Here is a 72,089-nt window from a genome sequence, read left to right as displayed (position 1 = left end):
TTGAACAGAGAATGGCCAAAATCTCCAAAACTGTTGGTCAAGATTATGATCAAATAACATCAACTCAGCAATAAAATCTGACATTATCATAAATTGCGCTACTTTTGCTCACATCACAAAAAAAAAATAATAATAATGAATGCCACTTATCTGGTCCAGCTTATGTGCATTAGCATTTGTTAGTAAATTATACTTCTCTATCAAAAGTAAATTAGTAAATTGATTTTCTCTATCAAAAGGTGATACGCTCTTAAGTTTTTAACTGTACGGTACAGCTGCATTTGTACAGCTGACATATTTAGAATGACGATTTCTTCTATTCATATGTATAGCAATGACCCCATATCAGCTCGCATTAAGGTGTGAATTTGCTTATGATATAATTGGATTACAGTTTTCCAATTATTTTCTACGTTTTAGCAAAGGTGTCATTAATGGGTAGGATGAAATAGCTTTCATCAGCTGTTTAATGCACAAGAAACATCACCAGTTCTTGAGCAGGAGTTTCCATTTCATTCTGTGTGTTTTGAAACATTGTGATGGAGTTTGTTATTTCCAATGTTAGGATAAGATCTCATTGTGAATGTTATCAGTGGTGTAGAATAACAGCGGGCAGCGAACTTCTCTCATGCATCCAGATGTGTGCTTTACTCTGGATGTACTTATACTGTATATAAAGTATATTAGGGTGAAATAAAACCTGGAACTCTTTAACCATAAAACTATTCAGTCATTCTAGCTAAAGATGATCCATATGTTTATCCATTAACTAATAAGATCCCAGCACTGGCAGTTTTAGATGTACAGATCATGGAACAATGACTGCATGGAATAATTATCAAATAATTCATGTAATTTATTATACATGTATTATATATGTCAAATATTTATTGGTGCGCTTGAATTGAGTCATCAAAAATGACTATCAAAAAAGTAAAAAATTATTTGACTTTATCTGCAAATAATTAATTAGCACTGCATGAAGTCACCCCCATAAAAAACTTAAAATAAATAAATAAACTGTCCCCACCACTTTTCAAAACAAAGTGACGCTCTTGTATTTAAATATTTGTACTGGCCTACATTATGCCTTTAACAGATTTGTCTAGTCACCTTTATTCTTGTGAAATAATGCTTTGGAATGCAGTAATAATTATTATTTATTAAAACATTTGTAGTTTCTGATTGTTTTGCTAGTTTATGTCAGAATGCTAAAACAATTAAACAAAAAAATAGCAAAGGATAATGCTCTTTTAAACAATTTAATTAGACTTAACATTAGTGTAATGACTTAACTCTAACTCTAGCTTAAATAATGTAAGTAAACACTTTAAAAGGTAGATATGTATAATAAAGAAACAGACAAATAATAAAAAATAAAAAGTATGGTTACTGCAATATTCTCTTTAGTGTTTGCATGGGTAGCATAAAGCTTGCCTATATCCACTCCACTGTCACACAATGCTGCTTTTAGGCACATTTAAGCAATATATGAATAATGTGAATGAATGTTTACTCACTAACAAATGTGAATCATATTTTTACTGAGTGAAAACCCAAGAAAACTTGATTTTATAAGGACTGCTCTCCAAATCAAAAATACAGCACAAACAGTGAGTGCACTATGCCAGAACAAAAACATTTAAAAATAACTGCATGAATGTTATTGACAAGGACATGCTTCTTATTGGACTATTCAATGTAATTCCTTAAATATTTATCATTTTATTGCGATTCATGTTTAGAGTGTGCATTGTCTATGAAGTGTTATTTGCCCTGTCTGTAGCTTAATTGTTGTCCCAGTAAAAGGACATTTTTTTCCAATGTATTCTTGCATATAAATGGGCAGATTGTTTATTAAAACGATAGCTGTGACTGACTGAACACCTCTTACCCATTGTAACATCACTGTAAGAACAGCCTCTTGTGGATTGCTTTATCACACACTTTATACACCATGTACAATACAAACTCTCATAAAGAAAATATGCATCCTTTCTTTTTTCTTGAAGATGCAACTGGTTAATGGGCTCGCTACCAACTTGGATAATAAAGTCATTTCAAATACATTGTTAATAATTAAAAGTTACAATTAAGAAAGGCTGTTATATTGGCAGTCAGTTGTAATTTGTGCACATAGTATGTCAATAATACCTCCTAAATAAAATTTAAATAAAAATTAAAAAACACACACACAATCCAACCAGCATTTAGCATATCAAGCTTCTTTAACAGTTTCTCATTGGCTCCATGAGTTGCATAATAGCAATTTTTTTATTTAGTATTTGTATGCGTTATTCATGCGCTCGATTGCGACCAGTGATGTCATCACGTTTTAATCCACATGCTGACACCTCCACAGAAGAAAACGTTCAGCCTCAGTGAACGATTAAAGAAAAGCAACTCTGGACCTTCCTGTCAGACTAGTTATAGAGATTCTAACCTTAAAATAATTTTCTTTAAAATTACAGACGATTGTAAGGTGTTGCGAAACACTTTTTCCGGAGTTAGAAACTGCAAACTGATCGACATGGTCAAATCTATCTTGCTTGCAATTCTTCTAGTTGCGCATGCATCCACTGTCGCCTTTAACAGTTAAGTATAAACATCGGTTATATAACATCAGTTTAATCATGCATGATGCTTATGCGTTTTAACTAATATGGGTGATAGAAAACTTTTATGAGTTGCTTTTATATTAGATCATTATAAATGTTTATATATAATATCACGAGACTTTGCCGCATAGTCTCGTGATATTATATATCGTTCAACAGATGTTGTACGAACTCTAAATAGATGCCACGTGGAGGCAACACAAAGAGGCTTAAATGCACTTTTCCGATCTTTCTTTTTCCTTGTTCGCCGATTTTCCTTCTAACACGAGCTCCACTCGAGCATCGGAATGATATGAATTAATTCAGGGAACTAACAATTAAAACGAATTCACAATAGTAGCAAGAACTATTAGGCTACAGCTTGCAATTCATTGTAGTGAAATTGCAAAAGGAAGCACCATGCCTGATTTCTTCACATCATGCATAAACAAAGTGCTTAACCGTGATGTGCAGCCAGATTAACAATTTCACAAGGCAAACCACATATGGTAGGCAGATGTGGTCCTGCGCTCTGATTGGCTGTAGAGCTCTGTGCAGTACATTTTTGCAATAGCTTTCAGTACAATATAATAAACAAACTTCAAGAAATTGGTTATACAGTAAATACTGCTATGTATGTGCATTTCCAAATTATACCTAAAATAAGTGCACTTTACTAGTAGGCTACATACCTGATACAAGTCAATGCATATTGTTCTAAAAAAGATAGAATGCATAAATTCTTAAGAGATTGCAGGCACATAAAGCATTGCTATAGTTTAACCCTTAAATACATGGGAATTTAACCAAAACACTCATATTTGGGTCTTTAGAGACCTGGTACATCTATCTATCTAAAATGGATCTACAAAATGCCAAGATAGCGTAACATTTAAAAAATATTTTCAAGACAATTAGAAAATAATTGGATAAAATTTAACAAATTTAGACTGGAACAAATTTAGAACAGAATTAATTACTTTCACACTGAAATTTCATGAGATGCAACTGTCAAACACATATTGAGCTACACAAGAAACACATAATCTACACATATGTATTTTCTCAGGTACTAAATAGATGAACAAAATAATTTCAATAGTACACCCAATTGACAATAGTCAAATCATCGTGTTCATGTGTTAAACTTGTTGTAGTTTACTTCAGTGTTGTTTCTTCATCAAATAGCAATGTCAAATGTAAATACAATCAATCACTGTAACATTAGTGCAACCTTGAGTTAGAAATAGCATATTATAATATATATGAAACAGGTATCCTGTTATAGTAATCTTATATAGATATGAAATAATCAGAATGCAGAAAGTTTTTGTGAGGGGTAGGTTTAGAGGATAGAATCTATAGTTCATACAGTATAAAAATCATTATGGAGAGTCTTCATAAGGATAGCCACGTGTGTGTGTGTGTGTGTGTGTGTGTGTGTGTGTGTGTGTGTGTGTGTGTGTGTGTGCAAGAGTGTCCAAATTGCCTATATTTATCTGATAGTGTTGTGTGTGAAGTTTCACTAATGTTTTTTAGTGTGTTTGGTTACAGAGAGCTCTGCAAGCAGTTTTGCACAGACTGAAGAAGAGCAAATAATACATGACAATTACTTGCTTCTGTCACACACAACAGCTTCCTATCATATTAACACAATTGACTGATCGGTTAGGTTTAAATAAGGGGTTTGTGTAAGGGCATAATATTAATAAGGATGTCCTTAACACCTCATAAGTGGCACTCGCGATTACTTCCGCATTAGACATTTGAGAATTTCCACGTGATGAATTCGTATGAGTTTATGCAAACAACATCAGTCCAGACATTTCAAAATAGCCAACTCATAAATTATGTGTGACTTTTCATGAGATCACGTTGGACGAGACCATTCATCAGTACTTCCTTGATATCATATCATTACTACTGTTCTTAAACAAAACAAAATATTTTAAGTAAAGCAGGACAAATAAATTGTTGAAATACGTCCCGACATTTAGAAATCAACCTGTTACTTAAAGGGATAGTTCAACTAAAAATTTAAATTCTCTCATCAGTTACTCACCCTCTTACCATCCCAGATATGTATGACTTTCTCTCTTCTGCAGAAGACAAATTAAGATTTTTAGAAGACTATCTAAGCTCTGTAGGTCCATACAATGCAACTGAATGGTGGCCAGAACTTTGAATCTTCAAAAATCACATAAAGGTAGAATAAAAGTAATCTATAAGATCCCACTGGTAAAATCCATATCTTCTGAAGCAATGTGATAAGTGTGGGTGAGAATCAGATCAATATTTAATTTATTTTTCCTTTAAATCTCCACCTTTGACCAGGCTCGACCAATAGGTAGCGATTTGCACGAAGAATAGATATCACTAAAACAAAAAATAAGAATGTGAGACTGAAAGTGGAGTTTTATGGTAAAAAAAAAAGGCCTTCAATATTGAAATTCCTTACCCACACCTATCATATTGTTTCTGAAGATATGGATTTAACCACTGGATACTTATGGATAACTTTTATGATAATTTATGTGATTCTTGGAGATTTAAAGTTCTGGCCACAATTCAGTTGCAGTGTATGGACCTACAGTGATGAGATATTCTTATAAAAAATCTGTTTGTGTTCTGCAGAAAGAAAGTTATACACATCTGGGATGGCATGAGGGTGAGTAAATGATGAGAGAATTTTAATTTATTTGGGTGAACTATTCCTTTTTGGTGCTTTTATGATTCTAGTATTATTCTTACTGTAAAAGGAAATATATACATGTGTGTTTTGGCTGGAATTATTTAGTTTTATCTTTATCAAGGCCTCAGATGTTTTCTGTTTGCCTTTATTTGTCTAGTAGTGTTATTCTTTTGTGATGTTGTTGTATGTTTGCTCAATCACAGATAGCTCTGGACAGATGTTAGATGATAAAACAGCAACTGAACCACCCCTGGACTTGCCCGCACTAGGTGCAGTATCCAAAACATAACTGTCTAATGCAACCAGACCTGTCTTTAATAAAACTTAAATGGCATTCAAACTTTGCATAAACAAACTATTATTCCAAATATGAGTGTTCTGTATTCCGAGCTTGTTTAATGTAGGCCTACATATATATCATTTCAGAACTGATTCTGGGGTAAAATGAACAAATTAACTCTTAAAAGACTTTTAGGCATATACACTCACCTAAAGGATTATTAGGAACACCTGTTCAATTTCTCATTAATGCAATTATCTAATCAACCAATCACATGGCAGTTGCTTCAATGCATTTAGGGGTGTGGTCCTGGTCAAGACAATCTCCTGAACTCCAAACTGAATATCAGAATGGGAAAGAAAGGTGATTTAAGCAATTTTGAGCGTGGCATGGTTGTTGGTGCCAGACGGGCCGGTCTGAGTATTTCACAATCTGCTCAGTTACTGGGATTTTCACGCACAACCATTTCTAGGGTTTACAAAGAATGATGTGAAAAGGGAAAAACATCCAGTATGCGGCAGTCCTGTGGGCGAAAATGCCTTGTTGATGCTAGAGGTCAGACGAGAATGGGCCGACTGATTCAAGGTGATAGAAGAGCAACTTTGCCTAAAATAACCACTCGTTACAACCGAGGTATGCAGCAAAGCATTTGTGAAGCCACAACACGCACAACCTTGAGGCGGATGGGCTACAACAGCAGAAGACCCCACCGGGTACCACTCATCTCCACTACAAATAGGAAAAAGAGGCTACAATTTGCAAGAGCTCACCAAAATTGGACAGTTGAAGACTGGAAAAATGTTGCCTGGTCTGACGAGTCTCGATTTCTGTTGAGACATTCAGATGGTAGAGTCAGAATTTGGCGTAAACAGAATGAGAACATGGATCCATCATGCCTTGTTACCACTGTGCAGGCTGGTGGTGGTGGTGTAATGGTGTGGGGGATGTTTTCTTGGCACACTTTAGGCCCCTTAGTGCCAATTGGCATCGTTTAAATGCCACGGCCTACCTGAGCATTGTTTCTGACCATGTCCATCCCTTTATGGCCACCATGTACCCATCCTCTGATGGCTACTTCCAGCAGGATAATGCACCATGTCACAAAGCTCGAATCATTTCAAATTGGTTTTCTTGAACATCACTGTACTAAAATGGCCCCCACAGTCACCAGATCTCAACCCAATAGAGCATCTTTGGGATGTGGTGGAACGGGAGCTTCGTGCCCTGGATGTGCATCCCACAAATCTCCATCAACTGCAAGATGCTATCCTATCAATATGGGCCAACGTTTCTAAAGAATGCTTTCAGCACCTTGTTGAATCAATGCCACGTAGAATTAAGGCAGTTCTGAAGGCGAAAGGGGGTCAAACACAGTATTAGTATGGTGTTCCTAATAATCCTTTAGGTGAGTGTACAGTAGAAAGCTATCTGTTGCTCAATGTCTCAATAGGTTACAAACAGTACTGTAAAGGAAATTTCCCTGTGTCTGTTTGGGCATAAATTATTTATATTAAAATCTTAATTTTAAGGCCTGTTATTGCAAAGGTGTCCTAATTGCCCTTATTTGTCTGGTAGAGGTATGTATGTGAACTTTAACTCATGGTGTGTTAACTTACAATTTTTTTGTAGGTGGTTTTCCTGCTTTTTTTTTTAAACAAGAGTCAACAGACTGTGAAGCAATATACAACCAGACTACAGAAGTCTCAGAGACATTTGTTATCTCGAATGAGGCTGTGCAGGTCCTTAAAGGTGTGCTGGTCACACGCATCATGCCCTCTTTCTACATCTTCCTCCTCCTCATTAGTATACCCCTAAACACATTGGCCTTGGTGACATTCACCTGTAGGATTCGAGCAAAGAAACCAGCTGTGATCTTCATGTCTCACCTGGCATGTGTTGACCTGCTCTTCACCCTGCTGCTGCCTCTGAAGATCCACTACCACCTGAATGGTTCAGATTGGGTGTTTGGTGAGGTGGCGTGTCGTGTACTCAGCGCTGCTTACTACTGCTACATGTACTGCTCTATACTGCTGATGATGTGCATGAGTGTGGACAGACTGGTGGCCGTGGTGTTTCCTGTCGCTTCTCTAACCTGGCGGAGCACCAGGCATGCCACATATGCATGTGTGCTGGTCTGGCTGCTGGCACTCGCTGGCACGGTGCCACTTCTCTCCATAAAGCAAACATTGAAGATTAATAATGTGGGCGTCACCTGCCACGATGCACTTCTCCATAACGACGATGGAGAGCAGCGGTACGTTTATCTGTTCTTCATACTTTCCTGCCTCTACTTCTTCTTGCCGCTGACTATCACCTTAGTAAGCTACTCAGTCATGATATATGTGCTCAGTGCCAAGTCTGGCCGCTTACCAACATCATCATCATCATCCGCAGACAATCGAAGGAGAGCTGTTATTATGACTATTGCTGTGCTGACAGAGTTTGTGGCATGCTTTGCACTGACCAATGGCATCCTGTTGTACCACTGTGTTTATCTGGCTAAGGGGAGCCACAGCGGGGAGGTGGTTTCATCATATGCAGCTTACATGTTGGCTGTGTGTGCCGGGAGCTCAAGTGTTTTTCTGGATCCTCTGCTGTACTACTATGGCTCGTCTCAGTGTAGACAGCAGATCCGCTCTGTGTTTTGGTGGAAAAAGACAAAAAGTTCAACAATGCAATTAGACACCAAGACAAAATCAGACAATGTGTGAATTGTTGATTACATTTTTGGTTTGCATTATCATATTTATATAAGGTTAACCACAGAACCTGTTGTTTTCAGAAACAAGTTAGTGATGTACTTTGTTGTGAGTAAAAAGACTTCTCAGTGCAAGACATGTATGACCCGTCAAGTCGTAATTATGACTGGGAAACTCTGAGATGGGAGTCCTAAACTTTCAACATGGTGTTGGAGAGTACAGTTTCTGTAGTGAATGACAGGTTTTGTTCATTTTTCTAAATACAGCTAATTGTTAGCGCTTGCAGTTTTGGTCATATTCATTTATCTATATCAGCAAACATTCTATGCATGTTGTACATTTTTATATAAAATATCTTGTATTTGACCAAAATTCCATTATCGTCAGAAAGCTAACTGAGTGATATGTATTATGGTGTCAAAATAAAAGTTCCTCAAGAAATATGTATGAATGAACCCGGTGTCGTCCATGTTTATTGACGTCGTCCATCGTGGCCTCCTCACTTGAAACGTCCTGGAGCCACGACTGCACACCTAAACCAACCAATTTTCTTTGTTTGAGTTGTGTCGTGTGTCGATAACAGCATCCTTCCCCTAACTGTCCATTCAATCAGTGGCTTTTACAATAGCAGCCATATGGACTCAATGGAGGTTCAAAGGTCAAGTGATGTCACCACATTGTAACTTACTAAGGGTTGGGAGGGTTATTCATTTTAATTTGTAACATATTCCTTTAGATTACTCAAGGTCAGTAATGCAAACAAAATACTTTAGATTACTACTTAAATGTATTTACTACCAGTACAGTAAGACATATGTTAAAGATACATCCTCTGAAAAAAAGCATAAATATCTATGCAGTGTTGCTTTTAAAACAAGATAAAGCAAATTGATCTGGTTTTTAAGGATTTTCAGATATTTTTTACATGAAAAAAATGCAAGAATCCTCATCAAGATTACGGTTTTTGCAAATACGTTATTGCCCTAATATTAAATGTCTTACTAGAGAAAAAGAATATTATGATCTAATATGGATTTTCTTGAAAGAAAAAATATAATTGTGCCTGGTAACAGGTGCCTGCAAAAGGGCTAGAAATATCCTTTTAGCTTAGCATAAAGCTACATTTTCATATGACAATTTACACAAGGCATACCATTTCTGCTGCTCCAAACTTTAAAAAAACAGTGTACACAAAGACATTTTTTTCATCATTCATCCATCATTATGGGGTTTCGCTCAGAATGCACAGGTTTTGCTATTTTATCTTATGTAATCCACACTGACTATATAAATAAGGGAATATACATATAGAATAACATTCTTTTGCCTTACTACTGCTACATGTACTGCTCTATACTGCTGATGATGTGCATGAGTGTGGACAGACTGGAGGCCGTGACATTACCTGTTGCTTCTCTATCCTGGCGGAGATCAAGGAAGGCCACTTGAATTTGTTTGCTAGTCTGGCCCCTTGGCATTTGCTGGCATGGTGCCATTTCTCTCCATAACACAAACATTCAAGGTCAAGAATGTGGGCATCACCTGCCGTGTGGGGAAATATGTACAGCAGTATGTGTACATATTCTCCATCCTCTCCTGCCTCTACGTCTTCTTGCCGCTGGTCATCACCTTGGCATGCTACTTTACCATCATATACATACTCCGTTCCAAGCCCGAACAATTTATAACATTATCATCACCATCCTCAGGCAACAAAAGGAGAGTTGTGATTATGGCTATTGCTATGCTGATTGTTTTTTTGTGTGTTTTGCACAGACCAATGGCATCCTGTTGTACCACTGTGTTCATCTGGCAATGGGAGGTCACATTGGGGAGAGCGATGTGGCTTATGCAGCTTACTAGGTGTCTCTGTGTTTGGGGAGCTCAAGTGTTTTTCTGAATCGTCTGCTGTACTACTACAGTTCCCCTCAGTGTAGACAGCAGATCAGCTCTGTGTTTTGGTGGAAAAAGGCAAAAAAAAACAACAACAAAAAAAAAACAGTAGGGAAGACCTGGGAAACTGTAATATGTTTTACTCGCGTTAAGTTTGTTTAGACATGGTTTTCTGTTTCTGTTATTAGATGTTATGAACTTGATGAATGCTCCACAGAATTTCAGTTACTCATTGCCAAACCCAGATGTTTAGCAAGGTTTGTTAATCTTGTTTACAGCATAGTCTGTCCATGAAAACATTCCATGGAAAGAGAGCAAACATTTATTTTCTTTGTAAACATAGCATATATAATATATAAAATGTGTGTCACCATATATCAAATGTCAACCTGCAGTTACCACTGATTAAATACTGGTAATATTATGAGAAGAAGCCTGTGATATAGTGATTTTATTAATTTCTTGCTCTTAACATGGTAAACATGGCAGTGGTCAGAACATTATGTAATGAAACCATGGTAGAGCTTTAGAAAACACACCAAAACCAACCAGCATCTATATACCTCTCATTCTCAGTAATGTGTGTAAATTCAATAAGCCTTTCTCATGGGTTCTGTGAGTTGTATAATGGCAGCCAAATGGGTTTGATGGAGTATGATGGGACCAATTGTGTCACCCCTTTGTAACACACATCCTGGCCTCTCCATATGGGAGATGCTGAGCACTCAGCCAATAAAGAGGCATTGTAAGTGTGTCTGTCTTTATCCTCCTGAGACCTGAGCGTCACTGCTTTGTGCTTTTTGCATTTCCCTTTTTGATTTTTAAGTGGTAGCGCCTAATATATGCAGCAACAACAAAAACAACAACAAAAATAATTCTAGAGCTATTAGTTATTAGTTAGCCATTTAAAATGGATGGCAACATATATGGAGAGTGGGACTAAGTTGTGAAATTTTATATAATACCAAGTGTGTCAGCGGGGGCGTGGTCAAGCGTCCATCCGGAGAGAGAGAAAGCGTTAAGGGTGCTTACACCTGAGCAAACTTATGTCTAACACCTGTCTCTAATTCCAGTGAGCATTGGGAGAGCAGCATATTAACGGCCATGTCACCAGCAGAGATAATCTGTCACAAACAAGCCTACAGTGCTCATGGAAGCTGAAGTGTTTATGTTCGTGAAGCTAATGAGTTTGAGTGTCTATATGCCTCTGAGACTGTTGAGTTTGTGAAGCTGTAAAGCATTGAAGTTGCCAATTAAAAGCCTTACCTTAGTCTGGAAAAACCAGCTTCCCTGTGTCCTCCTTCCCTTCTGTTTGTGGAGTCCCAATTTTATCAAATTGTTTATTATGTTTAAAGGAGTGTTGGTTATTCATATTTTGAGATGTTACAGACATTACATCAGAAAAGTACAACTAATTCTAATTTGAAGTAATGGCCAGCGTTTCCCAATCACTGCCAACCATGTTAAAATAAAATTATACATAATAAATTCTGAATCTATGTACTGATTACCATTGTCCAATGTCTGCCAAACATGTTAAGTGGTTCAAACATAATCAGCAGCCTGAAACTGAACTTTTGAGGCGGGTCATGATCTTGCATTTTGGTCTGGTTTTATTCGTTATGGGGCAGGATTGTGATTTCTTCCACCTTCTCTCAGGTCGTCCATGTGCTTTTGTTTTCCTCCTTACCTTGTGTTTGCCACAGGTGCTGCTCAGCAGTGCAATCAGTGTTGTCATGGCAGTGCTGATTATGTGCTGCTTGTGATTATTGGCAGCACTTGTGTTCAAGCTTTCCTTCCTCTATATATTCTCTCCTTTGTCTTGTCTTCCCCATTAGATCATTGCTTTGTTTTAGTTTCCAGTCTGGTCATGGTGTTCTTGCCCTGTCCAGTTCCATCTTAGTTCTTTTTGTCTTGTTCTGTTTAGTTCAGGTTCCTTAGTCAGCTTGTTTTCTGTTAAATTTTTTGTCTCGTGAGAGTTTTGTTTGTATTTTGTTGGTCTTGTTTCATTTCAATAAAACACCTTTCATTGCCATCCTGCAACTTGGGCTCTACCTATATATTGTGACAATCAGAAAGTGGGTTATTGCAAGAATGTGGTGTATTGCGAGAAGGTAGTGTACGCGACTTACACTTTACTCTCGTATACATGTGACGCAGTCAGTAAGCAGCTTTCACCACATCTATGTAATTTCCCCATGACGCTTGTATAAATAACAAACATGGTACCTGAAGAAGACCACTTTTATTCTCTGTTACTTTGCTTTATCAGATATTCCAGAGTTGTTGCTCTTTGTTTCCTAACCTGCAGCAGAATTGCACCTCAATAGAGGGGTTTCCCTTTAAGTAAAACGCCTGTATTCCCTCAATGTACCAGCGCATATAGGCGAAGGTGAGAGACTGTCGATATTTTACATTGGTATGTCTAAATGGGTATGGTTTATAGTGCATGTGCTTTTCCCACTGTCCTCCAAAAATGTTTGTTGGCGTGTTGTTGGGCTCCATCCTATGACATTAGTTATTCAGTCTGTTCCACACACATGCACACTCCTCAAACACACCGCTTATGTGTTTACATTGCCACATAAGCAACTTTCTCTGGGAGAAACATAGGTGTGTTAAACCACTTTCTCTTAATCCTTTAAATGGCGCAAGGAAATCGGCGTTACCATTTACAAGAAGCTTCAGAATGCCACTTTTTGCAAAAACCCTAGTATAAACCATTTTCTTAAGGGCATGTAAATGTTGTCATTGATTCTCGATGTGATAATACACAGTAAATATATGATTTCTAAGGGTAAAACAATTACCTAAAATACACGTTAATAGTAGCCATGTGCACTTAAGTCTCAAGTAAAGTCACCTCAATCCATTATATCATAATCATGCCATTGTCATGACTGCCATTACAGACACTGAGCACTCAGTAAGGAGCACAATAGAGACGTGTTTTGGTTTTCTGGAGTTAGAAACTTAGAGCTGATACTGATGGGGTCAAAGCCATCTTTCTTTTAATTGTATTTGTGCATACTTGCACTTGCACATTTAATGGTAAGTACATCAGTTCAACTATGAATGGACAAGTATGGCTTTTAACATTCATATTATTTTATGTCCTGCTTATATGGTTTAACTTATATAGATGGGTGATAAAAACATTGATTTTAGCATTAAACAAATACCTGTATGTAATTTACACTCTTAATGTAAATGAAGTTGTTTTATTACAGATGGCTGTTATGATGGAAACTGATGCAGCTGATACGATGGAAAGCGATGAGCAAATAGAAAACATTTCCTTTCTGGAAAATGTGGAGAATCTTCCTGAAACCCTTCGGTCTTCCTCCAGGTACAGTATCAAGGACTCCTCTAAAAGGCAAAATGAGAAGTAATCAGTATTATCTGGGCAGTCCTGGGCAACTTACCACCCACGGGCCGGATCCGGCCCTCCACATGGTTTAATGTGGCCCACGGCTCATTCATCCTAAAATATATATATTTATTTTTTTCATTGAATATTTCAGTTAACTTGCATTGGGACATAACATATAGTTGCCCATCACAAAAAAGCTCAAAATCTATTTCACAATAGTTCACTTTCTCTACTCTACTTGTTGAATTTAACTTCCAACCTCCACACAATCTACGGTTACCATCTCAACATTCAAGAACCAGCAGAAAACACATCTGTTCCATGAGCACTTAACCAAACCACACCTACTACTGCACTTCACATGAATTTAATATACCAACAAAAGAAATATATTAATTCCTTGTATGTCTTGTTCTTCTGTGCTAGCATACTACTCCAGCCACTGTGAGAACTTGGCAGTCATATACTGCAGATGTTCTTAAAATCTGTATGACAAATTGCTTGCTGTGTGTCTCGTTTGTAAGTCGCTCTGGATAAAAGCATCTGCTAAATGACTAAATGTAATGATATCAGTGGAGCTTAAAGGGTCAATTGATGTCACCACATTGTACACTGTAATCATGACTTTGTAATCCACACAGAAGAACCTGAGCTGTACAGTACAGGCGTGTCAGTCTGACTAGAGATTATTGTTTTATAAAATTCTGGAGTTAGAAACCGACAGCGGATCGATACCATGGCGGTCAAAGCTATCTTGCTTTTAATTATGGTTGTGCATACCTGCAGTGACGGCATTAATGGTAAGTACATCAGTTCAACTACTGTATGGATGAACAAGTATGAAACCTTGTTTTTATCATTCTAAAGTCATCTCATTTTGTAATTTATAAAATAGTTTAACGCTAATTTTGCAAATGCATTTAGGCTCTCAACTTAAATGAAGTTGCACTTCTGATGTAATTAGAATTGACAAAAGTTTCAGTCTGTATGGTAATGAAATTCTGGTGCCCATTGGTCTGGCATGGTTACCATAATCGTTTGATGATGCTAAAGATGTGAAAACCTGTATGGTTTGTGGTGACACATAGGTGCAGACATTTGTATAAATAATTAAGCCTTCTGGGTTGAGGTGGTTGCTCAAAAGAAATTTGGTTGAGTGGTATTCACGTCAAAGCAGACTCTTTGAAGGAATTATATTCCTTCAAAGCTGACATCTGCTCGGTGCTTTCAATTATAGTTGCACATGTCTGCACTGGAGTGAAAGGTAAGTGCATCTCATGATTATAGTGCTATGATTTTATGTCTTGTTGATGCACATTAACTTGAATTTAACATGAAACTTTCTGTTTTGTTTGTTTGGTTACAGACAGCTCTGAGCGCAGTTTAGCTGTTATGACAGAAACCGATTGGCAGATAGAAAACATTTCCTATCCGGACGAAGAGTTTTGGTATGGAAATTCTTCCCGAAGCTATTCCTTTGATCTTCCTTCAGGTACAGTATGTAGGGCTTTTCTATTAGGCTAAATGAGAAGCAATTAACATGTTTGATCTGGGTGAAAACCAACAGCAAATGCACCTCATTCAAAAATATTTGTCTGGTAGTGATATAAAAGCTTTCACTAATTGTTCTGTGTTTTTGCATGTTTGGTTATAGGACTAGATATTTCCAATGTTATTGGAATAGTCTCAGTATTAAATCCTGCTGTCTATCAAGAAGTGTATTTGTGTAACGTCACCGAGCTGGGTGCAGTGAAATGCAACCAGACCACAGTACACTTAGGGACATTCAACATCTCAGATGTGGATGTTCAATTCCTCAAAGGCCCGCTGGTTGCACGCATCATGCCCTCTTTCTACATCCTTGTCTTGCTCATTAGTATGCCCCTAAACACATTGGCCTTGGTGACATTTACCTGTAGGATTCGAGCAAAGAAACCAGCTGTGATCTTCATGTCTCACCTGGCGTGTGTTGACCTGCTCTTCACCCTGCTGCTGCCTCTGAAGATCCACTACCACCTGAATGGTTCAGATTGGGTGTTTGGTGAGGTGGCGTGTCGTGTTGTCAGCGCGGCTTACTACTGCTACATGTACTGCTCTATACTGCTGATGATGTGCATGAGTGTGGACAGACTGGTGGCCGTGGCGTTTCCTGTCCCTTCTCTATCCTGGCGGAGCACCAGGAATGCCACATGCATATGTACACTGGTCTGGCTGCTGGCATTTGTTGGCACAGTGCCACTTCTCTCTGTAAGGCAAACGTTCAATATCGAGAATGTGGGCATCACCTGCCATGACGTCCTGCAGCACACGCAGTTGTATGTGTATCAGTTCTCCATCCTCTCCTGCCTTTACTTCTTCTTGCCACTGGTCTTTACCTTGGTGAGCTACTCATCCATAATATATGTGCTCAATGCCAAGCCTGACCACTTAGCAACATCATCATCATCCTCAGGCAACCGAAGGAGAGCTGTGATTATGGCTATTGCTGTGCTGACAGAGTTTGTGGCGTGCTTTGCACCAACCAATGCCATCCTGTTGTACCACTGTGTTCGTTTAGCCACAGGAGGCCACAGTGAGGAGGGGAAATATTACATGTTGGCTGTATGTGCAGGAAGCTCAAGTGTTTTCTTGGACCCTCTGCTGTACTACTACGGCTCATCTCAGTGCAGACAGCAGATCAGCTCTTTATTTTGGTGGAGAAAGACAAAAAGTGCACCCACACCATCAAAAACACGCTCTCAGTCAAAATCATCTCACTTGAGCTGTGAGTACAGTCAGGCTCAGATGAAGGTGTGAAATGTAAAGTAAAACAGCTAATGAAATAATTAGTTTACATTTTTCCAGTGATTGTGTACACTTTAATATTTGTATTGTTGGTCATTGTGCCATTGACAGGAAACTGGACATTTTTATCTGGCCAGAAACTATCTGGCCTGATTCACATTAAAGCAAGCATTATAGCAGTCATAGCAGTATAGCAGTTATAAATATAACACACAGTCAAAAAGAAATTGTATGTGTGTGTGTTGGCCATGTTTTGCATTTTGGGGACCAATTGTTGAGTTTATTTCGAAATAACAGAGGTGTCATGTAAAGGATGACTAGTCACCGATTTCTGTTGCAATGTTTAGAAGTGTAACTTCCCCATTGCATGGAAATCTATTTGCAGATCTGAACATTTTTTTAAAGGGATAGTTCACCCAAAAATGAAAATTGTCTTTTCATTTATTTACCCTTATGCCATCCCAAATGTGTATGACTTTCTCTCTTCTGCAGAACACAAATTAAGATTTTATTCAAAAATTGCTCTGCTCTTTAGGTCCATCCTATGCAAATGAATGATGGCCAGAAATTTGAATATCCAAAATCCAAGTCATCATAAAAGTTATCCATTATACTTCAGTGGTTAAATCCATATCTTTAGAAGCAATGTGATAGGAGTGTGGGTGAGAAAAAGTCAATATTTAAATAATTTTTTATCATAAATCGGCACATTCACATTCTTGTTCTTTTGTTTTATGTTGATTTCCATTCTTCATGCATGTCTCCAACTACTGCTTGGGGCTTGTCAAAAGAGGAGATTTACAGAAAAAGAAAGGACTTAAATATTGATCTATTTCTCACCCGCACCTATCATATAGCTTTTATTCTGCACTGAAAATGTTTTTAGTGTGAGTTTACAGTACATTTCTGGCTACTAGTTGCGTGACTTTCACAGTATATTTTACAGTAGTATTATTACAATTAAAAAACTGTATACTGTGACATCACAATGAACAGAACCAAGAAATTACTGTAATGTAGCAGTGCTGTGTTGTAGAAAGTTTTTTTTTTTACAACAAATGTTGTAGCACATCAAAAAGTTTACCTATATAGCTGATGGAAACGCAAGTGTCGACATAATATTTTCCTGTTGAACTCTAGTGCATAAATTCTATGTCGATATTTTAAATGTTGCAAAAAACTGGTTTGGAAACACTTTTTGTCTAGAAAATTGCTATTAATGCAACAATATAGTGTCACGTGACAGAATTTACCCCAATCATTAGCCTGTATTAATCATGAGGATAAGGTATACATCCTTGAAAGCCAATTTATTGTACGTGAAGCATTACTCACACGGTTATGGATTGGTCTTAACGGCATATATGCACAGATCCGATACTGCAAACACATCTGCATCATGACACTTCCAGGAGTGCCAACACAAATATCTCGTATCATGCACTTGTCATCGACACAGAGAAAAAAAATGAATGGCCACTCTTTCTGATTAATTTAATTGAGGTAGCCATCTGTTTATTTATGAAAGTTGCTTTACCACACCATTCAAAATAATAGACGGCAGTATTAGCCCATAATACAAGAAGGATAACGCTTTAGATTACAGCCCGGAATTTGCAGTGCAAGTACACTGAATTTACAGCCTTATACTCTGCTAAACAACAATCTTACTTTAAGAGCAATTTAGCAAGAACATACACAGCATACCTTTTTGTAATAATAGTGTACCTACACATATAGGCTACTGTAGGTATTATAACCACGGGGTACATACTCTCATTACAGGATACATGAGGTTTTTTTATTTTTCTTCACTATTGCCATCTGATGGAGTTTTGGTTCCTTGCCATTGTCACCTTTAGCTTGCTCATTGGGGGCTTAAATGACTATTAATATTCAGAAAATATTATCAAACTATCTGTATTGACCCTATCGGATGAGAACACAAAACTTGAACTGAACTGAGCTGAATAATTACATTACAGTATTGAGCTGCTTTATAGATGAAATTGAAGTATTTTTCATAATTGATTAATTTTTAAACATTACTTTTATTTTTCTGTTTATTACTTTGAAGATGATTTGAAACAATCTGTAGCATATGGTAGGTTATATAGTGGGAAGGTACACAATTAACGCTATATGCTCATTTCTGTTTGAAAATGGCTTGAGGGCAGATTTATTTTGCGATATTATATTATATATTATACATATGGATTATAAGCAACATTTAATGGGATAGTTCACCAAAAAATTTTAACTCTCTCATTATTTACTTACCCACACGCATCCCAGATTTGTTCAACTTAGTTTATTCTGCTGAACACAAATTAAGATTTTTAGAAGAATATTTCAGCTCTGTAGGTCCATACAATGCAAGTGAATGTGACCAAAACTTTGAAGCTCCAAACAGCACATAAATGTAGCATAAAAGTAATCCATATGGTTCCAGGGGTTAAATGACTTTGAAAGTGAGAAACATCAATATTTAATTTGTATTTTTTTTTACTGTAAATGTTCACTTTTACATCTAAAAGTCACAGGGCACCTCTTTAGTTTTTCTTTTCTTTCAGATGTGAAAGTGGAGATTTAGAGTACAAAATGACTTAAATATTGATCTGTTTCTCACCCACATCTATCATATCACTTTTGAAGACATGGATTTAACCACTAGAGTCATGTGTATTAATTTCATGCTGCCCTTGAGTACTTTTTGGAGCTTTAAAGTTCTGGCCACCATTCACTTGCATAGTATGGACCCAACAGTGCTGAGATAGTCTGAACAAAAACAAATAATTTTAGAAGCAGAGTAAAGGCATACACATCCTGGATGAGGATGAGTAAATGAGAGATTTTTCATTTTGGTGTGAACCATCCTTTTAATATTAAAATTGGTGTTTAATAATTTTAATGCCCAGTGTATTTAACATTAATTATAAATGTTACTTTATTGTTCTACATGCATGCTGTTTATTAAACTTTAGAGTTTAAATGTTCTTATTGCATGCATTTATATTCATCCAAAAATAAAGGCCCTACCATGTTTATAAATTTGTTTATGGTGTGGTTTATTTTACAATATTGTTTTAAGGATGAAAACAATCAGAAAATATTAACCCACCTGAGATAAAATGAACCCAGCATTCCTGTAAAAATGAACCAGCATTTGGGTTGAATAAATAACCCATTTGCTCGGTTAAAATAATCAACCCAACATGCTGGGTTAGTTTAGCCCAATGTGTGTTTTCTAAGCATGACATCATCATGCACACCATTTTTATCAACAAAAGGCCATTTTATGTAAATGTTATTAAATGTCACCTCTAAGGGGCCATTTACACGACAATGTTTTCAACTGAAAACGGAAAACATTTTATGCGTTTTGGCTGATAAAATTCCACTTTAATGGAAACAGGCAAAATTAAAAAAACAATTTTTACGAATTTTCAATTTGTCGATAACAAAACAGTGCAAATAGTGGATGGAAACTAGATTAATGATCATATGTATTATTTTTATCTACAGTGTTTGTCAATTGTCACCATCATTGAGTTTTGTTCCCTAGTGAAAAAGTAGTATACTTAAATACACTTTATTGAGTATACTTAAATGTGTTGTTAATGCACTTTAAATTGGTATACTTCAATTTTGCTAAATTGGAAAAACTAATTTTGGACTTAATGCACTAGTTGACTGAAAGTAGTGCTAAGGTCAACTACAGTTGTATTAAGTATGCTTTGTTGTGCTAAAGTGGAACTATTCCACGTATACTTAGTGCATTTGAAAAATCTACCCCCATTTTGAACATACAATGTGTACTTCAAATGTATTTTGGTTACATTACTATTGCAACTCAATTACAGTACACTCTAAGTGTTTTGGACATACATTAATGTTATACTGAGAATAAACTGAGGTCATACTATTCTTTTACTAATAGTGACATTAAAACACATTTTAGCCTTAATACATTTTATTGAAATAACATTTTGAGTAGGTTAGTGCTGCACACACCATAGTATGCTGAAGACATACTCCAAATTACTGCCATAGGAAGTACCTTGAACTCATCTATTGTATTTTACCTTTTAAATAAATGTCTAGCACATTGCGCTTTATATTCCAGTTACACTTGAAATGTGCTAAATGCATCAATGTTGTGTGCTTACATTAACAATAAAATATACTTTATGAATATTTGCAGTGCTTTAGAAATGCATATTCATAGCATAAATAGCCACTAATGTTACAGTAATAATGTGCAGCGGGTGCATTTTCATTTAACATAAAGTGTTGTTAAAATTGACTTCATCCACTGTGATTTCTGTTTAATTGTACCTTGAGTGCATTGAAGATATACATTTTTATAATCCACATACAGTAGTCAAGATACCAGTATTTAACATCTGCTTTACACTGATATTAGATTGATAGAGATTCCCTAGTATACAAATGATTTCATAAACTTGTGGACATGGGATACACAACTAACATCTGGATTAGAACTCGGGTCTCTTTCGTATAGAGGTACTCTCTTTACCAACTGCGCCACAAGGAATTTATTTCGCTTATCTTTTAATTTCTTTCACCATTTTTAAATGACTATAGCTGTCCGCCATTGTAGTTTTGAATGTCTTGCGTGGATGCCTATAGACTTTGAAGTTAGTTCCAAAAATAGCAGCATTAAGCATGCTTCCTCACTGGGATTGATTTAAGATGACCTAAGCTGATCATAAATGTTATTTTACTGTAAGCATTTTAAAAAGTCTAGACAATCTGATCACATGATCTTACATATTGTATTCAAATGAAACATGGTCTTTGGTGTGAGCATCCTAGTCTGTGCATTGTCTGCACATACCCCTTTTAAACCTTTTTTGCTGTAAAACCACTTTCTTTCAGAGCCAAAAACAGGAACTATAGGTAAAACTAAGAACCCACAGAAGTAAATGACAAACTTGTGTTTTTCTCAAAAATGCTTTTCTTTTTATTCTTCAAATCAGCATTCGATCTTCACCACAATACCATTTCAATCTCACTGTCTGGCAATGATGAGGTTCCAGGGGTGGAAGACACTGATGTTCTTCTGTAAATTGGATGGTATTATTTCCTTATTATCAGAGACAATGAACTTTGATCTGAAAAAAGTTATTGGCACAATTTTTTGTATTTGTACTGTAAAGAGAAGATAACTTTTATGACTTGTTTGTCCTCTATCACAGATGTAATGATGATCTTATTTATCCTGGTGCTTCCCTCACAAAAGGACAGAGCCTGCTCTTGCACGTGTAATTTGTGCTTAGGTACAATCTGACTGGAGTAGCTCTTAACCATCTTCTTGACATTTTTAAGTCCCTTTTAAAGTCTTGAAGGGATCATTCAGATTATTTCAGCTCTGTATGTCCTCACAATACAAGTGAATGGTGGCGAGAATTCTGAAAGTCCAAAAATCACATAAAGCCAGCAAAAATGTAATCCATAAGACTCAAGTGGTAAAATCCTTCTGAACTTGAAGTGATATGATAGATATAATTTTTTTTACAATAAATATTCATCTTTGACCAGCCCCAACCACTAGGTAGTGATAAGCACAAAGAATGAGAAAAAACAAAAACAAAAGAAGAATAATTTGAAAGTGAAAGTGGAGATTGAAAGAAAAATGTCTACATATTCCTCTCGGTGATCACTTAGCAACATCATCATCAAACAAACGGCATATGTAACCAGAGTGATTAATAAAAGCTAATATGCTAAATAGTAATCTAAAAAGAATGGATAAAAGAAACTAAAATAAAATAATTAAATTCAAGGTTTAGGAGATTAAAATTTCTTGTGATGTTTAAAATTGTATATGTTCTCATGTTGCAGTATGAAACGAATGTATGTAGTTTTAGTGTATGTATCCCTTTAAGAAAAATGCGGGAAGAGTTTTACGGTTGACCAATGAGGAGTGATGAAGGAGCAGAGGAAGACGGGGGAGAAGAAGAGACAGGAGCATGGAAAGATTGGCGGAGAAAACAATGATTATAAAACAAGTGAAGTTGTGATCTAAACTAGGCAAAACATCTAGAAACAGAGTGATTACGTTTGTTTTGAGAGTTATTTATTGATACAGAAGTTTTGAGTTGTTTTTGTTGAGTTTTCTAACTGTGAAGACGGTGACGCAACGAACTGCATATCACTGCATGAAAACGACTCGGTTACTAACGTAACCTCGGTTCCCTGAGAGGAGGGAACGAGTATTGCGTAAGTAGCTTACGCTATGGGAAAACTCAGTTTCTCGAAAATATTGAAGTCTTTATGTATAACGCATTGCAGCTGCACAGCATACAGCAATGAGTGAGGCAGCTCGGTCATTGGCTGTGCTGCGGCAACTTGCTCGAACCAATGACGGGGCGACTCTGAACGCGCGACCAATGGGCACGCGTTCATAGCCCACCAAGATGGGCGTGGCTAGGGCTATATATTAGGTGCCCCGTCATGAGAGTTCTTTAGGTTCAATCGACTGAAGCGAACTGACCAAGCACAAGCACGGCAGCTTACGCAATACTCGTTCCCTCCTCTCAGGGAACCGAGGTTACGTTAGTAACCGAGTTGTTCCCTCTCGAGAGGTCTCTCCTATTGCGTAAGTAGCTTACGCTATGAGAACACCATGCAAAACGTTGTGCGTGCTGACTTCGCTCTATAAAGCCAGAGGCGGATGCCTGAGCCTTAAAGCAAAGTGATTATCCAACAAGCCGGCCAACGGCGAGCTATATAATGGGAAAATACAGAGCGCCTTTGCCCCAAGGAGGTCCATGGTGGGGCGCTCATTGTAAAAACACAAGCACATAACTTATGTACTGATTTTTCTATGTATTGATATGCATAAAAAATCCTCTAAGTCAGTCAGAGACGGACCTATAAGGGAGGAGATAATGCTCAGCATATAAATACTCCAGTCCATTCTACAGTCAGGCTGATAGAATGTTGGAATGCAATGAGGGGACCTGTAGGTTATAAAACCAGCCTGCCGCCGCACAAATATCTTCAATGGGTATCCCACTCGACCACGCCCACGAGGAGGCCATGCTCCTCGTAGAGTGAGCTCTGACGCCTAAGGGGCATTGAAGGCCCTTGGCTTCATAAGCCAGCTTATAGCATCCACTATCCAGCCGATATTCTTTGCTTTGAAACTGCGAGACCTTTAGTGCGGCCGCCAAAGCATACGAATAATTGTTCCGTCTGTCTGAACGGGGCAGAACGCTCCAAATATACTCTGAGCGCCCTGACCGGGCAGAGTAAATTAGCGTCGCTTTGCCTGCTGGGGATGATAGTGCTGCCAGAGATATCACCTGTACTCTGAAGGGTGTGGAGAGCACTTTAGGAATATACCCGTGCTTTGGCCTAAGGACAACTCTGCAGTCGTTAGGTCCAAATTCCAGGCAAGCAGCTTGATGACAGCGCTGCAGGTCGCCCACTCTCTTGACTGAGGCGACGCCAGCAAGAGCGCAGTTTTGAGCGAGAGCTGTTTAAGGTGCACGGTTCGGAGAGGTTCGAACGGGGCACTCTTGAGTGCGTCCAGGACCGTGGCCAGGTCCCAGATCGGCACCGAGGGGGGCGAGGGGTTCATCCTCCTAGCCTCTTAGGAAACGAATGATTAGGTCGTTTTCCCTAATGAACGTCCTTTATCATGATTGTGTGACGCGCTATGGCAGCCACATAGACTTTGAGCATGGAGGGTGTGCGGCCCGCCTCCAGCAGCTCTTGCAAAAGGCGAGTACACTTGGTATCTCGCGACGATTTGGGGTTCAAGCTCTTGGTATCACACCAGTCACTGAACACTTTCCACTTTTGGGCATATAAGCGTCTCGTAGAGGGCTCAGCGCCTCGTGATGGTTCTCAAAACTCCACTGGGGAGGTTCTCGGGAACCCGTTGAGGGGCCATGCATGGAGGGCCCACAGATCGGGCGGGATGAAGAATCATCCCGTTGGCCTGCCTGAGGAGGTCTAGCCTCAGCGGAATCGGCCATGGGGCAGATTGCATCATCTGCATCAGTTCTGGAAACCACGCCTGGTTTTTCCAGAGAGGGGCTACCAGGAGCACTGCACATTTCACTTCCCTGATCCGACTGATGACCTGAGGTAGCATCGCGATCGGGGAAAAGCATACAAGGGGCGGCTCGGCCAGACTTGGGCGAAGCGTCCGTGCTCTTTGAGAAGAAAAGGGGGCAGTGCGCATTTTCCCTGGAGGTGAAGAGGTCGACCTCCGCCTTGCCAAAGGTTTGCCATAACCACTGAACCGGCCAGGGGTGGAGAGACCATTCTCCTGGGAGAACCTTGTCTCTGGACAGCATGTCCGCTCCCTGGTTCAGGACGCCTGGCACATGCGCTGCTCTCAGCGAGCGCAAGTGGTGCTGTGACCATGAGATGAGCTCCCTGGCCATAGAGTGCAGGGAGCTCGACCTGAGTCCACCCTGGCGATTTATATACGATACTATCGTCATGTTGTCCGTTCGGACCAGGACGTGTTCGTTTTTCAGGTACGGAAGCAGGGCTCTGAGAGCCAAGGTGACCGCTTTCATTTCCAGACAGTTTATATGTAGGCGCTTTTCCGGGTTTGACCAAAAGCCGGAGACAGGCCTGCCCTCATAAAGGGCCCCCCATCCTATTTTGGAGGCATCTGTCGTGATCATTTTTCTCCGTGTGTTCACGCCCAGACTCACGCCGGTTCTATACCAGTCGACGGCTTTCCAGGGCGTCAGGGCTTTTATACAGCCGTGATTTGCTCTGATTAAAAAGTGGCCCGAGCGCCACGCGTGAGTGGGGACACGGCTCTTGAGCCAGCGTTGGTTGGAGAGGACGCATGTGCAACAATCCTAGCTGGAGTACAGCTGATGCCGAGGCCATGAGACCGAGCATCCTTTGAAATCGTTTGACGGGGGCTCTGATGAGAGGCGCACCGTCATCTGCACTGAGTCTAGCACTATTCCCAGAAAGGAGATATTCTGGCTGGGGGATAGCACGCTCTTTGCAAAATTGATTCTCAGACCCAGGCATTCTAGAAACTGATAATCCGAGATCTGTGCGTCGTTAACTGACTCTCTGATTGTGCTATGATTAGCCAATCGTCGAGGTAATTCAGTATTCGCACTCCCCACTGTCTCAGGTGGGAAAGTGCTGCGTCCATACATTTCGTGAATGTACGGGGGGCCAGTGATAGGCCGAATGGTAGTACTGTGTACTGGTATGACTGTCCCTCGAAAGCGAATCTCAGAAAAGGCCTGTGATGAGGCGCTATCGAATGTGAAAGTAAGCGTCTTTTAAATCCACTGATAGAAACCAATCCCGGGCTGAACTTGCGCGAGGATATGTTTGGTCGTTAACATTCTGAACGAGCGAATCATTAAAGCTTTGTTCAGATGTCTGAGATCTAGGATGGGGCGGAGGCCACCGTCCTTTTCGACGAGAAAATAGCGGCTGTAAAAACCTGCCTCAGCTCATAGAGGGAGGAACTGTTTCTATAGCGCCCTTCTCTATTAGTTTGAGCACCTCGGTGCGTAGAACATGTGACACATCTCTCCTCACTTTCGTCTCGACCACTGCTGAAAAGCGGGGTGGTCTGCGAGCGAATTGAAGCGAGTAACCGTGTTTTATTATGTTCAAAACCCATTTCGGCATGTCGGGGATTTTTTCCCAGGCTTTTGCTCGCACAGATATGGGCTGAATGCTGGCTGGGGGCGTGTCGCAGTGACGTATGGGCCCCACCGGCAAATTGCCTTGTGCTAACACTGAGCTTACAGCTGTCAGAGGCGCGGGTGCGCGCTGAGCAGCCTTGTTGAGTGCCGAGTGCAGGGGTGCGTGTGAGATTACAGGCACGCGCGCTATCTCCGAAATGCTCGCAGCATGAACTGGAGAAATGTTTGAAACTGTATGGACAGTGTTTTCGGGTGGGGGTGCATACATCGTAATAGGCACGCGCGCCACTGTCATAAAGCTTCCCGCTCTTAGCGGGAGTTTCTTAGCTCGCGCGTCGCATCCGTGATGCTTGCGGCATGAGACAGAGAAATGTTTGAAACTGTATCGACAGTGTTTACGGGTGGGGGTGCATACATTGTAATAGGCACGCGCGCCACTTTCATAAAGCTTCCCGCTCTTAGCGGGGAGTTTCTTGGCTCGCGCGTCGCATCTGTGATGCTTGCGGCATGAGACAGAGAACTGTTTGAAACTGTATGGGCAGTGCTTATGGGTGGGGGTGTATACCGTAGTAGGCACGCGCCACTTTCATAAAGCCTCCCGCTCCCGGCGGGGGGTTTTTGGCTATGCATACAGTGTTTGTGTGTAGGGGTGCATGCATGACAATAGGCACACGATCTACATATATGGTGCGTCCAGCTGGAGCAGGGGAAGTATTCGGCACTGTTTGGACAGTATTGATATGCACAAGTCATCATCAGAATGCATTGTCATGAGCTCAATGAAAAATACATCCAAGATGGCGAACAAAGTGAAACGTGTCGTTCCAAATAGAGCGTAACAGTCTGAAAGTAAAGGTACGTTAATTTTTCCAATAGAGGAACAGATGTATAACGATAACTAAAACAACTTTAAAATCTATTTAACCTTTAATGACAGACCTATCGTGACCTCTGAGGTTATTATTTACCTCTGGTGCAGTCATCAGTCCATGTTATTTCAGATTTCCTGGAGAAGAACAACCGTTTATAATTCTGAGGGGAACCATCCACCAATTAGAGATTTTCTGTCACAACGCAACAAATTATTGTGAGGAAGACTTTTGAAAATCACACTGAATTATGGGAAAATGGTGTTTAGTTTGGAGTCACCATTATGGTGTTTAGTGCTCCCTTTGGCTGGGACCTTATCTTATTTCTTTCAAATTAAAGCTGCACTATTTGTAATGATGAACAAATTGCCATTATTGATTGAGTACACCAACAATCAGTGATCAAAACAAAAACAATGCCCTTGCTTTACCCCTACTGCAAGGCTGTAAAAATGATTTGTATTTTTAGGTGTCAGGTTCGATTTGGCACAAAATTGATGACTTATGATGTTCATCCTTGCGCCATTACATCATGTCTGCATACACAGGAAAGGATTGCCGGTTATCATGTTCTGGCTGGAGAAACTAACTACGCAGTTCTGCTCAGTTCAATAACACTCACACAGTTCAGGACAGCATTGTTGCAGTCTAGATGGATGTTTATCTGTTATCTGTTTGGTGAAGTCATTTACCTGCTATAATGCTTGGCATGTGTTCTGGTAGTGTTGATGAAGATTATATTGCTTGTCATGCTTTTATGATTCGAACGTTACTCTTGTGTTAAACGATCGTGATGTATCCACATTGTCCGGTTAAGTTACAGTGACATGTTTAATATGTATGACTTCTGAAATTGACTTTTTGTAATTGTTATATTGCGTATTTAAGCATAATATTTTTACATTAATGTATATTTTATCCCCATCATTATTGAATCTCGTTTTATTTAGTTTATTGTGTGCATTGCATAGACATCTATTGTAGTAACTGAGGCTGGACAATATAGTATAAAAAATAGTCTTTAATAGTAATAAAAAGTCTTCTATTGAAATTGTATAAGCCATATCAAGAGTTTAACCTCTTAAATTGAAAATTGTATTACAATTCAAACATTAAAAGTGAATAAAACACTTGAATAATCATATTAAGATCTACTGGTGGTGGCTGAGGAGAGCCCCCTGTTCTCTATTTAAAAGCACTTTTTTGTGTAAAATTCATTCAAATATGTAAATAAGAGTTTTGTTTATCTTCATCAAAGCAAGTAATATTTCAGTTTAAAATGTTTAATCATAGAACATATTATCAACATGAAAATAGCACGTTAGTAAGGACTTTGGTGGTGGCGTAGTGGGCTAAATCACATAACTGGTAAACCGAAGGTCGCTGGTTCGATCCCATGGCCACCACCATTGTGTCATTGAGCAAGGCACTTAACTCCAGGTTTCTCTGGGGGTATTGTGCCTGTAATAAGTGCTTTGGATAAAAGCTTCTGCATAAATGTAAATGATGTGGGCTGTCTACACTATATGATGCATTTGAAAGAATAGGAATAGGATAATGTTAAATGAACAGTGAGGAAGGGATATGGTCTGTGGTCTGCACTTATATAGCGCCTTTTTAACCTTATCGGTGTTTAAAGCGCTTTACACGGTTGACTCATTCACCCATTCACACACACATTCATATACCAATGGTGACAGAGCTGCTATGTAAGGTGCTAGCCTGCCATTAGGAGCAACTTGGGGTTCAGTGTCTTGCCCAAGGACACTTCGGCATGTGGAGTCATGTGGGCCGGGATTCAGATATTTACAAAGCTAGGCTATAATATGGTTGGTTTTATCACTCATTAATTTTTTATTATAAACTGTCAATCAGGCATTGAAGACATCAACACTCAGCATACAAAACTCCACAATGGTGACAATATTAACAAACACTAGATAAAAAAAATACAGATGATCATTGTGATTCTAAAGCCCAGCCCTGCTACATTACAGTAATTTCTGGGTCCTTTTCACCCTGAACTCACAGTAAACAGTTGTCTTTTAATTGTAATAAATTGTAGAAATATTACTGTAGAATATACTGTGAAAGTCATGCAATTTGTAGCCAGGAATTTACTGTAAACTCACACTAAAAGTGTGACTTGTACTATACAACTTTTTGCCGAAAAAAAAAAAAGCTGTCATCAATTGAGGAAAAACTGTATTTTTCTGCCAAGTGCAGAGTATAAGCAAAAAGTACATTTTTCTCATTTATTCACACTCATGCCATCCCAGATGTGTATTGCTTTCTTTCTTCAGCAGAACACAAATTTTTTAGAAGAATATCTCAGCTCTTTTGGTCCATACCATGCAAATTAATGGGTTCCAAAATCCATGTAATTCATATAACTCCAGTGGTTAAATCAATGATTTCAGAGGTGATATGATAGGTGCAGGTTAGAAACGGATCAATATTTAAATCCATTTTTACAATACATTCCCTGCTCAGTCAATCTCCACTTTAACTTTCACATTCTTGTGATTTTGGTGATTCACATTCTTCACGCATACCTGCATATCCTGTGCAGAGATAAAAATTTCTAGCAAAAATCAACTTATTGATCTGTTTCTCAACCACACTCTGAATATTAGTTTTCTGCAGAAGAAAGTCAACTAATGTGTAAAAAATTTTATATATAATTTTTTTTTATAAAAATAAGTTCCATGGTCACTATCCTGTTTTAAGCAACCATGCATGGATTTTTATGGGAGAGAAAACAACATGAAAATAGTGTACATCTACTTGGATTACATTGTCATTGTTATGGCAGTAAAAACGTGTTTATCACAACTAAACCTGTTATAACAGCATAAGGATGGGCAAGGAGCAGAAGAGAACCGGCTGAACAGTCAACATAAAAGTTTAATGATATAAATAAACTTAAAACAACAGAATACATAAACTAAACTAACAGTGGGGCCCACCCCAATTTCTGGAGGGGAGATGCTGCCCTTCCAGCATTCTGTCAGCCGGTGGTCCAACCCACCCCCTCCTGCAAACCTGGGGGAGAGGGAAAGGGCAAGCAGAGACACACAGTTGTCCTACGAAAGCTGTCTCGTTTAAACAAGGCTTGTTAAAAGGAGGACACTCCATACTGCAGCCTTCAAAGGACACGTCCTACCCAGCATACAGTCTTCCAAAGCCACAGAGAAGGAGAGAGAGAGAGAAGAACTTGCTTGCCGGCTCCCAGATGCGCTGTCGCCCGGTCCTCAACTGCTCTTCCGCCCTCTGCCGGATGCCAGCTCGCTCCTCCCCCGGCAAACAGAACCACTCCTCCCCTTCTTGGCAGATGGCCAAGACTCTCCTCCGACTCTCGATGGCCGGCAGCAACCCCTCCGTCCCCAGGCAGATAGCCGCGGCTGCTCCCCTGGTGATTGACAGCCGCGACAGTGCATACTTTCTCCCTCCTGGGTTTCAGCACCACTGCAACAGCATAAGGATGGGCAAGGTGAAGGGAACCAGCTGAACACTCAACATAAAGGTTTAATGATGTAAATGATCTTAAAACAACATAAACGAACAGACACACATGCAACGCGGTCACTGATTGTTGATGTACTCAATCAATAATGTTGCCAATGTTACCACTTATCTGATTAAAAGTAATATAATTGTCTGAAGCCATATTGATTTAATTAATTTATTGGTCTTTACATGGCACACAGAGGCAGCGGAAATGCCTCAAAACCAACCTACCATCAATTGCTCTCTTATAATTACTAATGTGTTAATTGCAGCAGCCTTTCTCATGAGCTCTGAGAGTTGTATAATGGCAGCCAAATAGGTTTAACCCTTGTGCATCCTTGTGGACATTTTTGGCTTTTTCAGTTTTGTTTTTTTGATAACTTTGTCTGTGTTAATGCTAACTGCATAACATTTTCCACAGGTGTGAATTTTTATTGGCATTTTAATATTTCACCCTATTTTCTTTAAAAAAATATTTTTTGCACTAGTTACACAAAATACTCCCTCTTAGCGTCGTTTTGGACAAAAATGGCACATTGAAACCCATTAAAACTGCGATTTTTAATCCCAGTGCCATTTAACTATAAAATTATGCAATCTTGTTTAACATGCTTTCATTATGTTGGCAAGGCTTCAAAATGTACATTTTAAATATTTTTTACCAGATCGTGCCATTTTATCAGGTTTGGCATATCATCGCTTTTGTTGTTGTTTTCTGCTGTTTTTGGCTTATGCATATTATAGAGCCAATTAGATACATTATGAATATATAATTGTGTGAGTGTGTTGGTATGGATTTCAGAGTGTGGTTTGTATGTGTCTGAGGCTCTAATAATAAAAATAAAAAAAATTCTGTTTAGCATTTATTAAATTGAAAATAATTATAATTATTATATTTTTTATAAAAAACAACAGTGGCATTATGTAAACAAACCGGCGTTTAAAGTGTTAAAATTCTGAAAATAAATGAATGTTTGGTAATTATGATTAGAACAGATGCTGGTTAAAATATAAGTCAGTGAAAGTAGAAAAAAATATTACTCTATAATATTTTTATGACACTTTTTGACATGGCCATTTTTGTCCATTATGGACCTAAGTGGTAGCTTTTTTTAAATCTGATACTGCATAAAAAATATGAAAGCATCAAAATGAATGTTGTTGTTAATCATTGACATATCCGAGGCTCTAATAATCAAAGAAAAAAATTCTGCTTTGCATCTATTAAATTGAAAATAATTACTATTTTTCATTTTTTCCTAAAAAACAACAGTGGCATTATGTAAACAAACCAGTGTTTAAAGGGTTAAAATTCTAAAAATGAATGAATGTTTGGTCATTATGATTAGAGCTGATGCTGGTTAAAAAAATTATGTCAGTGAAAGTGGAAAAAAATATAAATCTATAATATTTTTATGACAGTTTTTGGACATGGACATTTTTGTCCATAATGAACCTATGTGTAACTTTTTTTAATTGATGCACAAGGGTTAATAAGTCCAGTGATGTCATTATATTGGTGTTTAAATTTAGGCATCTTCACACAAAAGAGACTGAGCAGTTCAGATTGCTTTTGTAAATGGCCAGATATCTGTGGGCTATAGGTCAGCATGCAGTTTTTCAAATGTTACTTTTTTTTTATCCAAACTGGGATGTTAACCCTTAAAAAAAAAAAACAAAAAAAACAGTAAATGTGGCAATACTGTGGATTGTAATATCATGGGTGTTTATTTGGTTGTAGTATTAAAGTCTTATTGGGCAGATATTGTAGGAGCCATATTATTGTTTAATTTAATTTAATAATCATTAATATTTATTATTGTGGGTTGTTAAGTATTGTTTTGTGTGTGTGAGTCCTCTATAGGAGGTTGGGACTTGGTGGAACCAGCCAGTACATAATGGCGTTTTGCAGGAGGGGGAAGTGGAAGTGCCGGCGAGCGGATATTGACCGCGCTCGTACAGTCACGGAAAAATGCAGTACATTTGAAATGAAAATAAAGAAAATGGAGTATTCGACAACCTCGAGGAATGTGTTTTGATGACAAGAAGCACGAGTCAAACACGGGTCACTGGTGTTTCCCATATAGTGGACTTATAGGCGTGTTTGCCAAAACAGATATTTAGACCCTTTATTACATTAAGACATTAGATTCCTTAATCAAAATATAGACTCAAAAGCTATTACATCTAGGCCCCTTAATTACATTTAGAACCATTTATTCCATTTTCACTCTCTAGAATGCTCACAATGCTCCCAGAAAATGGTCTTCTGCTTGTTTTGCTTTAATTACCTAATTGTCTGGTAGTGTTATATGTGAACTGATAGTATCTTGGTATCTTTGGTTACAGAGAGCTCTGTAATCCATTTTGCACTGTCTGCATAAGAGCAAATAGAAGGCATTTATCCTCCAAAGTGGTTCAAAATGAACTCTTTCTCTGATGAACCCAAACAAGAGCATCTGCCCAAAATTTCTCCAGGTGAGCTCTTCACATGTTAACAGCGCTGATCTGGGTGAAATATAACCAGACTAGACAATTCGTAACTAATACCTAATAACAGTTCAATGAACAACTCATGGAACAACTTTCTTACACGACGTATCAGAATCTGCCGTTGCTGGTTCAAACCAAATGATGCGTACAAGCCTCTAAAAAACAACTTCAGCACTACTAGTATCACAGCTTGGGCTGTTTCTAACGTGTTATTGGAGAAACAAGGGTGTGCTTGTGTGCGTGCGCCACTAATAGAAATATTAAGAATAGCTAAATGTTTTCACTTACTACAGCCCATTCTCCCCTGTCGATGATAGGGTCATGATTAGGGTTAGGCTTTATATTTGTCCATTATATTTCCCAAACTGTGTCATTAGCAATCTCTCATCCTCATGAGTATGAGAGCGTTAAGACACACATGTTTTATAGCATCCCTAATTTAACCGTATGTAGCAAAAATGATTTTCAGAATTGGTAAGTGGTGTCTTGTTCTGCATTTTGAACTAATCTAAGTAAATAAACTACGCCATGCACTGATTCATAAATATTCGGCAAATATTGCTGAAGTCTCAATTCATTTCTGTGAGGTTGATATCACGTTGTTTCAATTGCTTTGTCTCAATTAATTGATTCAAATGTCTGATTCAACGATTCATTTGCATCATGATCCAAAAAAAGTCCATAATGGCATTTTTTATGTGTTACTGTAAAATGTTTCTGAAAAATACAAAATGAAGAGAAATATTGGTGTTTATACCGGGTTCAATAAAAGTTGACTGCATTTGTATCATAATGTACCACAAAAAAAATTACATTTGACTCGTTCCTCCTTTAAAGAAAGCAAAAATTGAGGTAAAAATTGAAGTGAATAGGGCCAATTTATTTTTTATAATAATATACAATTATAATAATTTTATAAAAGTTCTTTAATTCTTCTGTTAAAACTCATATATTATTTGAGCTATTAAGTAAAATCGTAATTTTTATGGTTGGTTTAAGGTTTACCACATTACATCGTCATGGCAACAAAGTTGTATAATTGGTCACACAGTACACAGAATAGGGTAGTAAGCTAAAATTATGTTACACGCATATTGTTTATGCGAATGGAGAAACGTCTCGGGTTACATGTGTAACCCTTGTTCCCTGAAAAAGGCGGAACGAGATGTTGCGCTGCTAAGCGCTACGGGGAACAGCTTTCGCTGTGAGCCGAGCTGAAACAATGTGTGGAACACGTCAATGAACATTGACCGGAATTTATAGCCTTGGTTGATGTAATCATTAGATGCACCTGAGGCCAGGCTATAAATGGATACGTCACCAGGTGTCGTCAGATACTTCTTTTTGAAGAGCAGTCCTGGGACGTCCCAGTGCGGCAAAGCAGCGCAACATCTCGTTCCACCTTTTTCAGGGAACAAGGGTTACACATGTAACCCGAGACGTTCCCTTTACAAAAGGCTTCACTTTGATGTTGCGCTGCTAAGCGCTACGGGGAACGCAATACCCACGCCGCCGCACTTGGGGCTGTCCGGACCCCTATGGTTGTGCAGTGTACTCACAAAAACGCGAGAGGTCTCAGACATGAGCTTGAGATGTCGACTCAAGGGCATAAGAGCCCGGAGTAGCATAAACATCTAAACCATTCAATTTTGATGAATGTGTGTAGAGAGGACCAGCCTGCCGAACTTGTTCAGGCATGAGCTGAGATGTCGACTCAAGGGCATGAGAGCCCGGAGTGCAGAACATCCAAACTAAAAAAAGTCCAATGAATGTGTGCTGCGAGGACAACCTGCTGCATCACAAACTTGTTTAGGCATGGGCTGAGAAGTCGACTCAAGGATATAAGAGTCCGGAGTAGCAAAGCATCTAGCCCATAAAGTTCGATGAATGTGTGCGAAGAGAACCCTATCGCAACACAAACTTGCCATAAAACTGATGAATGTGAGCGGAGAGGACCAGCCTGCCGCATCACAAACTTGCTCAGGCATGAGCTGAGATGTCGACTCAAGGGCATAAGAGCCCGGAGTAGCAAAGCATCTAACCCATAAAGTTCGATGAATGTGTGCGAAGAGAACCCTATCGCAACACAAACTTGTCATGAAAACTGATGAATGTGAGCGGAGAGGATCAGCCTGCCGCATCACAATCTTGTTCAGGTATGAGCTGAGATGTCAACTCAAGGGCATAAGAGCCCGGAGTGGCAAAACATCCAAACTAAAAAAGTCCAACGAATGTGTGCGGAGGGACAACCTGCCGCATCACAATCTTGTTTAGGCATGGGCTGAGATGTCGACTCAAGGGCATAAGAGCCCGGAGTAGCAAAGCATCTAGCCCACAAAGTTCGATGAATGTGTGTGAAGAGAACCCTATCGCAACACAAACTTGTCATGAAGAACTGATGAATGTGAGCGGAGAGGATCAGCCTGCCGCATCACAATCTTGTTCAGACATGAGCTTGAGATGTCGACTCAAGGGCATAAGAGCCCGGAGTGGCAAAACATCCAAACTATAAAAATCTAATGAATGTGTGCGGAGAGGACAACCTGCCGCATCACAAACTTGCTGCAGAGGGAGACCTCTAGCCAAGGTTTTAGAGGAGGAGTGCCCTCTGGTAGAATGCACCCTGAAACCTACTGGCTGAAGCTTGACCGCGCACCTCGTAGGCCCGGGCAATAATGAGGATGCCTCTTTGAGGGCACCCCGCCCACCAAGCCGTGGCAAACCGCAGTGGCCAAATACAGCCTGGCAGTGGCGAGGCAAGTGCCCGCTGACAGTTCTTTCTACAGAAAATCCAGAACTGAAGCAAACTGGCAGTTAGCTGGTTCTGTAATAAGAACTTTAGCAGAAGGAAACGCATGCAGGCGCATTTGCGTTTCTACGTTCAGCCCCTCCCGAGGGGGACTGGGCGACTCGGGGAGAAGTAGAGGAGACATTGCGCTATCAACAGAGGCGAAGAGGTCCTCTTCTGCCCTGTAAAATCTACTCAGATCAGTTCCAAGTGGAGGGAGCCCTAGCACTTGAAATGCTCTCGATGACCTCAAGGATGAGAAGGTCCTCCCTGTTCGGAATTGCCCAAGGCAAGCCGTTGAGGAGAGGAATTAACTCCGAGAAACATATCCTGTTCGGCCAGCGCAGCGCCATTATTAGGAGGCAAGACCCTTGCTGGTGAACATTGCCAAGACTCCCGGGAGCAGAGAAACCGGGAGAGAAACACATACAGACGCATTCTGGGTCATGTATGTGTCTTAACGTCCAGACCCAAGGGGGCTGGGTGATTTCAGGGAGAAGTAGAGGAGACATTGCGCTATTCATAGAGGCGAAGAGGTCCTCTTCTGCCCTAAGATCTCACCCAAACTTGTTCCAAGTGGAAAAAGCCCGGCATTTAAAAAGGTCTCGATAACCTCAGGAGAGAGCCCTGTGTCCCTCAGTTGGTACCCTTAGGGGCCAAACATGAAAGATTCCACAATTTGGGGCAGGGATGAAATATTGCCCTGTGCCTGAGATAGAAGATCCTTCCTGTTCGGAATCGCCCAAGGCGAGCCGTCGAGGGAAGAGATTAGCTCCGAGAACCAAGCCCTGTTTGGCCAGCGGTGCTATCAGTAAGAGGCAAAAACCCTTGCTGGCTGAACTCTGGGCAACTACTACCTTAGGGTGGAGTTCTTAACTCCCCGTTGGTATTTCCTGTCTGGACCGTAAATCTGCTCCCATGATCACGGGCATCCAGGGATATAACTGACCTGAGTGACAGGAGCTTACCCTGGGCCCTAAGGAGAATCCGACGTGTCAGAAATACAGCTGACAAGAACGTGGGTCTCCTTGAAGATTTATGTAAGAGGCTACCGCTGTATTGTCCACCCGCACCAAGGCATGGCAGCCTCAGGAGGAGGTATTTCAGGGCCAGAAATACAGCCATCAACCCGAGACAGTGACTGTGACAACCGAGCTGATGACCCTCCTATCCCCTTAAGCTGGATGACCACTTAAGGCCGCTACCCCGCCCATCAGGGAGGCGTCTGTCGTTAGCAGTCTGCGACAACAAGATGCACCTAGAGAGGGACCCAAGGCAGAAAACCGGGGTCTGAACCACATAGGAAGGGAACGAAGCCTGAGGCGCGTAACCCTATTTAGCCCAGGGGTTTTGGCCCTTGGAAGAAATCCCTGGCTTTTGGCCACAACAAAAGCGGTCTCATGAGCAAAAGGTCCAGAGGGATCACCGTGGACGCGTTCAGCCCTGAGACCTGGAAATCGTTGGTACTGATAACAGTGCAACCTTGACCTAGCCTGACTTTGCTCAGGGTGATCTGAATGGACTCAATCCTAGCGGGAGACAGTTGTGCCCGCATTGAGATTGAACTCCATACGATGCCCCGATAGACAGTGTTCTGAGTGGGAGAGAGGACGCTTTTCTTGGCGTTGAGCCTCAACCCCAGAGAAACAGATGAGCTAAGACGATGTCCCTGTGCTGAACTGCCAGTTCCTGGAACTGCGCTAGGATCAGCCAGTCGTCTACGTAATTCAGAATGCAGATGCCCCGAGTCGCAAGGAGCCAGCGCTACATCATGCATTGTGAATGTGCTGGGTAAAAAGGGCTAGGCTGAGTGAAAGAACCTGACCCTGGAAGACTTCAGCCCCGAAGTGAACCTCAGGAACTTTCCATGTTGTGGCAGAACTTCTAAATGAAGTATAGAAGTGCGTCATAAGATCGATGGTGACCAGCCAAACGAGTTGTAGGGCTTGAGACACGACCGTCTTGACAGGCATCAATCTTGGACTTGAACACCCACGGGTAGTTCAAGCTTTAAGATCTAAGCCAGACGCCACCCCTCACCCTCCATGGGAAACGGGAAGTATTTAGTGTAATAACCTAACTCTCTCTCTGGAAGGGGAACACATACCATGGCCCCTTTAACCAGGAGATTGAGTTTGTTTGTTTTTTTTTACAAAAAAAGAAATCCAGTTTACGGTAGTGAGAACACGCCGTTGAAACACGGAAAAGCGGCGAGAGAATTAAATCCTGACGCCCTTATAAGACCCACAGAAAAGAATATATCCGGCAGAAGTTTCCACGCTGCCAGGATCTCTGAGATGGGTATTATATTTTAACACTTCCTGTTGAGGGGTTGTCGGGTGTTTCGCGTCCTGAATAAAATGCAGGAACAGCGAAAACACCCGATTTTGACGGAAGCCTCTGCAACCCGAAACACCAAGAGGTGGCAGGAATGGAGGGGCTTCGAGGGGGTACCGGGAGGGGTGAAGTGAAGCACGCGCCCCGTCCCGAGGGGAGCTACCCCCTAATCTAGGCGCAAGACCGTCAGGGTTTTCTCTTACTAGAATTTATAGTCCTGAGGTCTTGCTTCGGGGGCTGGCGAGGGCGGCGAGACCAATCCCTGGGAGGAGGAGCATGACTCGCCACGCTTTGCTTTTGAGCCTCCCTTCAGTCAGGACCGAGGTGGGTCTGAGGCTTGCTTGTCAAGCGCAGAACCCACACTCAGGTCGTCCAAGAGGTCAGCCTGGTACGCCTGAAAAACAGCATAGTGTGCAGAGCAGCACCAGCCTGACCTGCTGCTTGATAAGCCCTTCCCACTAAAGTGGAGGTTGTCCTACAAGGCTTTGAGGGAGAGAGGGCTTTAAGTGACGATGCCGAGCCCGGCGAGAGATAGCCCTCAAGCGTCTCTTCGACCGGGCGGCATCACTGAATACCCCGTGCCTCAGCACCCACGATAGTCGAATATAATGACGTCGAGGGTATGTGAACACGGGAAGAATATATATATATATATATATATATATATATATATATATATATATATATATTTATTTTTTTTTTTTTTTTAGGGGTTCTCCATGAGAGAAAAAGCTCTTCATGGAGGTTATCAAAGAAAGGGAAGGGACCCATGAGGCGTTCCCTTTCTTAGACTGGAAGATAAAATCTATCCCCTAATTTGGAGCGTTTGGGGGTCTCGTTTTCGCGTGGCCAGTCCAATCTGGCAACCGCACGAGTAACAACATCGAGCAATTCCTCCGTATATTTTTTTATCGCGGACGGAAAGCTCGGAGGCGGGAAGAGAATTGCGATCCACCTCATGATCCGAAGAAGCGTCGGAACGCGCCGAGATCATGTGAAGGACCAGCTGGGTTTGGGGAGAGAGTGAGAGAAAGGATCAACCCATCTCTTGCTCCTCAGCCAAATCCATGCACGAGCCCCACGAACGATCTTTTCGTGAGTGCTGACTCCGGAAGCAAGCGAGGCGAGCACGACGCACTCTGCCTGTTAAAGCAAATCGCAGTGCTCGCACCCGCCCTGCTGCAACGCGAGAGCAGCGTGCTCTTACCCCCAAACAAACAGCAAAAACTGATGTGTGCCGTCTTCAGCTATAGAGCGAGAAGAGAGGAACACGCACCGTTTGCTTTCAGTCATTCTCTCTTTTTTTTAAATATATATATATATTATTTTCTAAACAGAAGAGAAAAATAGAACAACATTCACTGCACACTGCCTAACTGATTCTATCTCCTAACAGAGGAAAGAAAGTTTTGACAGGGTGTGTGAAACACACAGAAACAGAATCGCTCTGAAAAAAAGAGTTTCTGACGACACCTGGTGACGTATCCATTTATAGCCTGGCCTCAGGTGCATCTAATGATTACATCAACCGAGGCTATAAATTCCGGTCAATGTTCATTGACGTGTTCCACACATTGTTTCAGCTCGGCTCACAGCGAAAGCTGTTCCCCGTAGCGCTTAGCAGCGCAACATCAAAGTGAAGCCTTTTGTAAAGGGAACAAGTGTGTGTGTGTGTGTGTGTGTGTGTGTGTGTGTGTGTGTGTGTGTGTGTGTGTGTGTGTGTGTGTGTGTGTGGCTAATTGTTTCCACTTAATAGACTGTAGTTCTTCCTAAGTAATTAAAAAACTGTAATGATATTTTCGGAAATCATCAGTGACAGAAATCTCTCCCCACCCATTCTCATCATGTTTTAACCATTAAAAGCATCCTAACCAAATGCATCACGTAGTTATGACTCTGGAGACTGAAATGTTTCAAGACTTTATGCATTGTGAGAAGAGTGGAAAGAATCCTTGAAATAATAACTGACAATACTACAAGAAGATGCCAATTTGCCTCATCGACAGTAATCTTTGCACCGCATTCTTGTCATTATTATCACAACTTTTACTATAAACATTCATATATGGATGCACTGAACAAATGCATTGATCACATCTCTTCAGATCAGTGGTTACTTTTGTATCTGCTACACATTTTATTATTAGTTACTGTATGTTTGCTGTGTGTTTATTTATTGTATGTTTTTTTTTTTTTTTTTTTTTTGTGGATTTACAGTGTGTATTGTCATCAGAAGTGCATAGTGTTTTTATGGTGTAGGCCATTGTTTACAAAGAGAATGTACTGTATGATGTTGTCATACAGTGTCTATGAAGAATTCCTTGTCCTGTCTGTAATTTGTTCTGCAGACCCGCTAAATTAATATTTGACAGTATTCATGTACTATATGACTAAAAATACTTAATCAAAGGTGCCATATGTAACAATTTTCTGTAATATTCACCCTTTTTTGCCAATGTGTGAACAGCTTGTAACACAACTTAAAAAAACTTCCTAGTTTGCCTATTAAAGCCTGTAGACTGATTTTCATGCGAGCGGGTGCGGGTCGCTTTTGCTGGGAAAATCCAAAAGATGTGACATTTATACGCGCTCCCAAGAGCCTCAGTGCTTCTGCTATTCAACAGTGACAACAAACTGCAACACTAGGTAACGTTATCTTAGAGATGGAATCCAGCAAACGTCGCACAAAACTGACTCCTACACACATGCAGAATAAGCCATAAAAAATATTTATATATATGTATAAATATATATATTTATCTACTGAATCCCAACTGGCTATGCGGGAACGTGGTCGTTGTCGAGCAAAAACTAGAGTGAACATCGGCAGGGCATTTGATTCCTGGAGGGACTTTCGTTCGGTTTTGGGGATCAAAACCGACACCCTGAATTGGCATTCTTCTTATTGGACAGGTAAGCTTACATAACTGCGAAATATAGTGCCATAATGATTGATATGTGTAATTTAACTAAATTGATCTTGCCTGCTAACGCTAACGAATTGCAAGCTTGCTTCATAATTTTCAAATAATTTCAACTATCTTCTCTTTATACTAAAAGTCAGGTATACAGGATAAATTTAAGCAAATACAACATATGAAATACAAAACATACAATAGTGCAACATAACTGCAGTGACGCAGTAAACTGTCTGGTTTAGTTCGGTAGTAGGACTATGTAGCTGTTTGTGTGTATCAGTATACTATGTTCGCTGATAAGTAGTTTAAAAGTAGACAAAGTTTGTAGTAAAACAATCATAGCTGTAATTTTAATTATGCCACCTCATCTGTCGGTGCCGGTGAATCACGTTCAGTCTCTTTGTACATTACGTCACTGTTTTGGCCGATGCTCGTCTTACAGTGTTAACGTGCCCACTTCCATATTTTATGTAGGTACTTATTATGCGCTTTAACTGCAAAACATATAGAAATTGACCAACAAAATTCTCCCTGGTTGATAGAGGTTTTTGTAACTGTTTTTTTTTTTTATTTAATTGATGTGTTGTTAGCAGTGGGATAGCTAATATGTTATCTAGGTTTGTGTGTCATTTGTAGTAAATTTTAAATTTTGACAGAATACAATATATTATGTTTTTGAATTAAATATTAGATATTTACGTGGGAAGTTTGAGGTTTGTACAAACTGGTGTGTAGTTTTAAAATTGGGTTCATAGTAAATAGAAAATTGTGAATTTGTTAGCAATTGAGAAAAACTGTACATATGCCAAAAAGAGATTCAAAACAAGATTTATTGGCAGACCCAATATTAAGGAATGGATTACAGATTAAGTGAACCAAAAGTGTAAAAATATAAAAGTAGCAGTAAATAATATCTGTCAAGCCATTTGGGAAAGAGAGACAAATACTTACAAATAAAATAAACCTTTAATGGTGAATTTTTTTAATTTTCTGTGATCATTTCAATGCATTACAAGCATATAGATGCATTATATATTGTCTATGCAGATGTGACATATTTCCTCTATTGCGTCACACGTTTTCTCTGAAGTATTACCCGTATTAACTGACAACTGATATTTTAATTTCTGTACAGACTATTTATATTGCATAACATCATTGAATGACTTATTGCTTGTATCCCATATAATAAATAGCTTGTAGCTATTGTTTTATTGCAACAGCTTAAACTGCCATTGTTGAGTCTTTTTAAAACATGGGTTTCATCTAAAGATAATCTGGAAGGTTCTTTCTTGGATAATATGACATAAATACAAGAGTAAAATATATGTGTGTTAAGTATTTTGATTGTAGCCCATATGTCAAAATAACGTGACACAAATATCACCCTGTATTTATAAATGTTAACCGATTGTAAAATAATAACATATAGAACTTTGAAAACTGTTATACTCTGTTTAATCAGGGAAGGTTAACAACAGTTATGAATGGTGTAAACAATTGCATATAATTTTTCTTATTATTCATTTAATCATTTAATTTATTTTATTTATTTTTATTCTTATTTCATGTTCTTAATTGTTTTTATGTATCTTGTATTTTCTTTAAAAATGTATATTTAAAGCACTTTGAATTGCCATTGGGTATGAAATGTGCTATATAATAAACTTGCCATGCCATATGATTTTGTATTTATAATTTCATGCTTTTACTGTAACATGGTACACAAAGGGCTGTGATAAACGAATCCTCCTCTAGGTGGCAATGTTTGCCCACTGTGTAGTTAAAGTCAATACAGCTGACAGTGTAAACTTTATTGTCAGACCCATGTGTTCTCACAGATGTGTGCAGTCTAGAATGATTATCGAACTGCTCCCCAAAAATTATTCAACTATCACAACAAAAAAAAAAGAAAGAAAAAAAAAAACACAATTAGCATTGATTAACTAAAAAAAAAAAGCAATATAATACAGTATATTACCTATAACGGAATGCTTTGCTTTTAGGCTATAACTTCCTTTAAAATAAAATTCCTTCGCGTTCGGGTGTCGCGTGCGCAGGTGTTCTGGAGGGCGTGTCCTAGGTAAGATCACATGACTCTTATGGACGGTGACCGCCTCACCTGACTTTATAAGACCTCTGTTTACACTCGTTAAGGAATCAGTGAAGGATCAGACAATACAGTCGATCAGGGAATTAACAATGCCGCACACACTAATTTGGATTTACACTGTGCTTCTATTAATCAACGCGAAACTGTCTAGTCAAAGTAAGTTGAAAGTTATATGAGTGTCATTGTTTCATAGAGCTGACAACGAGATGACTCGTAAATTCTTAAAATCTTCTGGGAACCATTTTTAAATGTTTGATACAATTTAGTGCTCAGTTCTGTTGAGATTTTACTTGGGTCTCATAGACCACAATAATTTTAATAAACGAGGTTTATAATTAATGTGTTTTGCAGCTGTGTCTAATCTATCTATCTATCTATCTATCTATCTAGTTTCTCTGACTGACAAAGGGTTTACTGGTGAGGAGAATGATGAGGGTGTGTCAGTGACATTCACCGCTGTTAGTGTGCTGGACAGTAAGCTCACCCAGATCTTCTTCCCAGTTGTATACATCATCATCTACAGTGTGGGCTTGCCAACCAATGCTATGGCCATCTGGGTCTTCCTTTTTAGAACAAAGAAGAAACACCCATCATCCATCTTCATGGCCAACCTTGCACTGGCGGACCTCCTATTTGTCATCTGGATTCCTCTAAAGATCGCATACCATTTCAATGGGAATAACTGGATCTACGGTGAAGCCCTGTGCAAAGTATTAGTTGGGTTTTTCTACGGGAACATGTACTGTTCTACTGCTTTTATCGCGTGCATCAGTGTTCAGAGGTATTGGGCCATAGTACATCCTCTTTCCCAGCAAAAATGTAATAACAAGTTGGCAGTGGGTGTGTCTGTGTGTGTGTGGTTGGTTGTGTGGCTTATTACCATTCCTCTATATCTTTACGACCAGACTGTGAAGGTCACCAACCTTGACATCCTCACCTGCCATGATGTCACTCGCCCCAGCCAATCACTCTACCCTTCTATCTATTTCCTGACCATGGGAGTTGTAGGATTTGTAGTTCCCTGTGTAGTGTGCATAGTGACTTATGTACAGATGCTGCGCACTCTCAAGAGCTCTATGACGGATGCCATCATTGTTCAGAAGCGGAGGAAGACTATTATCCTCATCGTCACGGTACTGGTAATGTTCCTGGTTTGTTTCACACCCAGTAACATCATGCTTATGGTGCATTACTCCCTGTTGTCTGCCGGTGTGAAGAACAATGGGTACGGCTTCTACATCACTACACTGTGCCTGGCCAGTCTCAACTGCTGTGTTGATCCGTTTGTGTACTATTTCATCTCGGATGAGTTCAGGGAGCATGTCAGAAACACGTTTCTATGCCGCAGCGAACGCACAGCGAAGAGGATTCGGGTGTCCTTCAGTGCACTCAAGTATTCTAAGAAAAGCAGTACCTACACATCAGACTCTGGAAATACACAGAGCAGCTCCTACTAGGAATGAATTTCAGAGACTACAAGCTGTTTTGAAATATGTGCAGGGACACCCAGATAATGACCTCTAGAAATCTATATGACCTCTCATTAATGGTATTATGAACTATGCGAACTTAAAATGCAAGGACAGATATCAGAAATGTGCACTGAATTGCGGGTTCAATACAAGTTAAGTGCGACGACAGCATTTGTGGCATAATATTGATTGCCACATAAAATATATATATATATATAATTTTTTACTTTTACAGTAAGGCACTTACAATGTAAAGTACATGGGGCCAGCAAATAAACATTAAAATATAAATTGTTTCAAAATTGCCACAAGATGTAAACATTATACGTGTTAACTTGATTTTGGAGTGACAAAATTGCTTAATACCCTTATCAGTGTGACGTTATATCAAATATTATACTTTGTTGCCATGATGAAGCAATACCGCTAAACACTAATAGCAATATTATTACACTAAAATGATGCAGAACAGAGATTTTATCACACTTAAATCATGTTAACACGCATAATGTTTACGTCTTGTGGCTATTTTTTTGAAACTGTGAGTATTTTATTGTTTATGGACTGGCCCCATTCACTTCCACTGGAAGTGCCTTATTGTAACTTTTTAGGCCACAAATGCTGTCACTTGAGCTTAATATATATTGAACCCAGAATACTTCTTTAAATGGAGTACTGCAGTAAATTTAGTCAACAAAAATCTCAATCAAACCATTTCATCAAACCATGAAATCTTGCCTTGAAAGTTATTTTTTTATTTGTTTGATTATTTCATTTTAATGTCCAGAATAGGTAAAGAATGGAATCCAGCCCATGTGTGAATGTCTGAAGGTCTTTTAAAAGAAATCCATAAAGGTTTTAAAACAGCACTTCTTGGAATCCCATATTAGCCTCTTGTTTGGCAACAGTCACCATGGTTTGAGTGTTGTCATTGTTTTATGTGGCATTACGTTACTAGTTACAGGTTGCCTTGAAGTTGGGAATGGAGACCTCTGTGGGTTTATTTTATATATATATATATATATCTCATCTGCATTGTTTTGTTTGCTCATGTTTCGTGTGATTTCTCAGAATCTTCTCTTTTATTGATCTTTAGTCTAGATCAAAAGGATGTACGGTAGAAGGTGACTGAATGACAGGAGTGTTCTTGCTTTGAGCACCTTTTAGGCCTTCCTGAAGCATTTTACATTCATGTTTACATATATGGGCGTTTCATGAATCTTATACAAAGCGCTAAATGAATGTGAGATGTTCTATGAATCATTCTATAAGTGATCAATTTTAGATGTGTGAATGTATGCATAACTTACTGTAACTGAGATTGGTACTAAAGCACTAAATGCCAAAGTGGTAGCACAATTGACTATGTCATTTTTTATGCATAATCTTATAAGAGAACATTTTTGTTTTCCTGTTTATTTACACCTTTCCCCCTCACCTGGTTTTCAAAACACAGTATATATGTTTTAATGTTATTGTATATGTGACTGCAATTTGTATCTGACATATTTTAAAAAAACTGCCAGAATATTTTATTTACAAATAAATATTTCCTTCTAAATCTGTGTGTGTACGTGCGTGTGTGTGCGCGCACGTGCTTTATTCAGTTTTCTTTTTTATTTCAGTTAATCTTAGTGGTTTAATCAATAGGGTGCAAAGAGGCTAAAAACACTTGATTTAATTTATTTTGAGGTAATTTTATCTAATTTTTCATATTTTTTTAAATGTTGCAAATCTATGCTGCTGTCAGACATATTTGGCATGGGCTACATACTTAGTGGGGCGAATAGATTTGTGGTGAACATTTTTCAAAGTAGGCTCACATTGACTGATCCAATTACTGTAGGGATTAATTCATACAATAATACTTGAGATGTTATGAAATGCCAAATGTAATTGAAATGAACAGAAAACGGTTACCTATTTTCTGAAGTGGTTATTTTTTAATATTTTGAATATTAATTTGTTACCCAAAAAAGCATCTTGCTGTCTCTGTGTTTGCATAAGGTGAAACTGTTTGCCCTGTAACTATTGTCCCTATATTTACACAATATCACTATAACCCCCCAAGTATGGGGCAAAAGGCTCCCTCGGCACCTTACATTTTTATTTTATTTTAAACAAAACAACCTTCCGTTATTATTTATTTTCACAAATGATGTTGCTCCATCAATATTGAATAAATAAAAAAAATCCATCTTGATACACTGTGACCAAAAAACACATTTTCCTTCAGGTGTGGCTTTAGCCCAGTTGTACGCTAATATTAGGATTACTGTTAATACTGTAATGAAATGTAGGCTACATTTAATACTGTATTATGCAAGGTTCCTACACCTTTGGAATTCCCATGACTTTTCCAGTCATTATGATTAATGGAAAATGACTTTCTAAATAATTGTATAATATTGCGCTCACAAAGATCGGTAAATAGCAGATTAAACATTTTGACGCTGGACAGATCTAACATTTTATAGTCACCAAATAATGTTCCATTGATTTTTCTATGGCTTTTTAAGATTTGTATTAATTTAAATGACTGTTCCATGCATCATTATTTTAAAATCCCCAGATATTTCCAGGATTTCCATAACTTTCGTGTTAAAAATCTCTCATCTCGTTCTCTCCCTCTCCTTCCACGCGCAGGGCACCTGGCTGCTTACGGTCACTTATCTCAAGCGCAACTGGATTTGTTTTTTTTTTTGTTTTGTTTTTTTTCAGGCGCAACTGGATCAGACTCGATTGCTAAGAGCAGTGACGAGTGTGACGTGACGTCATGCAGGTAAGGAAATCAGACGCGCTGTGAGCTTTCTGTTGTTTTAAGGTGTGCCCTTCGGCTGGAAACATTTAACGGGGTAAAAACGACAGGGCTTCAACAGTGTGTTGTGCTTCCAAACAACACTTCAGACGGACATTTTTTGAATTTAGAAAGTACCGAAAAGTTGATAAACTACAATCAGACGATGGCTGTCGCCGGAATTTTTCGGGTCATGTTTTTTTCTGCTGTTTTGATATTCGCGTCTGCACAGTCACGTGAGTTAATACTTTTTACAAGACCATCGTTCTTTTTACATGCCTTTAAAACTAATTTTCTTAACATTTACTGGTAATAAATGTACAGTAAAAATCTCAAGAAACTCCATGATCAATTAATTTTGTGTTTCATTTCAGGTGATGGCAAAACAAGAGGTTTCCTTGGCATTCTGAATGCTGATAATCGTGTGAAAGTTGACCAGAACACTATAGATACTCTAAAGAGCGGTCTCACAACCATTTTCCTGCCAGTTATTTACATAATTGTCTTTGCTGTTGGGTTGCCAAGCAACGCTATGGCCATATATGTTTTACTGTTCCGGTCAAAGAAAATTTACCCCTCTGCCATCTACATGGCAAACCTGGCACTGGCTGACCTAATGTTTGTTATCTGGACACCTCTTAAAATTGCTTACCACTTTAAAGGGAATAACTGGACATATGGGGAAGGGATGTGTAAAGTGATGGTGGGTTTCTTCTACGCCAACATGTACAGTTCCATCCTCTTCATTGCTTGTCTGAGTATACAGCGGTACTGGGTTTGCGCTCACCCCCTTACGCAGCAGAGGAAAAACAACAAATTTGCAATGATAGTTTCTGTTAGTATCTGGATCTTTATTTGGGTCAGCACAACTCCTTTGTACCTGTACCAGCAGACTGCTAAACTCTCAGACCCGAACATCACCACCTGCCATGACATCAACCTTATCAAGCAAGAGAATTTCGATTTGAACAATACGTTCCTGGACGTTCAGGAGCCCTACTATTATTTCATGGTGATGGCAGGTCTTGTGTTTTTCGTCCCAATGGTAGTCATCATCGTTGCCTATATCCTACTGCTCCGATCACTTGGGAACTCTGCAGTCGAGGGAAGCACTGGGAAAAACCGTCAAAAAGCTGTGGCCCTCATCATAACGGTGCTCATAACATTCCTAGTCTGCTTCATTCCTAGTAATGTGATGCTTGTGGTACACTACTCAATTCTGCGAATGGGTTGGTCCAACAACGGCTACGGCTTCTACATCACAATGCTATGCTTGTCTAGTCTAAACAGCTGTCTGGACCCTTTCGTCTATTATTATGTGTCTGATGATTTCAGGGAACATGTTAAGAACACGCTACTGTGCCACAGCAGTCGTACAGTGGAGAGGATGAGAGTGTCTTTCAGTTCAATGAAATACTCTAAAAAGACCAACACGTACACTTCCAGTACAACCCACACGGAGAGTAGCACCTGCTGAGAGCACACCTGAAGAGGTGGATATGGACTATAATGGACAAACCGTGACACAATGGTGGGAAGATTCTCCTTTGAATTATGTTGAAGCTGAGAGTGAATTTTGGCCTTGGACAGTCTGTGATATTTTGTTTTTCGTCTGTGAGACATAAGTAAACCAAAAGCTGATCAGATGATGGGGCCACAAAGACTTTTGAGTTTGAACAGAACAAAATGTTTAGACTCTCCTGCTGAAGCACACTGTCTTAACCTCAAAGGGTTGTAACTTTCATAAAACTTGAAGAGGAGCATTTCACCAGATTATTTTGATACATTTTTATAATGCTCAGATGGGCCTTGTTTAATGATATTTAATGTGAATTCATCTGCCCATGGTGGGTAAAATATTACAATGTTTTAAGCCTGTATTTTTTATATTTTTAATACTAGCTGTTTTTTCTATTGCACAATCTGATTAACAAAGTTTTTTGCCTCTTTGTCACGCTGTATTATAGCTTTAATTAGGTCAGCCACTTCTTATCACTGATGAAAGTTTGAGTGATATTTGAGAGATGATGATGATTCTTAAAGTGACACATATTTGACATTTCATACTGAAGCAACTGTAACTGTTAAAAAGAGCTTCATAATCTTAAACTTGCCTTTTGTCCATCATTTTACAGATCCCAGCTGGTTCAATGCACGTCTGTGATCATTTTCACTCTGTAAAACAAGTGGTTAATCATAATTTGTATCTCTCTTTAAACCACTAGGGCCTACATCTCTTTTTTTGTTGTTGTTTGTGTATCGCATGTCACTGTAACACTAACATTTTAAATACATTTTTGTTTTGTAATTCATTGGGACTCTTTTGTGAAGAATTGTTAGTTTCCTATAAATAGTTGAGTTTGTAATATTCTGTGATTTACCTGTTGAGTTACCATGTCTAGATGAGTCTTAGCTTGTGACACACTGTATCATCAAAACAAACTATAAATCTTACTAAATGTAGTGAGTCATGACATCAGACATTCTTTGTGATTGTATCGATTGAGCTTGGATAGTTTGAGAATCTGTTAAACACTTTTTATAACTTTTGCACAATGATCTTGTTCATGAAAGCATAACAAGTTATATATATATATATATATATATATATATATATATATATATATATATATATATAAAATGTTAATTTGGTTAAAGGGATAATTCACCCCTAAAGCCATCCTAGATGTATATGACTACTTTCTTCTGCAGAACACAAAGCAAGATTTTTAGAATAATTTTTCAGCTTTGTGGATCCATAGAATGCAAGTGAATGGTTACCAAAAATGTTAAGCTCCAAAAAGCACATTAAGGCAACATAAAGGCAATCGTTACGCCTCCAGTGGTTTAATCCATGTCTTCTGAAGTCATCCAATTGTTTTTTCCTTTTTCACAATATATCTTGACATGAGGTGTGTCCTTGGCGATCATGATTTAAGCTCATTGAACTGTTCCTTTAACCGCTTTTAATAATTTTTGTTGAGGCACAGTTGTTGCTCAACATACACGCAAAGTCGGCATGTTGTTTCCGAGCGTTCTGGTACACAAGGATTGGCCACACTATGCCGGCTCACCAACAAGCGGCGTCTCCTATCATACATTTTTGTATCGGCTCCAGCATGTTTACCTCCTCCTGCGGCATGACCAGAAGCATATTCCAGGAATTCATTGCATAATCAAGTGTCAAAAACAAAAACTCTGTTCACTCTCTCTGGCACCTCTCCATGGACAATACACCCAGAAAATGGAGCCCACATGTGCCCATATTCCCAACAATACTCACCGCTTTGGCCACTAGGGCAGTGTTTTTAATTTTGGTAAGCACAGACCAATTTTAAGGAAAAGTCAACATACGGTATTTGATTTCACTGTGAGATATGTATGGGATGGCATTCATGAAATATGGTTAGAATGGATATCTCTCAAAATAATTATTAAAATTATTCTTTGCCTATGAATATGCATGTAAGAATGCTTTTACAAAAGACATACAGACATTTTTTTCATCGTATTTCATGAATTAAGCCCAAAGCTTGTAGAATTCTCAACAGACCTATGAAGCTATAAAGTGCTGCTTGTTCAAGTATGAATGTGTTTCTTATCAGAAGATCTCTCTATGGTGGCCTTTTGCAATGTTCTGGCGAAACTTTGTATTTGTGAATTCCCACTGAGCTTCTTTGAGCAGTGATCATCCTGCATCGTCCACACCCATATTTAGCAAATATTTTACATACCACTCACATGTGTTTTGGCCAACATGTGGTAACACACCACTCATCTTTCTATCTATAGAAACTCTCTGCACGTGTTCAACTAGCTAAACTTAAAGCGTCTCTTCAGGTTAAAATTGGTGGGTGCCATTTTTTGTTTAACCTTTTTTGTTGTTTTCACCTGTTTGTAGTTCGAAAGGTAGACAGGGAAGTTTTCTGTTGTTGTTTGTATTTTCTTTTATAGGTAATTTACTTCCCCCTTTAGAGAGGATTATTTCTGTTTGTTATTTTGGCCTTGACCCCTCTTGAAGCCTTGGATACTTCCTATTTCTGTTTCTTTAAATAAGTTTATTTATTTAATTTTTTATTTTAAGTTGAGTGCTGGGATAGGAGAAGGGACCCAACCTTTTTGTTACCCCTCCCCAACCCTAGATTGGGGCAGTTTGTAACTTTCGGCAGGCAACGCAGCACGAACTACACAAAGCATTTAGTCAGTGTCAGGTGCACTCTAAGCTGCGCTTATGTAAACAAAGTATTCTCATGTGCCAGTTTCAAATGGGGGAAACTACGAATTAACAGTGATATTTCATGAATTAAATACAGTACTATCGAATGGCTTCAGAAGAATTGAAGAGTCAAGGGCGACTTGTGTGGTCCTTTTGGAACTTGGACAGCCTATCACCATCCACTCATCCTTCAGTGTTGTCACTGAAAAGTGGTACCTGTTACTTTTCTCAGCGCTGCAGGATGGGCCAATCACAGTCGATTATTTTTACTGGAGTTTAAAATCCTTTTTTTAGATACTGATGAGGCAGATTAACATTCACAGGTATGCATCCTTGCAATTAAGAGTTTTTATAATTTTTTACAAATAAAACAACCATCCACTGTAAAATGTCTCCATTGAGATAAAAAATACTCTTGATATTTAAATGCTGATGAATGGAGGATTTGGTTTGCAATGTGTTCATGACTGGGGGTTGCTCTTGCAGCAGTATCACTTTTTATTTATTTGTTTTTCCTTCTGTTTTTGTATGGTTTGAAAGTGTATAGGCATAATGTTTTATGTATTTATGTAATACAGACAATATACACAAATTAACAGAACAATGTTGGCATTGTGACGAATTCTTTTTCAGTGAATTGTAACTTTTATTTCAGTTTTCATAGTATTTTTGAATAAAATGTATGTGATATGTAAAAGAAAGTGTTGTACAGCTTGTACATTTTGATCACTTTTGATTAAGTTTTGGCCAAATAAATTTGCGAACCACTGAGTAACAGTATCAGGTATAATTATAAGACAAACTGCTGTTATTCTACAGAATTGTTTTTTTATGGTTTTTCCAAACCAAACATATTAAATGGAGCTCCTCCTACAGCTTTTAAGATACATATACTCAATTTGGCACAAACCTTTAGACTGTTCTGACAACTTTTACATTAAAGGGATAGTTCACCCAAAAATAAAAGTTCTCTCATCATTTACTAACCCTCATTCCATCCCAGATGTGTATGACTTTATTTCTTCTACAGAGTACAAATGAAGAGTTTTAGAAGAATGTTTCTGCTGTGTAGGTCCATAAAATGCAAGTGAATGGTGACCAGAACTTTCAAGCTCCAAAAATCACAAATAGGCAGCATGAAAGTAATCCATATTACTCCAGTGGTTAAATATGGCTTCAGAAGTAATATAATAGGTGTGGGTGAGAAACAGATTAATATTTAAGCCCTTTTTTTACTAAAAATCTTCACTTTCACTGTTGCATTCTGAAAGTGAAAGTGGAGATTTATAGTAAAAAATGGTTGAAATTTGTATCTGTTTCTCACCCAAAGTGATTTCATCGCATCAGAAGACATCACTGATCAGCCATAACATTAAAACCACTGACAGGTGAAGTGAAAACATTGTATATCTCATTACAATGGCACCTGTCATGGAGTGGAATATTTTAGGCAGCAAGTGAACAGTCAGTTTTTGAAATTCATGTGTTCCAAGCAGGAGAAATGGGTAAGCGTAAAGATCTGAGCAACTTCGACAAGGGCCAAATTAAGATGGCTAGACAACTGTGTCAGAGCATCTCCAAAACGGCAGGTCTTGTAGGGTGTTCCCAGTATGCAGTGGTTAGTACCTACCAAAAGTGGTCCAAGAAGGACAACCGGTGAACTGGTGACAGGATCATGGGTGCCCAAGGCTCACTTATGCGCTTGTGGAGCGAAGGCTAGCCGTGTGGTCTGATCCCACAGAAGAGCTACTGTAGCACAAATTGCTGAAAAACGTAATGCTGGCAATGATAGAAAGGTGTCAGAATACACATTGCATCACAGCTTGCGTAGAAACAGACCGGTCAGAGTGCCCATGCTGAAAACTGTCCACAGCAGAAAGTCCCTACAATGGGCGCATGAGTGTCAGAACTGGACCATGGAGCAATTGAAGAAGGTGGCCTGATCTGATGAATCATGTTTTATTTTAGATCACGTGTATGGCTGGGTGCATGTGCATTGTTTACCTGGGTAAGAGATGGCAACATGATGCACCATGGGAAGAAAGCTGGCCGGCGGAGGCAGTGTGTTGCTCTGGGCAATGTTCTGCTGGGAAACCTTGGGTCCTGGCATTCAGGTGAAAGTTACTTTGACACGTACCACCTACTTAAAGATTGTTGCAGACCACGTACACCCCTTCATGGAAACGGTATTCTCTGATGGCAGTAGCCTCTTTCAGCAGAATACTGCGCCCTGCTACTCTGCAAAATTCAGGAATGGTTTGAGCAACATGACAAAGAGTTCAAGGTGTTGAATTGGCCTCCAAATTCCCCAGATCTGAATCCGATGGAGCATCTATGGGATGTGCTTGACCAACTAGTCCAATCCATGGAAGCCCCACCACAAGGGGGAACTGCATGATATTAGGCAGGTGGTTTTAATGTTGTGGCTGATCCGTGTATATTAAACCACTAGAGTAATATGGATTACTTTTACTACAACTGTCTGATTACCATTCACTTGCATTGTATGGAGCTACAGAGATGAGATATTCTTCTAAAAATCTTAATCTCCAGAAGAAAAAAAGTCAGACACCACTGGGATGGCATGAAAGTCATCTTTTTACAAACCATTTAAAACACAAATTGTGTCATCCTTTGATGTCAAATCCTTTTGTAAGATTGAAAGTGTATTTCCTTTTATCCTAAGAATTAAAACAAAATGAAGTCATATTTATACCATAAAATGTATAACTAGGACTATAGCAGAATATTAAGATATATATATATATATATATATATATATATATATATAATTATTTTAATTGTGAAAAATTAAATGCATCAATGAGTAAAAGCCCATGAGTGGGCTTCAGTTAGCTCCTCAGATAACATCTGAAAGTGCCCATTTACCGGTCTCAGCTCTTCTGCATTATTTTAAATGTACCTCTGTCTCAGGTGATCAGGTGACCCTATTTTGTGGGGTTAGAAATGTGTAGCCTCCAGGGAGGGCCTTGCCCAACCACAGTCTTTAAAAAGATACTCACACAAACTCTCTCTCTCTCTCTCTCATTCTTTTTCTCACACTGTCTGTCTCTCTCTGATGATCCATTTTCACACAGATTCTTGGCATCACAGTTTCTTGACCATTTCAAAATGTGTTCTTCCTCTCTTTTAGAAGTTGCTATGGATACTGCACTGGTCTTGCTGATAGCATTTAGGTTGTAAATAGTTTCTCATCGGCTTCATTGGCATAATTATAAGATGTGTGTATGACGTTTGATCATAGATGTGTGATTGGAGGAAGCAGTATGAAAATCTCCTAGTGTTTTGCATATATTGCACATTTTAAGAGCCAGTCCCATTCACTGCTTCAGAAACATCTGGCAAGTGTGTTTTTTCCTAAATATTGTGTGGTGAAACATTAAAAGCTGAACTTGGTGACATGTACTTTCCTGCATTATGCAATTTCTCAGAATTTAACATTAGCCAGAGCAAAGAAAATATGAGTGGCCCATTGACAAGGACCAAGCAAAATGTGTCACAACAAGTTTTGGTGAGTGATTTCTCAGGTCTTGTTAGTGGTTGCATTGCTATGCATTTGCTAGGATTTCCAGGGTGGTTGCCAGGTAGTTAATTACTGACTCAAGTCAAAAGATCCAACCCCAAGTCTTTGTGATATTCTGTTGCTTATATATGGCCCATTTTATTGTCCACCAGGCAAACATTGTAAGTCCAATCACTTATAAAAGTAATAGCACACCTCTCCTCAACAAGCCGCATGATTTTATATGTTATTCAGGTCCGTGGAAACAAATGGTGTGGGATAATTCATGCACCATTCAATTCAATACTTTAAATTTTATTTTAAAAAATCCTAACCCTGAACAATAGTAACAGTGACACTTGCCTAAGCAAGCACAGCTAACGATTCTTTTGTGTCCTTTTAGGTTTTCCTATTGAACTGTGTTTGTTTCAAGGTAATAAACCGACAGCTAACCTTAAAAAAGACAAAGATTGTGGACTTGGACTTTGTTGTTTATGAGACACCAGCAGTATTTAAAGATAATGAATTTCCTGTTGCTTAACTCTGACAGCACAGAAGACATTACTTCTCGTTCTCTCTCCCTCCCCCCTTCTATCTTTCTTTGTCTCTGCAATCCGTCCTCCCCCTCTGTATGGCAACCTGTTGTTCAGCTTTACCTTTTCCAGTAATGAAGTGTTTGTGTGTGTGTTTGTGTTTGTGCGTGCGTGCGTGCGTGCGTGTTTGTGTGAGTGTGTGTGAGTGTGTGTGTGTGTGTGTGTGTGTGTGTGTGTCATGAAAATTCCTTCCATACTGTCATTTCCAGAACATCTCAAAATCTTTAAAAGAATTCTGTTATTTAAATTACATATTTAACTTATATATATATATATATATATATATATATATATATATATATATATATATATATATATATATATATATATATATATATAAAATGGCTCAGGCTAATTTCATAGTAAAATGTATGTATCTTAAATATACACAATTAAATAATATTTTCACACCTTTTGCATAATTTGGCAAAATTGCAGCTTGATTTGAAATTACACCCCTTAATATATTCTAATGATATTTACATTTAATTTTCTTTGTTTTCTGAAAATATCTCTTTTTCATCTCAAGCATGTGTATCGCTGACACTTTTGTTGAATTGATTAAAAAGTAGACTAACTTTTATTAAGGACAGAAATGTTTAGTGTGGTGGTAATGACACAACTGTGGGACAGGGGTCATTTTTAAAAACCAAATCATTTTCACACAGTAAATATTAAAAACGTTTGTTTATTTCACTCTTTGTTTACATGTAATAATGTGTGTTATTATGATGTATTTCATAGTTTGAAATAAGTCTCGGTCTGGAACATGGCTAAAATGTCAAATCTATACGTAAAAGGCATTTGAAATGTACCACAAAAAAAAAAGCATAAAGGCCTGGTAAAAAGTCCTTCATTGAACAAAAAGTAAAAAGTAAAAAAAACAAATCTACCTCTTGGACATGAAATTGTACAAAGAAAGATCCTAAAATGACATTGTTTAGGGCAGTACTAAATACAAAGTTTTTTAAACTTAATCCTTGTAGTATCTATCAAATCTTATGTAAACTTATTAGAAAAGGAGTATGTAAACTTTTGAGCACTGGATGTTGTTTTGGGGTCATGCATAAAAAATGTTTGATGGAAACAAAATATGCAGGGCCTCAAAGTCATTTGTTTTGTCTGCGAGCTCACTGGACTGTGTCACCACCTGCAGTTTAACATTCTGGATGTCTTCTCAACACACACTCGTGTATTGTTCACTATTGTGTCTATCTGTGTGCTTTGGGGGTCTTGAGTCTTTGAAAAATGTCTGTTGGCCTAGGGTATATTTAAAAAATAGGACCAGTCTTTGAAGGTGTTTGTGTGTTTAGTATAAACAGACACTGGTCAAACTAGTTCAGCTGAGCATGTTGATGTCTGCATGTATTGTTGATGTACTCAGTTGATGATCAGTACTGTGGAGGTCACATGATATAGTGATGATATCAGATCACAATATTACTTAATGGTAATTTTTCTCTGCCACCTTCATCCTGCTGAACTGATGGTTACAGTGATGTTTACAGTAGGGTCCAAAAGACAGACTGATTTTTAGAAGAATGCTTCTATTTGGAATTCTTTTTGAATTTGAATATTAATATTATATTATGAGCACATAACAGGTGAAAATTAGGATGATATATATTTTGGTGGTGATATTTATTAGTGGCCAAGGCTTCATGTGAGAGAATTGAAGAGACATGTTTCCAGCAAGGAAAATTTCAATGAAATTCAGAAAATTCAATGACATTCATCTAGTGTATGGCACTTCATAAATATGCTTCTCATCTGACACGCATCTGTGTTTCGCACACAAATATATATATATATGTCAAATTATAGTAATATTTGTCTGGAAAATCAATATATATATATATATATATATATATATATATATATATATATATATATATATATATATATATATATATATATGTATATGTATATGTATGTACGTATGTATGTATGTCACCGCTTAACACAGTGGATTTATTGAAGATCTCTCACTCAATTGTGTCAAAAATAAAATATGGCACCACTGTGAATGGAATGTCTAGGGGTGGGATATATGACCAAAATTATTTATATTGTAATATAAGATTCATTAAGGTCATATATCCCACCCTTAGACATTCCGTTCACAGTAGCGCCATATTTGATTTTTGACACAACTGAAAACGAGGCTGTGAGAAATGGACAGTATCTTCAGTAAAATCCACAATGTAAAGCAGTATACAGGTCCTAGATCACATTTTATTTTCCACAACTCATGTTTTCTGGAGTTATTTGTCAACTAAAATTATTTGGAAATATTTTTTTCAATGTTTCGTCAGTAAAACGAGCCAAAACACTTTAAACACCAGAACAACTCATTGAAGATATTGTAAGTCAATCCCCTACGCAAGGCCTTTTCAACTTGCAGTCTGTGGGCCAAATCTGGCCAGTTTTTTCTGTAGCCTGCTTGAGGTTGTCCGTTGTTTTAGGGGCTGTTCACACTGAAAGCGTTTTGTGTCTGATCCCGCTGTTTTTCAATTGTTTTCCTATATAAACTTGCGCTGGATGGAAGTCGTGCCAGTTTGCGATGTTTTTATGGTGTCTCTTGCAGGACCGCCATGCTTTTAAATGCTTTCAGAAGTTGCAGTACAAATAATCATTATCCATAATTTTGACAAAATGGGAAGATTAACTGCATTAACATGGTTAACACGACTGGCAAGTGTGAGGAGAAACAGCAAAGTTCTATTCATTCATTTGCTCAAGAAAACATTTGATTAGAAGAGTCAAAAGTTTACATCATTGCATCTATAACACTGTTCAATACCATTTGTAGTATCAATCTGATTTACTTTCTCAGCCATTGGACCAATTTTAAAGCACTTTTTAGTTGATTTTCTTTCCCCTGCTGGAATTTTTTTCTCTTGATGTTTTATTGATATAGTGAACATAAATAGACCTTTTTCACACACAGGGTTTTGGAACGCGGAAGTAAACGTTTGCAGAGTAAACTTTGACAGCCCTGAATGGGAGAACACAGTAAATCTTTTTTTTTATATTTTTACGTTTTTTTTTTTAACTAATTCCAGGGTATTATATCACAAAGCATATGTTATAAATTTACACTCAATATTTAAAACAAAGTATAATATAATACAAATGCCAGATTTATGCTGCTAATAACGTGAAAACGCATCATCACAGTCTGTGAAAAAGGTCTATTATAGGCCCACTATAACACAATATCTGAAGATTTTCGTTAACCAAATATTCTGTCTTGGCCCGTGTTCCGAAGATTTTTTCCATCTGGCCGTCTATGAAGTTGAATAGCCTTGCCTTACACCTTCGTTGTCATTCCCATCAAAAATGGAAGATGGCGCTTCTGTAAATACAGTCCAATTCACCATATGCGCCAGATAATCTAGCACGCAGCCATCTTGAATATGTTGTCTTTGATCTTCTGTTCAAGCAATTCTATACAGATAATTGTGGTGTTGATTTTTAAGTGTAATTAGTTAGCAAAGTGGATTTACAGGATAGAGTTGCCAAAAGTTATCATTGGTATTTTAAAGTGTTCAGAGGATGTCAAAACTATACTGGAAGCACCAGCGGGAAGATTTTACAACAAAATGCTTCATTCATAAATACACAAGATCCTACCTTCACACTGTGGGTATACCACTGATCTATATATATAACTGGATTGCTCATAGAATTCTAAACTGCCAGCAGTAGGTGAAGCTACCGGAAGTGCTCTGGCGGCCATCTTACTATTCCCCACCGACAGAGGGCATCGCGGCATGTGCAGCGTTTAACCGCGAAACAACACTCACTTAAGGATGAGGCTAAAGAGCCCACAGGTTGTAATTTATGACTATGTACATATTAAACACACATTAGTCGTTATCCCCATGTAGAGTGGGCATAACGATCATAATCTTTAATAATCAACAGTAAAAATACAACACCAAAGTGTATTAATACCACTGATCTATATATATAACTGGATAGCTCATGACGTCACAACAGTGAAGCTGCTGCGCCGCCATCTTGGTATTCCCTAACATTCTGTACTCCTATGTGTCTCAATGGGAAATCGTCTGTTTTGGTGAGTAATTTGTACCCATCCAGTCACATTAAAACACATTTCTTATGTGTGCATACACTGTATCACAATGCAATCTTCCTAAATATGTAATTCATTATTTATTTTGACTTAAATTTTCCCCCCCTGCTTATTCTAAATGTGAGCGTGTTATGTTACTCTTTATTGCAGCAGCATTACGTTCAGCGGCGACGTGCGCACGTGTTTCAATAGAAACAAGTTTAAGAAACTGAGGTAAGATATCAGTAGACATTTTCAAACATATTTTTTGCAGGCTTTAAAGTTTTTATTCTGAATACATAATTATGTTTTGTAGCTTTTGTTTACGTTGAACGTGCATTGTGGTTATTTTCTTAGGATAAATGAATATTAGCTATGCAGCTAACGTTAACTTAGTGAGTTATACTGTTATTCATTGTGGTTATTTTCCTAAGTCAGCTTTTTTGGTCAAGTTGAATATCTAATTTCAGATCAACACCGGTTACATATGATAAATATAATGTGGGCTTTCATTAATTCTCTGTGTGTGATTTGTACTTTTTGCAGTGCAGGCCTGAATACGGTCCAGCTCACGGGCATCATTTATAAAGTGATCAATTGGACTAGACGAGGAGCAGGGCAGGACTGGTAATCTGGACTACCGGACATTTTTCCGGTGGACCGACAAACTTTGGGGCCGATCAGGGTGGACTGGCCATCGGGAGAACCGAGCAGGCCGCTGTGTCGTCTGCGATAAGCTAAACGAGCCGCCGCGTTAGCGAACACTACCCCCCCCAACAACTTTTTGACAGTTATGTAAAATCCCGGGCCGATTTCTCTTTCCAGTCCAGCCCTGAAAAGGTGCACATGGATATTGTTGAAGTTAAACAAGGTAAATTTGCCGTTTGGATTTCAATAAACATCGCACTGAATGCTAGATAAAACTGGAATTGGTTTGCAACAGGAGGAAAAGCTGTATGAGGAGTCAGCCTGGCTTCACTGAAGAGCTGTTTTAACAGAGTAAAACATATTATACTATCTGTTTTTATTTGCAATGAAGATACTTTTGCAACATGCAGTATAAGTCTCATAAAATTACTGTGTTTCAGATAGTTATAACATTTAATATTAATAGAAAAGTTGACCCAAATATGTAAATTCTGTCATCATATACTCAACCTCATGTCCTTCCAAATCCATGTGACTCTTTTGCAGAACCCCCAAAAATGTATTTTGTATTCCATATAATGAAAGTAAATGGTGAGCAAAATAGCTTGTTTTGGTCACCAATGGCTTTCATTATATGGACAAAAACATTTTTTTAAATGTCATCTTTTGTGTTCCACAGAAAAAGTCATACAGGTTTGGAAGTACATGAGGTTGAGTAAATAGCTGTGCGTAAGGTCTTAAGTTGGGGTATAAAGTTCAAGGCTTCGTAACTACTAGTTAGTTTGCAACTAAGTTGGTGCTTAATTTGGTTGCTCCACCTGTTCTTTAAGTCAATTTTTTTATGTACTTGGAAGCTTTTGTTATTGAACAAATAAATATGTATGATTTCCTTGAGTGTGCATATGTCAATAAACCTATTTCTGATTATGATTTAAAATATCAGGGATTGTTGAAATAATTAAATGCTCACAAGCTGATATGTACATATTCCAGAAATGAATGCAAATGGATAATTCCATTAAGTAAAGGTAAATTAATGTGTGTGTGTGTGTGTGTGTGTGTGTGTGTGTGTGTGTGTGTGTGTGTATGTATGTATATACACACACACACATACTATATGAACTTGTGTGTGTATACTATGCTACATTTTTATATTTGGTTCTGGATTTATTCTAAGAGGTACTGTCTAGTTACAGTATCAACACAAAGCTAGTCGATTTTATTAACTTTAAAATTTGTTGATGTGCATGCACCCCCTAAATTAGTTCACATTTACTATATAATCTAGTTAAAATGGTTAATAATGTTGGCAAATTATGCAGATGTATAATTTGTCAACATTATGAACAATGAGCATCAACAGATTTAAACTATGAAGGCAGAGAAACATTGCATCCTGTAACAATCTGCAGATGGATAACTTTGCTTTAAAAGGGGTATTAATACACTTTGGTGTTGTATTTTTACTGTTGATTATTAAAGGTTATGATCGTTATGGACACTCTACATGGGGATAACGACTAATGTGTGCTTAATATGTACATAGTCATAAATTACAACCTGTGGGCACTTTAGCCGCATCCTTAAGTGAGTGTTGTTTCGCGGTTAAACGCTGCACATGCCGTGATGCCCTCTGTCGGTAGGGAATAGTAAGATGGCCGCCAGAGCACTTCCGGTAGCTTCACCTACTGCTGGCAGTTTAGAATTCTATGAGCTATCCAGTTATATATATAGATCAGTGATTAATACCCCTTTTTAAAGCAAAGTTATCCATCTGCAGATTGTTACAGGATGCAATGTTTCTCTGCCTTCATAGTTTAAATCTGTTGATGCTCCTTGTTCATAATGTTGACAAATTATACATCTGCATAATTTGCCAACATTATTAATCATTTTTGACTAGATTATATAGTAAATGTGAACTAATTTGGGGGGGGGGGGGGGGTGCATGCACAAACACATTTTAAAGTTGTTAATAAAAACGACTAGCTTTGTGTTATATTGTAACTAGACAGTACCTCTTCAGAATAAATATAAACCAAATATAAAAATGTAATATAGTATACACACACACAAGTTAATATACAGTGTGTGTGTGTGCATATATATACACACACACACACACACACATAAATTAATTTACTTTTACTTAATGGAATTATCCATTTGCATTCATTTCTGGAATATGTACATATCAGCTTGTGAGCATTTAATTATTTCAACAATCCCCTGATATTTTAAATCATAATTAGAAATAAGTTTATTGACATATGCACACTCAAGGAAATCATACATATTTATTTGTTCAATAACAAAAGCTTCCAAGTACATACAAAAATGTACTTAAACTGAACAATACAATAAAAATTTGCAGATATGTGGGAACAAATCTGCTAATGGATTTAACAACAATCCCACATTATTCAGCTTTCAAAAGAATGGTAGCAAGACATGCCATCAGAGCTAGTGGCAACAGTTCTCCACCGGATATCACAGTGACACTGGAGGCAGCATCTTCTGATATGCTGGCATTTCAGGCAGTGACGTTCAGCCTGAAACAGAAGACACAGAGAAAAACATCACTGTATGTCTTCCCAGCTTGTCCATGTTCAAAGAGGCTGTGGTGGGGTACATAGCGTACAGTTAAAACAAGTATGAAGATGATTCTGTGCACTACCTGTTTATCAGCACTCAGTGTCGAGAGCTCTTCCCAAGATGAACACACTGATCGACATGAAGTCCTGAGGTGGATTTATAAGACCGTCAGACAGCGTCCTGAAAGTCTGCAAGACAGCTGAGAGATTTCTTCAACAGCACACACTCACAAGGCCCATCTCTGTCCCCACAAAGGTTCTGGATCTCCATGGTGGTTCTGCATTCAAGGAACTTGAGGCAAATGTGTTCAACCTAGAACCATACAACAATCACATCTTCATACTCAAAGTGCATTGCAGAAAGCTGCACAAACATCAGGCTCCACTTCATTGCCAAGGAAACATGTGCTGCATCACACTCCAAACGGCTTAAGAAAACTCTGGGCAAGCTCGTACTGCAAAATAGAAGAAAAATTAAAAGTTTGATATAAAGATCAGGGGCGGTTGCACCAGCTATACAAAAGTTTAAACTTAGCCTAGTTGTAGCGTAAATGAGCACGAAGTCACAATTTACGCACTACTAAATATTAAACTTCAGTACGACGTAACCCTACGTATAAACTAAATATTTACAGAAGACTCCGAGCAGGTGTAACTGATGGAATAAAAAAAGCAGACTGATATTTTATGACATCAATAATCTCATGTTTTGCATAATAGGCATCAATCAAATAATTGTGATTTTGACAATTAATTGACTGTTTTAGGTGTTTCATAAATATGATGATTTATTACCATACAAACTCACCAATTCATTTATACAGATTTTTACAAGCTTGAGACATACAATAAAATAAGGGTATGATTTCCTTTTCAGGCTTCAAAATCATATGAATGACAGTCAAATATAAAAGTATAAAATGTTAAATAATTAAAATAATATCTTAATTATCAAAATATGTTTCTCAAGAGAGCTGCTCTTGTGACGTCCGCAGTGAAGGTTTGTACATCAACCGTAACAAAATCAATTTGAAGTTCATGGATTTTTAATACTTCTGTGTACAAATATGAACACTGCTTAATAGATCAATGCAGGTAAACGTCATAGTATGCGACTACGCATCACTTTACGGAGAGTTTACGACTTACTAGTTAAGACTTGCCTTAAGAACAGGTGGAGCAACCAAATTAAGCACCGACTTAGTTGCAAACTATCTAGTAGTTACGAAGCCTTGAACTTTATACCCCAACTTAAGACCTTACGCACAGCTATTTACTCAACCTCATGTCCTTCCAAACCTGTATGACTTTTTCTGTGAAACACAAAAGATGACATTTAAAAAAAAAAAATTTTGTCCATATAATGAATGCTATTGGTGACCAAAACAAGCTATTTTGCTCACCATTTACTTTCCTTATATGGAATACAAAATACATTTTTGGGGGTTCTGCAAAAGAAAGTCACATGGATTTGGAAGGATATGAGGTTGAGTATATGATGACAGAATTTACATATTTGGGTCAACTTTTCTATTAATATTAAATGTTATATATATGTTATACTATCTGAAACACAGTAATTTTATGAGACTTATACTGCATGTTGCAAAAGTATCTTCATTGCAAATAAAAAATATTTTTTACTCTGTTAAAACAGCTCTTCAGTGAAGCCAGGCTGACAACTGTCTCCTCATACAGCTTTTCCTCCTGTTGCAAACCAATTCCAGTTTTATCTAACATTCAGTGGGATGTTTATTGAAATCCAAACGGCAAACTTACCTTGTTTAACTTCAACAATATCCATGTGCTCCTTGTCAGGGCTGGACTGGAAAGAGAAATCGGCCCGGGATTTTACATAACTGGCCCAAAAGTTGTTAGGGGAGAGTATTCGCTAACGCGGCGGCTCGTTTAGCTTATCGCAGACGACACAGCGGCCTGCTCGGTTCTCCCGATGGCCAGTCCACACTGATCGGCCCCTAAGTGCGTCGGTCCACCGGAAAAATGTCCGGTAGGCCAGATTACCAGTCCAGCCCTGCTCCTCGTCTATTCCAATTGATCACTTTATAAATGATGCCCGTGAGCTGGACCGTATTCAGGCCTGCACTGCAAAAAGTACAAATCACACATAGAGAATTAATGAAAGCCCACATTATATTCATCATATGTAACCGGTGTTGATCTGCAATTAGATATTCAACTTGACCAAAAAAGCTAACTTGGTGAGTTATACTGTTATTCATTGTGGTTATTTTCCTAAGTTAACGTTAGCTGCATAGCTAATATTCATTTATCCTAAGAAAATAACCACAATGCACGTTCAACGTAAACAAAAGCTACAAAACATAATTATGTATTCAGAATAAAAACTTTAAAGCCTGCTAAAAATATGTTTGAAAATGTCTACTGATATCTTACCTCAGTTTCTTAAACTTGTTTCTATTGAAGTAACACGTGCGCCGCTGAACGTAATGCTGCTGCAATAAAGAGTAACATAACACGCTCACATTTAGAATAAGCAGGGGGAAAAATGAAAGTCAAAATAAATAATGAATTACATATTTAGGAAGATTGCATTGTGATGCAGTGTATGCAGGCATAAAACATTGTTTTTAATGTGACTGGATAGGTAAAAATTACTCACCAAAACAGACGATTTCCCATTGAGACCCATAGGAATACAGAACGTTAGGGAATACCAAGATGGCGGCGCAGTAGCTTCACTGTTGTGACGTCATGAGCTATCCAGTTATATATATAGATCAGTGGGGTATACTGATGTGCCCTCTGTGCTCATGAAGCTCCTGGAGACAATAAAAAGTCATTGAAAATATCTCTGTATGACACTTCTGACCTTCTTCTCATATAATTCACCCGTCGCATTACAGTTAAGGTGAGCAGATGTTTGGAGTGTTATACCCGGAAGGGGTCCTGCAATATTTATCCACACACACAAAACGTGTACTTTTTAATATTGCGTTTACAACTATTTTAATCACATTTAAGCCTCTTGTAATGTGGGGTGAAAAATTTATTTTAAAAAGTAAATGTAATTTCATTTATGTAATGAACTTGCTTATAATATATTACGAGCTGTCCTGTTTGAAATTTCATGTCAGCTAAGAATTTTAACACAAATTAACATTAAGTTGAAACCCTAAAAATTAAGCAGAATTACACATATAACAATTAAACACTTTTATTATGAAAATGTGCAGTGTGTCATAGCTGTCTGAATGTGATCTCTCCCAGGTCCAATTTAACTCTGCAGGTGTCGGAAAAAATGTAGAGTGACTGAAAACAAAAGAAAAGAACAGAAAAGCTCATGAGCATTTTCACATAGTAAAGATGTGATGTTGACACGAACCATAAACCCATGGTGAAAAATACTTTGTGCTCTCACACGTAATTAATTTGAATCTGCTCTTCTCAGTAACGTCAATACAAACAGGAAGTTAGATGACAAAATTCTGAAGAACGAAGCGCTGAAAAGGGGCGGAGCTGAATAACATACCATAGATATTTTTCCACAGACTTTGATGACGCGTTTTCGACTTATTTAGCAGTTTAAATATAGCAACGTTTTTAATATGATCATTTTTTAAATATTTTGTGTATGTTCATAAAAGTATTAAATTACCACAACTGATAGGTGGGTTTGATTACATCTGTTGAGAGTGTGATTATAATTATGGCATTTTTTGTCACATCTAACTAATAGGTTTTACCTTCTTCTGGAAGTCATTCAAATGTTAAAGTAGGGGTTTCTCTTTTACTCTTGGATCAAATAAGTAAGTGAAAATAGAATTTGCTGTGGTCTCCCATTTACCCGAACTCCCAAACCCAGAGTGTGAAAAAAAGTCTACTCAATTGTTTCATTTAGTCACGTTGTGATTAATGAATGTTGAACACAGCGCCATCTGCTGTTTAGATCCAAAACTGCAGCACCTACAATTTCTTCCGCATGGCTTTAAAGGTGTACTTAGTAGTTCTAATCCAGTAATGTTTTTGTCAAATTCTGCAAATGTCTCCTGTCCATTCTGTGGATGGGCTGAAAAAAATGTAGTATTTGTACAAAACCCTGGCTCTGTAAATGGGACAAAAGCAAAGTGGAACAGACCGATCCACACAACGCTACTCCAGCCAATAAGCAACAGGGGGGGGATTCTTGAGTGTGCACAGGATGGGAATGGGGCAGAGAGAGACGGAAATGTATAAGAAGAATAAGAAGAGCAATGGCAAATCGTGCTGATGCAAACTTTCTAAATTCCAAGGAGGACAAATGGCTGAGAAACAGACCAAGAGAAAAAAGCCAGACAAATATAAATTAAATTAGTTTAATGATATGATTAATGATTAATTATGATAAGTCGAGGGCTAGGAGCTGCGTCAACATCAGCAAGGCTTTTCAGCGGTGGAGAGACCTCTTAGAGGTAAAAGGCTTGAAGACGGATACAGAAGTTGCTTTTTTACTTCTTGATAGGTGGGTAACATAAATTTGCTATGTTTCACAGAACCCTTATATGCTGTTGTTGTGATGTTAGATTTAGTAGCAGGAGAGTTGTGAGTGTCTGGTATAGGAACAGTATGTGTATTAGGAATTAAATTAAACTGTCTGCATTCTACGTCATTGTTATGTAGGGAAATGTATAATGGAATTAGTTGCATTCAACAACCATTGTAAGAAAGAAAAATGACAAATCATTAGATTATTTGCAAAAGTTGTACTTGCGTGTCGTTGCGTTTCTTTGCATTGTTTGTTTTTTTGGCTCTTGTAGAAAGTTCGTTCTGTCGATGTCTTGGACCTCTGTTAGATCGTGGATGTCTGTTGTATGTTGCGTCGGTGGATGATGAGGTGGGGCTTTGAAGCGAGGTCTTCCGCAAAGAGGACTCGCGACTCCCAAGGACTGCTCAAAATAGTGTTTAATCATGAACTTTATATCTTGGAAACAACTGAATATATCAAAAAATAGTTCTTATAAACGTTCCTGAAATGCAGAAAGAATTCCTGCGATAGTAAACATGAGGTGTTTTATCTTGAATAGTTACCATTCTTAGTAAAAATGACATGAATAACACAAGATTAAAGACTATAATCATTAATTTATCAGTTATAAAAGTGATCACAGGTCATAAAGTCATTTTCACAATTATCTAGCAAGGCTAGGTATTGTGTACATTTTGGGTCCAAATGCATTCTGTATATTTTATATAGTTGTGCGTAAGTCCAACTCGCGTGCATGAACACTGGAGCTGGTGTGCGTAAGTCCAACTCGCGTGCATGAACACTGGAGCTGGTGTGCGTTAGTCCAACTTGCGTGCATGAACACTGGAACTGGTGTGCGTAAGTCCATCTCACGTGCATGAACACTGGAGCTGGTGTGTGTAAGTCTAACTCGCGTGCATGAACACTGGAGCTGGTGTGCGTAAGTCCAACTCGCGTGCATGAACACTGGAGCTGGTGTGCGTAAGTCCAACTCACGTGCATGAACACTGGGGCTGGTGTGTGTAAGTCCAACTCGCGTGCATAAACACTGGAGCTGGTGTGCGTAAGTCCAACTCGCGTGCATGAACACTGGAGCTGGTGTGTGTAAGTCCAACTCACGTGCATGAACACTGGGGCTGGTGTGCGTAAGTCCAATTCGCGTGCATGAACACTGGAGCTGGTGTGTGTAAGTCCAACTCGCGTGCATGAACACTGGAGCTGGTGTGCGTAAGTCCAACTCGCGTGCATGAACACTGGAGCTGGTGTGCGTAAGTCCAACTCACGTGCATGAACACTGGGGCTGGTGTGTGTAAGTCCAACTCGAGTGCATGAACACTGGAGCTGGTGTGTGTAAGTCCAACTCGCGTGCATAAACACTGGAGCTGGTGTGTGTAAGTCCAACTCGCGTGCATGAATTTGGGGGGTGGAGCTTCCAAATGAGCACTGAAGGTAGAGGTGTGTTTGTTTTGGCAGTTGAGTTTGAATATCAACAGTGTTTCTCAGGAGTGCACCTTTAAGTGTCTACTATTTTAAAATAGTATATGTACCAGTATGCAATATACCAGTGTTTCCCAACCTTTTTTTGTGCCACGTCACACTTTTTACGACAAAAAAAAATTCTATGGCACACCACTATCCCACATAGGCTAACCATCCTCAATATTTTTCCTTTTCAAGAACTTGTACATGTTTTCTGTCCTTCTTAATACCCGTGTTTACTTGTAATGTTTGAAATTCGGATATGCAAAAAAAATTGCGTTAGACTTTCTCATCGTCCATCATTTTGAAGGAGAGGGTCGTAAAAATTCTGTCATAATCTATTATTACCCGTTTTTTAATTTTCATATTTGTGTATAATGATAATAAGACATTTAAAAGCTTTTATTTTCATTCACATTTTAATTTATAATCATGATCTTACAGGACAAGCATACAGCAGATTATGCATTTATTTATTTATTTATATATGAAGAGAACAAATGAACAACAGAGACACCACACAAGCAGATGAAGGTTAAAATATTAACAAAACGCGTAAAAAAACGAACTGAACAGAACTCAATCGACAACTCAAACCTTCCTCCTGGTCCGCATCGACTTAAACTTGGTGCTCGCCTGTGCATAATGAAACGCATCAAGGGAGACTGATGCTGAGGTAACTGTCATTAGATTTAGCATCTTTGCCTCGGACAGACGACTTCTTGTGGCAGTTTTAATTTGGTTCTGCAGGCTGAACCCAGCGTCAAGAGCTGCATTACTCCTCCACATGACAAGAGTTGCAGAAAGCGTCACAGAGGTAATTTTACGAGTTTGCCACGAGTTTTGCAGTTGCTTTGATAGCAGAAAGTAATAAAAGGACTTGTTTATGTTTAGGTCTAAGCATTTTCTTGTTTAATTTATATTAATTCAATAACTGGGGTCTCTGATATTCGTAAACAATAAGGTAATATTTAATTAAAAGAAATTATGAAATGTCTCTCCAGAAATTTTGACAGTTTTTAAATATTTATTGTTGCTTAGTAATCTCAAAGACATTATTGGTGAAGCAAAAGCAGTGGCGTCACTTCAGAGACTTCAATGTATTCTGCAGCACTGCCACGAGTCATGTGAAAGACCCTTAATGCTTATAAATATCATATAATATTGTTCTAATTATGGTTTCAGAATGGCAAATTTCTCCGAAAGGTGAGGAGTTTGGATACCTGAAATTATTATTATTATTTTTTTCATACATTTATTTATTTTGTGTTATTTGATCATTTTCCGCAGCAGAGTGGTTGGGAAACGCTGCAATATACAACGATAAATGTTCTGAACAGTAATTTGCTACATAAATTATGCTGACATAATGAAGTTGCATGTTTAATTCATTGACCAATGCAATCCAGTTTATTTATCATTTAGTGAATACATATTTATTTTGAATAGTTATCATCCCATTTTACATAGAGATGTTAAAATTTGTCATTGACATCGCTTCCTGTTAACTAGTTACACTAGAAATGGAAGGTTGAGCACATTGTGGGATACAGTATTCTGTGTTCTGCTGTATGCTGCACATTTTTGGCAAATGTTTTAGGTCATCTGGGTCTTCTATACAGAAAATCTGCATAATGTCCACACACAGCACTGCAGAAATAGAATGAGTAGCTTGCTAGTATTCTATCTTACACATAACCTAATACACATAATCAGATCAGGTGTACTGTGTGTGTTGACGATTCCAAGATACAGTATATTATTTTATATTCAGACAGCCATGAGCTGAAAATATGTATTTTCACTGTCAACATAAATAGATGATGAAAATGTATGATTATCATCAATAATAATGCATTCTAATGATATGCATCTGAATGTATTTTAGTACATGGGTGATATTTCATTGAAATATGATCAAATGTAAACACAAAAACCCGTTCATCTTATGTCTCCTGCATTACTACTTGTTTAAAACACAGTCCACATTCGCCCAGTTTCCACATTCCTAAAGGACCACTCTGTTGCAGTGCCAGAGGGGGAGGCATCCACAACAGTGCCTGATGGGAAATGGTCCAGGGTTTCCTGTGCTGAGCTGCAGAGAACAACTTACTGTTTAGAGAGCTCAGTCTGAGGTCTACAGAGATACAGAGCTACTGGACAAGAGCCAGATACTGCTCAGCTTTTCTCTCTTTAATACTCGCATAAACACTGCATTGCTCTGATTTTCATACTTGTTTTGTTTCTATGGCATCCTTCGAGAAAGCCAAAGGTTGCACATACTGTAGTCTGCACATCACCACCCCCCCTTTTTTTTAAAAAAGGTATTGCATGTGACATATGACATTACATGGTGATATCATACTGGAAAATTTCTAAATCATGTGAATTTATTCAGTGCCTAAATATAAGGCCAACTTTATTTGAATATCTGTGCACCCAAAAACACAACCTCTCTCTCTCTCTCTCTCTCTCTCTCTCTCTCTCTCTCTCTCTCTCTCTCTCTCTTTAATTTAAAGCATGGAGAGCTATTCTCCATGTGCCAGAGGGATCAGTAGGAGGCTGAAAGAGAAGATGATTAATTAGCATTGCTTCTCTGCTTTGGCTGTTGTCTGAACTCAGATCCCAGTTCCTCTGCGGGCTTCACTTACGTAAAACTCGAGTCGAGTAACTATAACATAGAACTGAAAGATGGCAGAAAACAAACACTGCATGCTGTGGCATATGTTCAGGTTGGTTGGATTTCCGTAAACTGAATTGTAAACAGATATTGTTCTTCCTTTTCAAGGAAAGGTTCACTCAAAATTTAAAATGTTGTCATCATGTTGTTCCAAACCGTACTGTTATAGACAGTACGGGTTGGAACAACATATATAGAACAACATATATAGAACCTGAAACACCTGAAACACAAATCTAGATCTTAGGCAAAATGTCTGAGCTTTTGTTTTCCACACTAGTAACATGGATGGTGATTTATAATATACTGAGCTCTAAACAGTAGTCAATATGGCTTATCCACTATTTTCCAAGTCTTCTGAAGCCATACCTAAGTTTTGCATGAGGAACAGATTATGGTATAAAGGAATATTCCAGGCTCAATACAAGTTAAGCTCAATTGACAGCATTATGAATTGCCAATGGAACTATTGGCAATTCCAAAAATCATGTCTAGCTTCC

General features: G+C 38.5%; 4 protein-coding genes, 1 long non-coding RNA gene and 2 pseudogenes across 6 annotated transcripts; 6 read left to right on the top strand and 1 right to left on the bottom strand.

The window, feature by feature from the left end:
- LOC127627348 (proteinase-activated receptor 1-like) overlaps positions 1-4 on the top strand; it is a 2,694-nt pseudogene extending 2,690 nt beyond the window's left edge.
- Positions 5-2,348: 2,344 nt separating this feature from the next.
- On the top strand, positions 2,349-8,715 carry LOC127627639 (proteinase-activated receptor 1-like). Its single transcript, XM_052104104.1, has 3 exons — positions 2,349-2,594; positions 5,493-5,558; positions 7,199-8,715. The coding sequence occupies exons 1-3, from the start codon at positions 2,531-2,533 to the stop codon at positions 8,278-8,280; spliced, it is 1,212 nt and encodes a 403-aa protein (XP_051960064.1). The 5' UTR covers positions 2,349-2,530; the 3' UTR covers positions 8,281-8,715.
- Positions 8,716-8,912: 197 nt separating this feature from the next.
- LOC127627347 (proteinase-activated receptor 1-like) lies at positions 8,913-10,340 on the top strand (annotated as a pseudogene).
- Positions 10,341-14,519: 4,179 nt separating this feature from the next.
- On the top strand, positions 14,520-19,347 carry LOC127627638 (proteinase-activated receptor 1-like). The gene is made up of 2 exons (XM_052104103.1): positions 14,520-15,026; positions 15,189-19,347. The coding sequence occupies exons 1-2, from the start codon at positions 14,927-14,929 to the stop codon at positions 16,328-16,330; spliced, it is 1,242 nt and encodes a 413-aa protein (XP_051960063.1). The 5' UTR covers positions 14,520-14,926; the 3' UTR covers positions 16,331-19,347.
- Positions 19,348-43,047: 23,700 nt separating this feature from the next.
- Positions 43,048-46,015, top strand: LOC127627643 (proteinase-activated receptor 2-like). The gene is made up of 2 exons (XM_052104109.1): positions 43,048-43,179; positions 43,414-46,015. Exons 1-2 carry the CDS (start codon positions 43,113-43,115, stop codon positions 44,478-44,480), a joined length of 1,134 nt encoding a protein of 377 aa, XP_051960069.1. The 5' UTR covers positions 43,048-43,112; the 3' UTR covers positions 44,481-46,015.
- A 1,279-nt stretch (positions 46,016-47,294) lies between these two features.
- On the top strand, positions 47,295-49,764 carry LOC127627641 (proteinase-activated receptor 2-like). The gene is made up of 2 exons (XM_052104106.1): positions 47,295-47,528; positions 47,667-49,764. Exons 1-2 carry the CDS (start codon positions 47,459-47,461, stop codon positions 48,767-48,769), a joined length of 1,173 nt encoding a protein of 390 aa, XP_051960066.1. The 5' UTR covers positions 47,295-47,458; the 3' UTR covers positions 48,770-49,764.
- A 12,866-nt stretch (positions 49,765-62,630) lies between these two features.
- On the bottom strand, positions 62,631-65,712 carry LOC127627665 (uncharacterized). Of its 2 annotated transcripts, none has more exons than XR_007968563.1 (5): positions 65,589-65,712; positions 65,363-65,421; positions 64,727-65,050; positions 63,031-63,402; positions 62,631-62,905 (listed from the first exon to the last, which is right to left on the bottom strand). It is a non-coding gene; the product is annotated as an uncharacterized LOC127627665 (long non-coding RNA). The 2 variants fall into 2 exon arrangements; XR_007968562.1 differs by having other exon boundaries at positions 63,031-63,260.
- Between the last annotated feature and the right edge of the window lie 6,377 nt (positions 65,713-72,089).

The sequence above is a fragment of the Xyrauchen texanus genome, chromosome 34 (assembly GCF_025860055.1).
Source record: "Xyrauchen texanus isolate HMW12.3.18 chromosome 34, RBS_HiC_50CHRs, whole genome shotgun sequence".
Taxonomy (NCBI): Eukaryota; Metazoa; Chordata; class Actinopteri; order Cypriniformes; family Catostomidae; genus Xyrauchen; species Xyrauchen texanus.
The sequence above is the reverse complement of the archived record's forward strand: the minus strand, read 5'-3'. Positions and strand labels throughout refer to the sequence as shown.

Coding starts and splice junctions, on each gene's coding strand:
- LOC127627639 (XM_052104104.1), top strand. CDS start 2,531: ATGGTCAAATCTATCTTGCTTGCAATTCTTCTAGTTGCGCATGCATCC. Junction 2,595..5,492: donor ATCCACTGTCGCCTTTAACA/GTTAAGTATAAA, acceptor GCTCAATCACAG/ATAGCTCTGGACAGATGTTA. Junction 5,559..7,198: donor CCTGGACTTGCCCGCACTAG/GTGCAGTATCCA, acceptor ATTTTTTTGTAG/GTGGTTTTCCTGCTTTTTTT.
- LOC127627638 (XM_052104103.1), top strand. CDS start 14,927: ATGACAGAAACCGATTGGCAGATAGAAAACATTTCCTATCCGGACGAA. Junction 15,027..15,188: donor TTCCTTTGATCTTCCTTCAG/GTACAGTATGTA, acceptor GTTTGGTTATAG/GACTAGATATTTCCAATGTT.
- LOC127627641 (XM_052104106.1), top strand. CDS start 47,459: ATGGCTGTCGCCGGAATTTTTCGGGTCATGTTTTTTTCTGCTGTTTTG. Junction 47,529..47,666: donor ATTCGCGTCTGCACAGTCAC/GTGAGTTAATAC, acceptor GTTTCATTTCAG/GTGATGGCAAAACAAGAGGT.
- LOC127627643 (XM_052104109.1), top strand. CDS start 43,113: ATGCCGCACACACTAATTTGGATTTACACTGTGCTTCTATTAATCAAC. Junction 43,180..43,413: donor CGCGAAACTGTCTAGTCAAA/GTAAGTTGAAAG, acceptor CTATCTATCTAG/TTTCTCTGACTGACAAAGGG.